General features: G+C 34.6%; 4 protein-coding genes across 5 annotated transcripts in view; 1 reads left to right on the forward strand and 3 right to left on the reverse strand.

Moving 5' to 3' along the window:
- The first annotated feature begins 9,804 nt into the window (after positions 1-9,804).
- Positions 9,805-18,115, forward strand: LOC137388437 (uncharacterized). The gene is made up of 6 exons (XM_068074923.1): positions 9,805-10,151; positions 12,100-12,229; positions 14,776-14,832; positions 15,478-15,606; positions 16,139-16,364; positions 17,862-18,115. Exons 1-6 carry the CDS (start codon positions 9,805-9,807, stop codon positions 17,945-17,947), a joined length of 975 nt encoding a protein of 324 aa, XP_067931024.1. The 3' UTR covers positions 17,948-18,115.
- A 3,527-nt stretch (positions 18,116-21,642) lies between these two features.
- Positions 21,643-23,867, reverse strand: LOC137386935 (tubulin alpha-1A chain-like). The gene is made up of 3 exons (XM_068073168.1): positions 23,731-23,867; positions 23,397-23,619; positions 21,643-23,292 (listed from the first exon to the last, which is right to left on the reverse strand). The coding sequence occupies exons 1-3, from the start codon at positions 23,731-23,733 to the stop codon at positions 22,163-22,165; spliced, it is 1,356 nt and encodes a 451-aa protein (XP_067929269.1). The 5' UTR covers positions 23,734-23,867; the 3' UTR covers positions 21,643-22,162.
- Positions 23,868-38,146: 14,279 nt separating this feature from the next.
- LOC137388438 (uncharacterized) lies at positions 38,147-44,529 on the reverse strand. The gene is made up of 6 exons (XM_068074924.1): positions 44,393-44,529; positions 44,059-44,281; positions 42,832-43,954; positions 42,511-42,514; positions 39,379-39,601; positions 38,147-39,276 (listed from the first exon to the last, which is right to left on the reverse strand). Exons 1-6 carry the CDS (start codon positions 44,393-44,395, stop codon positions 38,147-38,149), a joined length of 2,706 nt encoding a protein of 901 aa, XP_067931025.1. The 5' UTR covers positions 44,396-44,529.
- Positions 44,530-48,665: 4,136 nt separating this feature from the next.
- Positions 48,666-51,606, reverse strand: part of LOC137388476 (uncharacterized) — a 4,820-nt gene continuing 1,879 nt past the window's right edge. For both annotated transcript variants that reach the window (XM_068074963.1, XM_068074962.1), the window contains exons 3-4: positions 51,242-51,374; positions 48,666-48,902 (exon numbers count right to left, since the gene is read on the reverse strand). In XM_068074963.1, the coding sequence (XP_067931064.1) occupies positions 48,838-48,902; positions 51,242-51,374 (198 nt within the window). In that variant the 3' untranslated portion in view covers positions 48,666-48,837. The remainder of the gene's footprint in view (positions 48,903-51,241; positions 51,375-51,606) is intronic.

Raw genomic sequence — 51,606 nt, forward strand, 5'->3', positions numbered from 1 at the left:
TATTACCAGGGAAGGTACATCTCTACACATAAAACACTGCATGTAACTTAATTTCTTAATAATTCACCACAATAATAACAAACAAATGGAGAACCATCCGACACCAAAAGCACTTCAATTTGGATGCTTCAAAATTGTCAAAAGCTTTGATAATGATTATTAGCTATTGTTTGGTGTTACATTTCTTGCATCAATTAAAATAAACTATTTTACATGAAATTATATCGCATGCTACTCTATGATATTATAATTTAATGTGATCAATTTCATTACATTATACATGTTTTATTACACTTTTTATCATATTTTATTAATTTACTGTATAACCTAATATGTTATATAATATAACATCACAATTTATCACATTATGCATTATCATACTATACTACATTATATAATTTTAAATTATTTCATTTCTTTTTACTAGGTAAATGCCTGGTATTGCCCGGATAATACAAAAGTCATTGCACAAAATATTTATTCTATTCAACATATACAGCATTTACCATTCTAACCTTAAATTTCATGTTTTGCAAAAAGTTTTTTGTGCAAATCAAATAAATTAAAAGAAAAATGAAAGAACTGGACAGGCATTTAATTGTGAGAATATTAGTAAGCAATGGTTACCGTAGATATAATCTGTTTTGTTACGACTACAATGAAAAATGATTTGATACTGATACAATTAATACAAACTGAGAAACCAAAACAAAAACTGTAAATATGTTGAATTAATAGTAACAATGAGTACATAGAAGTATGTGTATAAAAAGGTTATTGTTGCTACAGAAGCTATCCATCAATACTTTGATTATGACGATATTGGTACATCTCGATACTAGTACAAAAGTAGAGGAGTGAAAGTCATGAGAGTGCTTTGTTTGACTGAACAAAAAGAGAATGTAGAAGCAATTCCTATTCAAGAATGCGCAGATAAAAAATCTTTACTTTTTAGAATTCCTTGCAATTGACCTTGAAAAGAATTGGAAATTTCAAGTGTAAAATAGCACACTTGAAATTGAAATGCCACGTTTGAAAATTACAAATTAAAAAAAGTAAGGGATTTGAAATGGTTTTAAAAAAACTTTCAAAAGAAAAGCAAACCCAAAAGATAATATTAGTTTACAATAAAAAGTACACAATTACCTTGTAACCTGCCATTACAATAAGTACAGATAAGATAGTCGGGAACAATAAGAATGGCTTGGTTTAGTGGTCAGAAGGATTTGTTTGTAGAAAAGTATATATTTACCTTGGAACCTGCTATCGTAATAAGGACAGATAGATAGTCAAATAGGATAAGAAAGGCTTGGCTTAGAGGTCATGGGTGCTTATTTGCGGACTTGCTATACGAATGTCATTAGTTTAATTCCAGCTTCGTGTGAATTCTTCATTGTTAGATTGTAGTTGTAACTAGACACAAGGATGACACAAAACTAAGTACTAACAAAAACAAACAAAATATGAACAAACACCAAGACTTACGTACATAGATGAGGAGTTGTTGTCCCTCAAATTATAACATTGGGACTAGCACTATTGGTGACTTAGTGAAATGGCCTCAAAGGCAATGAATGTGGTCATACAAATTACATAGATGACACAATACTATGTTTTATACTACTTTTAATAACCCCTCACAATCTTTTACCATTATATGAACCTGATATTTGGTTTAAAATACTAGTATTTCACTGAAATCTAGAAAAACAGACTTAATGAACACAAGCCTGAGTCACACCAAGGACTACTCAAGATCATGTGCTAGTTGAAGGTGTATCTATAGTCATTAATATTTATGCTGAATCTCTCAGTGATTTTGTAGCCAAGAAACCTTTTTTAATAAGAGTCAATCACAGCCGAGTGTAATTCTAGAACAAATGCTGACATTTGTTATACAAACGTTTGCCATTGTTTGGTAATGTTGGTTTGGCTTAAAATAATTGGTTTGAACAATTTTTTTATTTGGGTATTTTTATTGCAAAAAAGAAAGAAAGAAAAAAGAGGAAAAATGAAAATGAGAGATAAAGAAAGATTAAGAAGGAAAGAAGTGAAGGGAAAGTAAAGGGAAACAATGAATAACTGCTCACTATATTTTCCTGACTCTCTTGCAGGAGTGCTACTGAGAGATGCTAAAAAAATGTGCTATAAATTTATGATAAACACGCAATCATAAAGTTATTATAAATCATAATAAATTTATGATAATCATTTATGATAGTTTGCTTGAAAAAAAAAAATTTTTCGTTAGATATTTTTTGAAGCGTTTGAGCGTGAATGGCGGCTGTACGTTCTCATTTTATTTTAATCAAAATAATAGCAGTTTTAGGTAAACCTTGTCAGCCTATGAAAAAAAATTTATTTTCCGAGTTTCTCTCTTTGTGAGCACATTAATTTGAAAAAAATTGCCGATCAGGTTTATGTTCAATGTTTGTTCAAAACTGAAAAACAGTTTATTACCGTTGTCAACTCCCCATAAAAAGAGATTAGTATTGTCTACTATTTAGTATTAGTATTGTCTATCTAGTATTGAGATTGTCGTTGCCGTGGTGTTAGTCACGAGTGTGGCTAAACCGATCGATTGTCGGCATCATCAAAACTAGACTATGATTTGAAGTCATTAAGGTATGAATTTGACTCAATGTTGTCAGATTCATTTATAACCAGGTTTACAATCTGATCTGATGACTTTCAAATGTTTATATAGACCATTAGAATGCTTATCAAGAGCAGCATTTGACATATTGGCATATTGACATTATTATAAGCGCCTTTCTTACGAAGTGGCATGTCCGTTTTCTAACTCCAATATTTTTAATACATTTTCTTAGAAATGTGAAAGTAACATGATTTAAATAAGCAATAGTTGTTTTCTTCTAATATTTTTTATTCGATGTAATCCTTTGTTTAACTTCGGCAGACGCTTGAGCATTTATGAAAAAAAAAAGTTTTTAAATGCAAGTTACATTAATGTCGCTCTGCCCATTAGAGAGTGCAAAATATAGGTGACATGATTATAGCTTTGACCATCAAAAGATTAACTTTGTATCTGGTTATTGTCATGAACTTAAATGTTATTATTATTAACTATTAAAATGAGTGCTTTGTCACTTTTATAAAAATGATTGCACTACCTAAAGCCCTGTTATCACAATGTTTGTTTATCTAAAGTTCTGCTCGATTATTGCTGTTTATTAAAATTAGTGCAGCGTTGTTTCTACAAGTTAGTCATATTAAAAATATTTGATATACTTCAAGGATAATTCACTAGATAGTAAGGAGTAATTAATTTTTAATACACTTTAGCTGAGTCTCTAGACAACCAGAAATTTAATCTCATTTGTAACTTATCCTCTCCTCTTCATACATTTTAGTAGTTATTTTAATAACATGAATACTGTTTCCAAAACATTACAAGTATTTATTTAAAGTAGGAAAAGTTTTTATAAGTTGTTTTCTCAACTTTGCGAGTTTTTCCAAGATGACTTTAGATTCAGAAGTTGGTTAGGCTTAATAATAACTGTTGCTCTTCAATCACTGCCTATTTCTTCATATCAAAATATATGATCATTGATAAACTATTCAACTCTATGCATATTAACAGCTTTATTAATTGAAAATTTATGCATTGAGCAATCTGTTTTTTGCAAAAAAAGAAACATGGCAGATTGAAAATTTATTTGTGAAATATAATTAAAATTAAATTATTAGGCAATTACTGAAAATCTTAACTACAAATTGAGAGTTTTATAACTGAGAAATATTATTTGCAAGCAGCGTTACAGATGACAATGTTGAACATTGTAGTACTCAATAACTGAGTAACTATCGCTTTTGATTTGTTGATCATTTTTACTAAAACACTTTCAGGGTGCACTAACATATCGTCATACAACTAGCAGGGTTTTTTACTCAATGAAAGGTCACTTCTAATTTATATTAGCAATGGTTATAACGCTTGTCAGAGCTTTAATATAAACGTGGTTCTATCATAATGCGCTGTTTTTCATAAGGCTTTACAGCTTGTGCAGTAGAGCACAAAACACACAGTACAATCAATGCATATTGTTTAGGCCATGTGTTAATTATTGATTATTTTGTACCTAATCATTACGGTTGTTTGTTAGTCAATCATTGCAAGATACAAGTAGGGGCAGGAGAGGTGAGTGATCAGTCACTTTGATATTTGTCAAATACTAGAGTTGGATGTACTAGCTCATAGGTTATAGGTCTACCGATATATAGATTATAGATGAATAGAAAGTCCGAGAGGGTCTGGTAGTTTTATTAGCCATTTTGCAAACAGAAAAATGCTTTAAAAATGAGGCTTTGAAGCCGTGAGGTAAAAATTAGTTTGTGGGGATGTCAGTGTGCATCTTACTTGATGTTTGCTTTTTCTAAGTCTAAAATATGAACTGATTTACCTGCTGTATCAATCACAAAGGCTGACTTGCTGTCTAAATGTCAAGTTTCTTTAATCACAGGTAACTCCAACTAGTTTGACTTAGTTCATATTATACATGTAAGTTAGCAAGGCAGCTGTTTAGTGTTTTAAAATACAATATATGGTTAGAAGGTTCTCCAATACTTTAGACTGGGCTTTATACAACTGGTGTCACACGTATATGGCTTTCCTTAACTTGATAACACGAGTCTTAACAGTCTAAGCTCAGATTATAATATGTACTTTTCCAAAATCATTCTAATTGGTCGAGAATCTGACATAAGATAGCTTAAATGTTTTTTTTACAGATCAAAGTGACCAGAGATAAATTTACCACAAAAATAGCTACAATAACAATGTGATTATGTTACAATAAAGGAGAGATAATGAAGAAGCTTTTAGACAATGCTTATTACATTAGATAAATGCAATAGCAGTTTATACATGTATAATAGTTTGTGTATGTATAATCTCTATAACATAACTTCAATGATTTTTCAAGATAACAAAAAGTTTTAATTTATTATGCCTCTGAACAGATAGTAACACCAAAAAAGATGTAATCGAGTTTAAGCAAATTTATCATCTGAAGTTCCTTTTACTGAGCCAAAAGCATGGTGCATACTTACAGAGTTTTAAGTTTCATATTCAGTTATAAAAATCAATGTCACACACTACTACTAGGGAGCAGAGACACTGTAACTATTTTATTAATGGTAATAACATTACTAGACAGAGCAAAGAATATATCCAATGCTTAAAGAAAGTTGATTTGAATAAAGCTAGTATAGCTCTACTTCAATAATTCTCTAAGAATCTTATGAAATAGCTGGATTGAGTCTATTTTAGAACAAAGTAAAAACAGTATGAGAGCAAACACTGCAAATTCATAGTTAATATAAATATCCCTTGACATGGGGTATTTGATAGTCAACATGAGTACGTATCTCATGGGTTAGCGATCCCACAAAGATGAGTATGTTGTCTGCTTAGCTTAACAGCACACACTAAAACATAGACATGGAGAGTACAGTTAGTCTATAGTAACACGTACAATTTGGTTAAAAGGAAACCAAGGTAGGGACATAGCGAGTCGTAGTTTTTTTATTTCTATTGTTAAACAACTACATGTAACTCCTCCCACTGCATAAAATACTCATCACTACTTGGGTAAGTTTTACCTTGAACTTACTTCCTCTCTATCTGTTCTACTCTATCTACATGTATGTATATATTAGTCTATCTCATATGTGTGTCTGAGCAATCACTTGAAGATCAGGTATGATGTCTGCTTAGTTTACTGCAAGTAGAGGATGCGTGTGTTCCTAGGAGCATTGTTGTACAAACAATGGCTTTGTGACCTTGGCCAGACATGGTTGAGTCTAGTGGCAAAGGCACCTCAGCGACTGCAGACATGCCCAGTTGCAGAGAGTAATTTATGGTTGGATATCATTTCCATTACCATCGGTGGCCTTTTTTGGGAATTGAAGTCCAACCTGTTGTCTACAGGTGAGATTTAGATTACTAGGTTATGGGTGTCCTTATCTTGTGCTCCATGCTCAAAGACTGTTTAAATTTATATAACTTACTGCTGACTGACTTAGCGACAGCGGCTTTAAAAAGATTTATCATGCCATTCACCCACGCAATGCTAGCACATTCACAATAGACTAATTGTTCAAGGAATTATTAAGCGCTTTCTTATGTGTGCCCTCAGGCCTTTGAATTCCCTCTGTCTTTCTTTATGGTAGGCATGAGCGTTAATTATTAGCTGTACGCATTCAATGAGATTAAGGCCTACGTAAATCCATAAACTTGGAGTTATCTTCTGCTGGTAACATTTACTCATTCAAAATTTACTATTACTGGTACACAATGTGCTAAACATAAGACTGTTGATGGTAAGATTGCGCTCTATCGCTCAGTAGAAAACACTGTCATGCCTTTCTATATGATAAGAAACAATTGTTAATAGCAAGAAAAATGCTTGATAACCCAATAGAGTTACTGCTAATTTGGTTTAGATGCCATTGTATAGCTCAAAATTCTGGTTTCAAGGTCCATAAATTGTTGTAAAACTTTTTAGCAAGTTACAGCAATTGAAAGCCTATTGAAATAACCAAAACTTGAAATACTACAAGTGTTTGTAAAGGAAGTAGCCAATCAATAATGCTAACAGTAAAATAACTAATATCAGTAACTTTAAGTGTCTGTAGGTGTAGGTATCAACCTTACTTGTGTTTTGATCTCAAAGAATCTTACAGTACATTTAGCTAATTTAATAAAGTACATGAACTGTAATGAGGAAACTGGTCTCAGTATGGTGGCTTTAACTGGCATCGAGCAGAGGCTAAGTGTAGCATATTTCAGTCAGTTTTCCGGAAAACATTTATCTAGGAAACTTTAGCTCCTGGTGCAAAAGTTTGTCCTGCTGTATAATTTCAAAGTTCAGAGCAAAACCCATGAGTTCACAATATCATGGTTTGCTATCATATTTTACCTTCGCAGAGCTCCACAGAATTCTATCGATGTAATAAATTAAAATTATATTGAACATTTAAATTAACTCATTTTATATTTCAGAAATAGGATAACTAACATGATGTTCAACCTGGAATTTTGGGTAGATAACTCTTTTTAAAAAACTCATCATTTTCATTCCCATATATTAAAAAACTTAACATTAAGTGTTTTTGGGCAACTGGAAATATTAAAAGCCTCTACATAATTTTGCTAATTGTTTGAAAAATGAAGAACGAAAAAGAGAAACAATCCTCAATTCCATACTTTAATGGTAATCTGCTCATCAGGTACAGCATAACGTATACTCCCTATAACATAAATTATGATACTGTGAACTATGATACTATCATAGCAGTCGTATAGTTTGTTGCCAAAGTAGCAAACTACTACAACGACTCATAGTAACAGCAGTTGTTAGTATTAGTATTTCAGCATTTTACATTTATATACATGTATGTACGTTCACTGAAGTAAGTTGATGAATGCTTTACAATTGTTATGAATATATTAATATGACTCAAATAAAAACAGACTACATCAACAACTCACTGTAGCACAAGTTTTTATACAATCAAATTAATACAGCTTACATAGTTTACAGTTTGTGTATAGCAATAAATCATTAGAATTTTCTAGAACAGTCCTAATAGTACATAATATATTAAACTTGGTATAGTGTGTACAAGCAATCATGATGCAACCGTCATAAAACATATATATTCACCGAGCTCTCAGAGCTTAGAGTTTATCCTGTTGTATAATTTCACAGCTCATTTATAAAGCTATGAGTTCACCATAGCTCTTAAAGTTGGGATTTGATGTTCTGGATTCATCTAAAGTCAACTTCCTAAGTCATCATTAGTTGTATTTGTTGAAGTTTTGTCACAACAGCCAAATTAGAGTCTTCTTTGCATCTGCTCAACTTTTACATCATCTTGGTTGTCTAATTGTCATATGAACGCGAGTTCACTTTGACACCTTCAGGTTTCTTGTGGTGTAGAATAAACTGACACAACCATTAAATATGTACGAGCAGTTAATAAACACTAGTTTGAATAAGGAGAGCTTCAGTGATGGAAATACAGCATTACAACAACGATATACAAAATTAAACACACTTTCCCATAATTTCTAACAAGTTAAGACAAATATATAAGCTTTCTAAACTAATCGTAAAAGTAGACAAGCAGAATTAAAAATACCAAGTGATGGTTGTTGAAGAAGGGGTAGTGTTGGTTGGAAGCTTCAGGGTGAGACTTTAGACGATTTAACCACTCACTTGGTTCAAAATTTTGCTTTATTTTATATCTCAAAATTAAATTTCACAAAGCCGTGTTACTACATTACTTAGCAAAAAATAAAGAACATTTAATTTAACGACCAGAGTATAACATGTGTTATATACACCTAAACGGTAGGATATAATAATACAAGCTCAGAGGTACAATTTGTCTGTTACGAGTATAAGCATAAAATAGGAATTCAGATCACTTGTACAAAAACTAGCACTTGTGCAGACTGCCAGTCTACTCACAACCCAATATACTCAAAGTAAAGTAAGCCTATTGGTATAAAAAGGCTGTAATAGCAAGGTTATTATGTTACAATAAAGGTCAGATCAACAATGAACTATTGAGCAATGCATGTTATTGGTTAAACATAATCACCGCCGTTGTATCAATAAGTTGTTGCATTGCCAATACAAGTTGCTGGGCTGAAGTTCTGAAAATGGAAAGTGATGTTTACCGTTCATTTAGTAAGTTCTTGTTATACTATATCATTAGTCTCGAGCCAGTAGATCAATAGATATGTGGGTTAAAGAGTTAGTATGATAATTTAAATTAAATATGCAGCTTCTAGTAACAGTTTAAAAGTTTGTCTGTAAATTTATCTGATATGCAAAGGATAGCTCAAGCAATAAATCCTCTCATGCATCTACAGTATCGTGTAGAATTTATACAAGATGGCCAAAAAGTAATGAACCTAGGGCAAGTCAGAAGGGCCTTTGCTTTACAATCCTTTCTAGGTTTTCAAAGCTTGGACATAGTATCCAATATCATTAATCGATTGCTAGCAGAACAAAAGATATGCAGGCTAAACTTTTAGTATGACTATATAAATCACATTTATCATTTTAAGACAATCTATAAGTTTGCTTGATATGTAAATGGCTCATGCAAAAAAGCTTGTTATTCATTTCTTGAATTTTGGTGTCCTGTCAAATTTACTACAAGACTGCTGACGGAAAATCAATCTAGACAAGGTAAAAAAGGTCTTTAATTTACAATCCTTTTATTTCTAGTAGCTTTCCAATGCTCAAATAATTCAACTTACAGAGCTGCAAACAATATGTTTAGATTTTGAACTGCGTCAATCTATTGACCATTTGTAACAGAAACGAGTAAGCATTTTTTATTTATGTGTATTTATAATTACATAGAATAAGGCTTTAGCTATTTAGTTTTTAATGGAACCATTTTGTCAAAGGAAGATTTTGTCAAAAATATCAAAATAAATTAATTATTTTGCTGGAACCTTAAAAAGAGTTTGATCTGAACTTCAATTACTAAATGATCAGCCTGGTTTTTCTGATCTTCATGTAAGTTGAAGGTAATTCTTCATTTTTACTATCTTAACTCAAATACATTTGTTGTCTTTAATATGGCACTCAACTAACTGTTATTTTGTTCAACTTTAACACTAAAATGAGAAGTCAATTTTTCTGGCATAATGTTATAGTATTCAACGTAAAAGAACGATATTAAGAAGAAAACACAAACTATTGAGTTTATTGGTTTTTAGATACAGTTTCACTTCTGAGTCTCCAATAAGTTATAATGGAACAGGATCAGCAACAGCAAATGCAGCCACCACAGCCATCACTACAGCATCCACAGCAAGCACTACAGGAACCACAACAGCAATCACCACCACCGCCACCAGAACACTCACCCCAACAACTACCATCACAGCCACCAGACCAACTACCAGAACAACCACCAGAGCGACCCCCAGAGCAACCACCCCTGCTACCATCACAGTCACCACAGCAACCACTACAGCAACTATCACAACAACCACCGCAGCAACAGGTACCTACACAGCCTGGTGTTAAAATTGTCACAGAGAATACTCAAAGAGAGGGTTATAAACTGAAAAGAACAGCCCTAACCCTGATGAAAGGGTGAGTAGCTTGTTTGATTAACTAATTTGTTATGAGGTTAAACATTGGTAGCGGATTGGTAAATACCTTAAACACTGGTAGCTGATTGGTGAATAGCTTAAATACTAGTAGTTGATTGGTGAATACCTTAAACACTTGTAGCTGATTGGTGAACACTTTAAACAATAGTAGCTGATTAGTGAACACCTGAAACACGGGTAGCTGATTGGTGAATACCTTAAACATTTGTAGCTGATTGGTGAATACCGTAAACACTTGTAGCTGATTGGTGAATACCTTAAACACTTGTAGCTGATTGGTGAATACCTTAAACACTAAAGGTTGACTTGCAACAAAATTCACATTACAGTTATTTGGTATCAAAAAGATTCACCATGTCTTACTCTGTTGTGTTGTAAGTGCCTAATATGTGGAAATGTGATTACAAGCTCTTAAAAGCTCAAAAACGAAAAGCGGCCGTAGATTAGAATCTCTTTATTTCGATGATGTAACCACGTAATTGGGTCATCGTCTTGTCACGTATGTTCTCACGTGAATTGAAAGGCCAATAAAAAGCTCAATATAAAACTTATCGTAGTACTAGTTTATGACAAACACTTTGGGTTTTACTGAAGACCCCGTATCGAATATAGATGCTCGCTACTTTACAGTTTTATTTTTGCATTATTCAATCGTCAAGTCGTTCTCTGATCATGTGACCCAATACTTCGCAAGTAATTTTTGCAGCACTTTTTGATTATCACAGGTGACCAACAGGCTCGTCATGATTATCAGACAATGATATGTACTCTTTTGAGCTAAGGTTAAAAAGTTTAACGATTTTTTATGGTAAGTTATAAGATATCAGTGCTAAAAGTGACAGCATTACAATGACGATAAAACAGACGCGTAAGAACAATAGACATAGTTTTATTGAATGCGTGAAGTATATTTGTGAAAATATTTCAACAAATAAGGTTGCAAGAAAGTGTAAACAGAAACCATCTCTCACAACTACATCACATTTTAGCCGTTTTGAAAAGGGAATCCAAACTACGGCGGTCTTGTGAGGCTGCGATTTTCTGTTCGTTTTGAGCTTTTCAGAGCTTGTAATCACCTTTCCACATATTTTGCACCTACAACACAACAGAGTAAGACATGGGGAATTTTTTCATATCAAATAAAGGTAATGTGAATTTTGTTGCAAGTCAACCTTTAAACACTTGTAGCTGATTAGTAAATACCTTAAACAATGGTAGCTGATTGGTGAATACCTAAAAGATAAAATATAACAAAGAAGAAGAATCTTTTGAGCAGCTACATTTTTATAAACTAATTTTTATTATGAAATATAAATATTTTTGCTTCAGTAATAAATTAACTATTTATTTTTCTACAACTTCAGAAATATAAAGTCAATGACATAAGCTAAAGTTATCCAATAAATAAATTACAAGTAAATAAATCAAACTCAACCAAATATTTACCAAGTGTCACAAATGGTTTATAGAAGAAAGGCATCAAAATGCAGACGTTAGGAATTATAGCTTTTCTCAATTCTCTTAAACAGAGCAAAATAAAATAGAGTAAAGAGAATAACTTAGATAAATATGCAGAAATGCTAAAATGTAACTAAATTAAAAGGTGGTAAGAAATAATATTATGAGAAGAGGTATTAAAATAAAAAGGTTTTTTGCGCATGAGCAAAATTTATAAAGGAAACTCAACCAAATAATAACTGCTATTAAAAAGTGCTCATCAAACCATTTTCTCTTAAATGGTTGTATGCTATCATGTATTTTTTATATTTACAACAAAATTGTGTAACGTTTTGCAAATTTTCAAGGGTTTTGATAATTAATTTTATTGTTCCTATGTAAAAGAATTCCACATTACAGACTTGTTCAAATGCCTATAAATTACAGATGTTTATATTTTGATAATCTAAGGAGAGGTTGTTCTGTTACAGATTGTCAATTGCTCAATTTGTAATGGGGGGATTTTGTATGCTGATTGGAATCATTCTCCTACCTGTTGAAGCAATCGCATTTTATTCGTTGTTCTCCATCATCAGCTATGGCATATGGAGTGGAGCCTATGTGAGTCATTATGGTCAATGATAATGTTTACGATCTGTCTATGTGCTAGAGTTGTCTGCTCATAACACTAGCCATAAAAACAATACAATTGTGAATTGTAAGTATATAAATAGAAAGTGAGTTATTTTGCAAAAGAGATAAACAAAATTAAAATACACATATAATTTCATTTTAATTTTAATTAAAATAAAATAATTTCATTTTAATTTCAGATTAGTTTCATGTAATCTTATTATAATTCTAAATTTCCAGTTTACTCATCTTTCTCTTCAGCCTGTTAGTAATAAAACAACTAGTAATAATAATTAAACTTTGAAAAGTTGGAGACTTGATGCTTACTGTTCATCTATTAATAACTGTGTCAAAGATGTACACGAACACCTTTACTGGTTCTGCACTTATAGCTAGAAAAAACAACGGCGTATGTTTCAATCAATAGGTGTATATTTGCTTTGCTTGAAATACGGAGAATAGCATGCATAATCAAAAAAGTGCAAAGTAACTTGACGGTCTGCTCCTTCTGCCTGGCTTTTATATACTGCTTATTGAGTGCTCCGGCTCCACCTTCTTCCAAGTTAGTCCTGGATCGGTGGTAGTTCCGAGCTAATCCAGATAATATAAAGAATAAGAAACTTTGTTTCTGCATTAAATAATCTTAAAATTTAGAAGAAACATCTTATATTAAAAAAAAGAAAAATTCACAATGAGGAAAAGTTAGAAAAAATCATTTTATTTGCAAGAAATACAATACATGTATATACGAGCTTTGTTTGTGGTAGAAAAGTGGGTTCAAATTAGATTTTACATCTATTGAATCTCATAAAGCTTTCCAAGTGCATTTGCTTCCTCTAGTCCTCACAAACCAATAAAGTTTGTACTCTGCTACTTGTCTTCTTGCTGCCAAGGTCAACCAAATTGTGATGATTGCTGCCTGTATTTGGTTCTTGTATGGTTAAGCTTGAAACAAACAAAATTTGAAAACACGTGCTTCCTTTCTGAGGCAGCAACCCAGTTGATATGAAACTAACATAACATATTAACATTGTTCTAGTATCTGGTTTGGATGAATGGATGGTGACAATGAATCGAGTTCTCGTTAGTTGGTGTTCACTTTATTTGTTTAATTCATCCGATTGTGCATACGTACATCTAAACTAGATCCTAAAACACTGCCAATTGTTAGGAGATCTGCTCCGAATACTAGTACAACTTGCCCCAGTTTAAGTAGGTGAGATATTAATGACTACCTGTTATGAATCATATAGCATTTGTTAATTCAGGTATTCCTTATGTTGAACACTTGCACCTTCTCAAGTAATCTTTTCAGGTGGCCTCACAAACCAGCTAATGAATATTGTTAGAAAATAAACTGTTTATATTAGCTGAAGTCATAAATACTCTCACAGCTTGTGATGAAAAGCTAAGCTTGTTAGTCTAAGGAGAGATAATAATAATGCTTGTAGCAAATCTGAAACAGACATATTAGCATATAACACACTAACGTAATCTAATTAATGCTCTGGAGCTGTTACCATTATTTTGAGAATTAATTCCTTTTCCAAAACACATAATTTAAGTTTAGCTAAAGATGAGCCTTTATACAAAAATGGCTCCAAGCTGAAGCTCTGTGCAGTTTAGTTACGCTGTAATGTTAGTTATGCTAGTTATGTTAGTTATGTTAGTTAATAAAAATTTCCATTTCCAGTAGTTTTAAAATTTATTGCTATGTTATACCCCATTTGAACAAGGGCAAAACTTTCTACGAAGCGAATGAAATTATTTTATAAGTTAAAACAAGATAACACTATTGAAGTTCAACTCAACTTGGTATGTAGCCTAAATTCTAATAGGGTTTTTATTTACAATCGAATATTTAGTTGGGTTTCTAGAAAATGTAAATGTTTCATAATACAAATGAAAACTAAAAAAATTTAGATAGAGTACTTGTTTTGGCAAGCCTATCTTAGGCACCTTAGATATATCTTGAGTGCTAATCTTGAGTTGGGATATACATATCCCATTCAAGATAAGTACTTAAGGTATATAACAGTTACTACATGTACATATTGTACATATACTTAAATATATATATTTGTATATAAAACATTCTGAATAAAATTAGTTTGGTTATGCTGTAATGCTAGTTATGCTGTTGCACAAGTAATTTTGTAGTGAGTACATAGTTTCACAGCTCTAATTTTTGTCCAACTTTTGGTACACTTGTTTGCCAACAACATTGAATAACAATAGACTGAACTGAACACTTCTGACATTGAATCTTGCGACAGATTCAACAACCTAAAGTACATTTCCACAAAAGTTCTAATTAGGTTACAACACTGAAGACACTGAACTACTGACCACCACTTTAACTACACGTGAGGTTAGTTTATGCACCAGATCTGAGGCTTTGAACATAAACTCTCTCAAATAAATATGAAAGTAAGCTTGCATCAGGCTATGTTATTCACTCTTGCGGAACTTTGAAGCTGTAAGTAAAAAAGGAACATTAACACATATTTTACTAACTTTCACTTTATTTACAGTTTATTATTGTTGGAGGAATTGGACTCGGTGCTGTCAAGTATAATACTGAAGGTTGGGTAAGTAGTTTTCCATCAAAGAGTAGTGTACCTGAATATGATGTAAGACTATAACAATCATTATATTCAGATTTCAGATTACCGAAATGAATACTATTATGTTTTCCATATATGTACTGTTTCGTTAAACTCTTGTTGTCTCTTAGATTAATATTTACCTCGTATATGAGTATTACAGTGCAGATGGACTTTATTAAATTTCAAAATTTAAAATTTGCTATTGAAGTTGTACTTTATCATCAGTAAAATTATTGTTGTAATTTTTTGTTAGAGCAATAATTGGAAATAAATAAAATTTTGATCGGTATGGGCACTCAACGGTGTTAAACATTTCAGCAATGAAATCTGAAATTTGCCTAATCAAAGCGAAACTTAAATATCATGGATTAAACTGAAGATGTGTTTTATTTTTAGTACAAACTAGACCAAACAATGAGGCCTATTGAGTCCAAATATATCATCTTCTTGTGCTTTTGGTAATAGTTGAGGCTGCAAAGCCTATTTGTAGCTGTGAATTAGGTCTACTTAGTTCCAAGTATTTTCTATTTTAGAATTGTTTTATATTTTTAAAATAGCTGTAATCAAACATAGTAACAATATGTAGTATTTGTACATATACATGTAAATAATCTGATTTTATTGTAGATCACTTCCACTATGGTCCTTAACATCATCAGCTCAACCCTATTCTTTCCAACACTAATTGCGTTGGCTTTTATTGGCCTGATTTTAAATACTTCTGGCTGTGGAAGCTACAGCTCCAATTTTTGCTCAGTAAGTGTTAATTTTTTAAATAGGATTATGGTGTGTTTCTCACTAGTTGTAGAACTAAGGCTAAGCAGTATGAGTAAACACTATGCATCAATAACCAGCAAGCAAAAGTGTTTTGAAATGTCCTGAACATGATAAACATTTGATGAACATTTTTATTCAGTATTTAGTTATTTATTTATACTCTGTACCGTTAATAATAATAGGCCAATGCTCTTTAGACTGATAGACTGATATTTGAGCTGATTTATGTGGAATATATCTGAGAATTTCTTGGCTGATTTTTGATACGATAGTTGACTGATCTTGGCTGATATTTGATATGATATTTGGCTGATATTGGCTGATGTTTTATATGATATGATATTTGGCTGATATTGGGTGATATTTGATACGGTGTGATATCTGGCTGATATTAGCTGATCTTTGACATGAGAATAGTTGGCTAATACTTGCACCAGTTTGTTTGAAATTATCTTATCTTTGAACTTAAATGAGAATCTCTTTTAAAACAGACTGCTCAACTTGCTTGCAGGCAACAAATGGTGCTTTGACTCTTAATGGTCTACTGATGCTGATTTCTATTGCTGAGCTGGTAATCACAATATGGAGCGCCGCACTCTGCTGTGGAGCTGTCTGTAGTTGCTGCCTCCCAGTCCACTCGAACCAACAGCAGCGTAAAATTTACCCTGGAACTGTGCCGGTCAATCAGGTCAACTCGGAAGGCTACCAAGCTACAACAGCTGATCCAGTTCCATCAGGTAAATATTTTATCTTTTACAGATCTACAACTGCAACAGTTATATATACTAGTTCTCTGGCAGTCCCGTGTCTTGTGAGATCTCAACGTATGTAATCAGTATGCGCATAATTATTTCTAGATGTTGCAAGGTTCTAGTGACGCCAATGCTAGCTCTCTTGGTTGCACAGCCAGATATATGAGTTCAACTCCTGTGCGTTGCCTTTTTTTCCTAACACTCTAAGTATGGTTTCAGACAGATGGATTGACAAATACAGCTTTTTATTATAATAAAAATTGCTTTAAACAAGGTTGACTTGCAACAAAATTCACATTACAGTTATTTGGTATCAAAAGATTCACCATGTTTTACTCTGTTGTGTTGTAGGTACCAAATATGTGGAAATGCGATTACAAGCTCTTAAAAGCTCATAAACGAAACGTCGCCGTAGATTGGAATCTGTTTAATTCTCTGACATAGTCATGACAGTTTGGCTATTGTCTTGTCACGTGATGTTATCACGTGAATTGAAAGGCTAATAAAAAGCTCAATATAAAACTTATCGTAGCACTAATTTATGGCAAACACTCCGAGTTTTACCGAAAACCCCGTATCAAATATAGATGCTCGCTGCTTTTCAGTTCCGTTTCGGCTTGATCTAATCGTCAAGTCGTAATCTGATCATGTGACCCAATACTTTGCAAATAATTTTTGCTGCACTTTTCGATTATCACAGGGGACCAACAGGTTCATTATGATTATCAAACAATGATATGTACTCCTTTGAGGTAAGGTTGGAAAATTAAATGAATTTTTACGGTAAGTTATAAGATATGACTGCTAAAAGTGACAGCATTACAATGACAATAAAACAGACGCGTAAGAACAATAGACATGGTTTTATTGAATACGTAAAGTATGTTTGTGAAAGTATTTCGACGAATAAGGTTGCATGAAAGTGTAAACAGAAACCATCTACCAAGTTACGTCACATTTGAGCCGTTTTCGAGAGAGAATCCAAACTACGGCGATCTCGTGTGGCTGCGATTAACTGTTCGTTTTTTTAGCTTTTAAGAGCTTGTAATCACAATCCCACATATTTGGCGCCTACAACACAACAGAGTAAGACATGGTGAATCTTTTGATGTCAAATAACTGTAATGTGAATTTTGTTGCAAGTCAACCTTTAAAGATTGTGGGACTTATTTAAGAGAAGATAATTTAATTGCATTTAAAATTCAATTCTCCTCTTTATTAACTTATTATCAAACATTAAAACAAGTCAGGAATTTGCTTCTAAAACCCTTTTGCTACTTAAGGAGAGGTAACAGAGCTGAATCAGAACTATACAATACAACTTTTTGTATAAAATGAATCATTCAAAAAGTTGTTAATATAATTGTGTAACTGCTTTATAGTTATTGACGCATTAACTTTGAAACTTGTTTTTTATAAGGGAAGGCAACTACTAATTTCATCATTACCGTTTAAGCAACATATATTTTTATTCCATTTTAGCTCCAACACCGGAAAACGAATTTTATGATGATGAGCAGACAACTCCAAACCAAGATTGTCAACTTTCTGCACCCCAGCAACCCTAGTTAACAGGTTTAGCAAGATAAAGCTATTTTCAAATAAATATTATAGTAAATATTATAAATTATATAGATCCAAATATTAACAATAGCAGGAAACATTGCCATTAAATCTTAGCCAGAGTGCACATAAATTTGTCTTCTAGCAAGAAATTCATATTTTTATACATATTTTTCAACCTAGCAAAACAATGTTCTGTTTCTGGGAAACACTGCATAGTATGTTTTTAAATTTTGATTTATATTGACAAGTGTTTACAAATACATGAGCCATTACTCTGCTATCACGTTTGTTGATTTTTTATGAGCAGGTAATTTCCTACTCTACTACTGATGCAAAAAAAGTTTAAACTAGTGTAGGAGTTGCTTGCTCCTTTTGTACTGATTTGTACTTTTTGTGCTAAATTTGTGCAAGAGATTTCATTATTAATCTGTTTTATTTTACTGTTTGTGTCAATTCTTGTTAGAAAGTTGTTGCCTTGTACTGTAACTTTGGAGATGCCGGTTTTGTCGCTGACACCCAACTTGGCACAGCGATTTTAGTTAGATGCTTTTTCTAGTATCACCAATGGTCCTTATGTGGCTTGAACCACTGACTTATTGATCATAAATCGGCGTCCTAACCACTGAACCATGGCTGCTAACAATACTTAACGCAGCAAAACAATATTACTGCATGTAAAACAAAAAAAATGAACCACAGTTCTGCTTAGTCTGCTAAATCTCTTGATATTAGCCTTGTTTCTAATCCTAGAATTATTAGCTTCGGCTGATTGGATAAATTTGAAAAATGATAACCTTTTCGCTAAAAGATAATCTCAAGCGATTCTAAAGTAATTTCTGGTTGCAACTTTCTATTTTCAATTTTGAAATGATAAGATCGCAATGGCAAAAGCATACGAGTCTACAGCACCAGGGATTCCAAGGCGGTCACCCATCCATGTATTATCCTGGCTCAACATTTGCTTAGCTTTAAAAACAAATCCCTAAGTTCAGCCAGAAAATAATTTTCAATAGCTAGTTCTGTTTTATAAGAGATGTGTAAATGGATTTAGATGAGCTGACATAACAATAACTTTGTAAAAGAACTAATGAACCTACATGTAAGAAAATACAGTACTACAAGTGACTATGCCCAGCGTAAAGTACAATGGCGTGGGTGTGCTGGCAAACTGCTAGGGTCAACTCTACGTCAGACACAATGTTTTATCGTTTGAGCGCAGACTGCGGCTTTTACAATCTCACTGCTGGTTCAGTAAATACTTAAAACAAATGACTATAAAGATCTACAGCAATACAAATGGAATGGATATTGGCAAACAGGCTTTTAGGGAGCTGATAGGCAGGTGGATATCTGTTTCTTTTTATAACATATCTGTTATGTTATGTATTATTTGTATAACACATCATATATGCTAGACGCATACAAAGTACACTGATTTGGTCAGCACAGTGTTGAACACAAAGTTTTATCATCTGAGCACACACTGCAGCTTTTAAATTTTGATTGCCTGCTCAGTAGGTATTTAGTATAAACAATCATAAAGATCTATATCATTACAAATAAAATTGAAATTGGAAAATTGGATTTTGAGGTGATAATAGGTACGAAGTCGTTCGTTTCTTTTATAGTTTATGTACATGCATACAAAGTACAGTTTAATTTGCAGTTGTTGCACTTAGGAACATATTTGTAGATTTTATTTTTATATATTTATATGTTATGTCACCAAATCTGGTCTAAAATTCTATAACTGCAAACCAATCTTTTACCGTGCAGCAATAGAAACCATTGTTGACTTTGAATTTGTTTGCTGTTCGTTCTTCTTAGAAGTATAGGATTATGTGCAGGAAAGCGCGAGACATAGTTTTAACTAAGTGATATGTAATACAGAAATCTAGCAGTGAAAGACATAATATAAAAGCATTGTAAATGTACCTTCAGCTTCTACATAAAAGCAGAATTGCGTATTTATTACATATTATTTTAATCAAAGTGTCATTACAGACAGTATAACTATGGAGTGCATTTGTAAAGTTTTGTGATATTCACACTACAAAAACATGTTTAGTATGTCAACTTACATGTTTAGTATGTCAGTTCACATGTTTTACATGTCAAGATTCATGTTTACTATGTTAACCTGCATGTTTAGTACGCTAACCTTTATGTTTTGTATTGCGCAACACGCATGTTTGTTATCCCACCGCGAACCATGTTTGATATGCCAGTATTCATGTTTGTTATTCTAACTTTTATTTTATATGCGATCATCTTTTTGTTACATTTCGAACAAATGCTCCTAAGCAATTTCGCTCTTGTTTACACGTAGCCTGCAGTCCATCGATAAATTGTTGGCCAACTTGGAGAATTTCGATCAATTAGACTGAGGACCACAAGCTAGACACTTGTTATTTTCTCGAAATGTAACAGAGCGGAAGTCGCATATAAAATAGTGTGAGCTTAGATTATAATGTATTGCTTTCATAATTTATACAGGATGAGAGGGACGTACAGATGATTGTGGGATAAAAATAGTAAACATATAATGGTCACATTTAGGAGTTGTCCTCTCTTGCCCATGTGTTCATAGTGGAGGCAATTACTTAACATGCGGGCCTGATAAAAATTGATCATGGGCCGCATATGGGCGCCGGGCCGGATTTTGGACATGACTGCTATATATCATCAGAAGTTATTCAGCTAGTAAAGTTGAATACGATAAGGATTCTAAATATAATCAAAATTAAAAATGAACTTACACAAAATTTTAGTAGATTTTATCAGAAAGTGTCGGTATTTTTCTATTGTTTGTTATTGTTTTTGATGTTTGAAGTGATTCAGCTGCAAAGATGTTTCAAGATTAAAATCAACTAAACTTGATTGCAGTTAGAATGCTCAGATTCAAGCGAAAGTGCAATTATAACATTTATAGGTATTCTTCGGTAACGAGACAGGACAGAATGGAGGCGCGTAAGATTGCAACTTGAACGTGATATCAATATCACGTTCAAGTTGCAGATATCAATGATGAGAGAGAAAGGCAGCTGCCCAATTAGTGATACCATTGTGGCACCCAGTCAACCCATACCGTCACATGAAGCCTGCGGTTCCCGCATCACGGTCATGTAAAAAATGAAAACACAAACCATGAAGACCTCGAAACCTTTTATTGACGTAAAATCAACATTTATATCTTAAATCTTTACTCAGAAATAGACATTAATTGAGTTGGCTGAAGTCACACAAAAGTATCTGAATTATTCGGCTCAATCTGAATTACTTTACATCAAAAGTAATCATGTTTAAAAAGTGATACCACTTTTGTAAATTAGTTGTAAACTGAGAATTTGCTCGGTGAGATTGCAATTTGCTTCAAAAATGTGCAAATATTTGTGATAACTCACAAAGACAGTATCATCTGCTTATGCAAAGCTTCTGGCAGTACATCTGAGAAAACAATTTATATAAACTAGAAATAATACTGGAGCGATAAAGATTCTTGTGGAACACAAACATCTAACACTGGAGGAATGAGAGATTTTTGTGAAACGTATACATCTGTTTTTGAAATTTGATTCAAAACAATTTCTTGAACTCATTTGCTACTCAGGCATTCAGTTTCTTAAAAAGCCTGTGTGTTTTGGAAAATGTTAAAATGCATAAAATTAAATTGCGACCACTAATCTATGTCAAAAAGAACCTGAGCAATTTTCTTATTTTTCACTGCGCTATAATACTGGCTACATTTATATATCCAACTTGCTCGTAGACACAATCCCAGCTTGGCATTCACCAAAATAATCCATGAAGCAAGTTGATCTTTGTTTAAACAATCTTTCCAGGTGAGTATTGGTAGACGCGAGAACGTACAACTAAAAACCCATCGATTACGTACTACAGCACAGGATATCAAAAGCTTGCAAAAGAAAAATCTAAAAATTTAGGCAGATGCAAGCCATGCAAGCTTCAACATACACACTAGGAGGTAATTATCTATAACAAGATGATACCACGTATGCTTTTAGATTTTGTAGTGCAACACCATAGAATGCCACAATTTTATAATTATTGTAAGTTTATTGAGATGACAAGATTTTTACATGGAACATGAACATTGTAAAGCAAAATACTGCATAAAATTATTATACAATACAAAGCCAAAGCAACATCCGAGCCGTGCCACGATGTTGTCATTTCGATAGAGGATGTAGAACTGTTTAGTATTCCTCTCCCTCTTCTTCTCCTTCGCCTTCGACGGAATCAACACCGACCTCTTCGTAGTCCTTCTCAAGAGCGGCCAAATCTTCACGGGCCTCGGAGAACTCTCCTTCCTCCATTCCCTCTCCAACGTACCAGTGGACGAAGGCACGCTTGGCGTACATGAGATCGAACTTGTGGTCAAGACGGGCCCATGCCTCGGCGATGGCAGTGGTGTTGCTCAACATGCAGACAGCTCTCTGGACCTTGGCAAGGTCACCGCCTGGCACAACCGTTGGTGGCTGGTAGTTGATGCCGACCTTGAAACCGGTTGGGCACCAGTCTACAAACTGGATGGTTCTCTTGGTCTTGATGGTGGCAATGGCAGCATTGACATCCTTGGGAACGACATCACCTCTGTACAACATGCAGCAGGCCATGTACTTGCCGTGACGTGGGTCGCATTTCACCATCTGGTTGGCTGGCTCGAAGCAAGCGTTGGTGATCTCAGCAACGGAGAGCTGCTCGTGGTAAGCTTTCTCGGCAGAGATGACTGGGGCATAGGTGGCCAGAGGGAAATGGATACGGGGATAGGGCACCAAGTTGGTCTGGAACTCAGTAAGATCGACGTTGAGGGCACCATCGAATCGGAGAGAAGCGGTGATGGAAGAGACGATCTGGGCAATCAGCCTGTTTAGGTTGGTGTAGGTTGGCCTCTCAATGTCAAGGTTTCGTCGGCAGATGTCATAAATAGCCTCGTTGTCGACCATGAAAGCGCAATCGGAATGCTCAAGGGTGGTGTGGGTTGTTAGGATGGAGTTGTATGGCTCAACAACAGCAGTCGAGATCTGAGGAGCTGGGTAGACAGCGAACTCAAGCTTTGACTTTTTGCCGTAGTCAACGCTGAGACGCTCCATCAACAGAGAAGTGAAACCGGATCCAGTGCCACCGCCGAAGGAATGGAAGATGAGGAATCCCTGGAGTCCAGTACACTGGTCAGCCAGCTTCCTGATTCGGTCGAGGACGAGGTCGACAATCTCCTTGCCAATGGTGTAATGACCACGGGCGTAGTTGTTGGCAGCATCTTCTTTGCCAGTGATGAGCTGCTCTGGGTGGAACAGCTGTCGGTAGGTGCCAGTTCGAACCTCATCTAGTAACGAGTTCAAATATTGTATATTCATATATATTAACTAAGTGAGCGGTTTGGAAACAAATCTACAAAGCAAATATAAAAACAATAAAGAGACAACTCACCGACAACAGTTGGCTCTAAGTCAACAAAGACAGCTCTTGGCACGTGCTTGCCAGCGCCAGTTTCGCTGAAGAAGGTGTTGAAGGAATCATCACCACCTCCGATGGTCTTGTCAGAGGGCATCTGACCATCTGGCTGGATTCCATGCTCAAGGCAGTACAACTCCCAGCACGCGTTACCGATCTGGCAACCAGCTTGTCCGACGTGGATAGAGATACACTCACGCTATAACCAAGTAGAAAAAACATTGCTAACCAAAGGAATAGCAAATTCATAAACTAGGCTCACACCAACCGGTTGCAATATGGAACTTGATAACTAATGTTAGCAGCTTACCATGATTTTAGATGAAGTTGAGGAGTTCTTTAATGAGTAAACAGCGGCTTGCTAGGTACAGTTATAGTCACGCAAGACAGCTAGTGGTTAGGTTGGGCTAAAAGCGCTCCACTTTATATCTAAGCAACGGTGACGTAAACAAATGCGTGCGCCTTATTGGTGGAGTTCAAAATTCAAGTCACTTTCATTATCTTTGTAACGGCGTAAGTAAATATGACTACGCGACAGGCGGTAAGTAAATATGATGACGCCGTTGCCTAGCTTTTATTACTAACAAACAAGACTCAGTGTCAAACACAATGAATGGGGATTAAACTAACCAGTTCCCTCTGGACAATAACTTATAGCATGAATAAACAGCATGCAATTATCCTTGTTCTTTAATGCCTACAAACTGCGCTTAATCAGAAGCAAAGGCTGTCGAGCTTAGTTACCGAGCCTAGTTACCGTCTGCGTCTACTAGCTGGCTACCGCATTTAGCATTTGTAAAGTTGCTTTAAAATTTGCTATACTATCATTTTTCTAATTATGAAGCTGATAGCCTTAATTCTATCAATTTGCTTGCTCTGTAACTGAGAGGCAATATGAAATAGGGTACTAAACAGAAGCACAGGCTTTCAATAGGCTTTCATGAGGTTCACTAGCTTGTGACATCTGAGGCAGAAAGAGATACTCGTGTCGCTCTTGTCATTCATAATTATAGCTGTTATATAGCCTGTGGACCCGTGAGTGAAACCAGGAAACCTGTTTGGACTCATTTTGGAAAAAAAGTAAATATTGTAAATAAAAATACATATTACTTTAATAAAAGCAATACTAAATCAGCAAAAAAAGCAATAATTTCAGCAACAAGGTTATTTTGATTAACAGCATATATAATTAGTTGTTTAGTTATAGAAATTTGTTTTCTTTTGGTTACTTATCATCAGAGAGTAGGCCGCTTATAGTTCTCTTCTAAAAATGGTCTAGTTATCTATGGTTATATAACTATACTAGCTGTGCTACCCGGCGATGCCCAGGTAATAAAAGAGTCTTGGTACAAAAAATTGATTTGTATTTAACATATAACAACGTTCGCCATTCTAACTTTCAAACTACATATCATAAGAAAAGTGTAGTTTTGTGTAGTTGAAATAATTTGAGAGAAAATAAAAACAACGGTAAAGGTTTTCAAACTTCGTCTAACAACTGTAACTTTCAAACTTCATATCATAAGGAAAATGTTTTGTGCAAGTCAAATAGATTGAAAAAATAAAACAATTATGAAAGGGTTTAGATTTAAATGTGAAATAGTTAGCAAGTAATAGCTAAATTAAGTCAGTTTTGCTACGATTACAATAAAATATGATTCGGTAATGATACAATTAATACGAACTGAGAAAACAAAATAGAAATTCTGAACAAGTTGAATTAATAATAGCAATTCTTGCATAGAAGTGTGTGGATATACGAAGGTTGCTGTTCCACCAGAAGCTATCCATCAAAACTTTGAATACTACGGTACTAAAAATTATGACAGAATATGGTGGTATTTTGTAGTTGAAATTTTATTAGAACGATGTCTGCCAAAAATGGTTGAATGAAAAATTAATATTAATAATAAAGATCGAAAACTAACCAAGTAATAATAACAGTGATAAGAAAATGAATAATGTTTATACTTCAAACTTGATACTCAAATTATGTTTAAAAGAATACAAATTGAAATGATAACGACGATGAAACAAATTTTAAAAACTTATATTATAAACTTCAAAAGTTATAAGAAGTTTATAAATGTAATAAGAGAATGTAAGTCTATATCTATATTTCTCTAAGTATGTAAATAAATGTATGTAAATATAAGAGAGTAAGGAATAAGGAGTACTTGTAATCTTACACGATAAATCTTACAGTAATCTTACAAATGTTCGTTGTAAAATGTGAAATTAATTATGAAAAACTAATTGGTTAGGTTTAGAAGGAAAGATGTATAAGCTAAAAAAACCTAGCTGTACAACCCGGCGTTGCCAAGGTAATAAAAAAAGTCTGTGGACAGAAAATTGATTTGTATTCAACATATAACAACATTTGCCATTCTAACTATAAAAACAACTGTAACAATTTTTAAACTTTGTCAAACAACTTTTAAACTTCATATCATGAGGAAAACGTTTCGTGCAGGTCAAATAAATTAAAAAAATAAAACGACTATAAAAGGGTTTAGATGTAACAGTGAAATACTTAGCAAGTAATAGCTAAATTGGGTCTGTTTTGCTACGATTACAATAAAAGATGATTCGGTAATGATACAATTAATACGAACTGAGAAAACAAAATAGAAATTCTGAATAGGTTGAATAAATAAAAACAATTCTTGCATAGAAGTGCGTGTATAAATAAGTTACTGTTCCGCCAGCAGCTATCCATCAAAACTCTGAACACGATGATACTGGTTCAGGTACAGTTATAGTCACACAAGACAGATAGTGATTAGGTTGGGCTAAAAGTGCTCAATTTTATATCCAAGCAACAGTGACGTAAACAAATGCGTGCGCCTTATTGGTGGTATTCAACATTCTATTCACTTTCATTATCTTTGCAACGGCGTAAGTAAAAATGATGACGGCGCCGTTGCCTAGCTTTTGTTACTAACAAACAAGACTCAGTGTCAAACACAGTGAATGGATATTAAACTAACCAGTTTCCTCTAGACAATACCTATAGCATGAATAAACAGCATGCAATTATTCTTGTCCTTCAATGCCTGCAAACTGCACTTAATCAGAAGCAAAGGCTGTCGAGCTTAGTTACCGAGCTTAGTTACCGTCTGCATCTACTAGCTGGCTACTGCATTTAGCATTTGTAAAGACGCTTTAAAATTTGCTATAGTATCATTTCTTTTAATTATAAACCTAATAACCTCAATTCTATCCATTTACTTGCTCTGTAATGGAGAGACAATATGAAATAGGGTGCTAAACAAAAGGCCAAAAGGGCTTTCAATAGGCTTTCATGAGGTTCACTAGCTTGTGACATCTGATGCAGAAAGAGATACTATTGTTAATTTGCTTGTTGAGATGGCAATTTGCTTCAAAAACATGCAAATATTTGTGATGACTCACAAAGACAATATCATCTGCATATGCAAAACCTCTGGCAGTACATCAGAGAAAACAATATATATAAATTAGAAATAATACTGAAGCGATAAAGATTTATGTGCAACGCAGACATCTAACACTGGAGCGATAAAGATTTATGTGCAACGCAGACATCTAACACTGTGATGAGAAATTCTTATGGAACACAGATATGCATTTGTGCATCAAGGATTCTTTAGCATTCAAGACATTTTTTTGAAATCTTTTGTAAAAAGAGGATTGAAGTAGTTGCAGGGATTCACTACTATGACCAGCAAATTCTAACTTATCAAATAATATTTTATGATTGACATAGTCAAAAGCTTAGCTGAAATCTAAAAATATTAGGCAATCTTTTTTCATGTTCATTTTAAGCTTTAGACAGTCTGAAATTAGCTCATCAACAGCATCAATGCATGAGGGACTTTTTCTGCATGTAAATTATTTTATCAGTGATAACATTTATTGATAAATTTGTTAACCAGCTCAAGTCTGGTGATACATGTAAGTTTTGCCAAGCGCTAAACGTGGAAGATATGCTACCAGCTTCAGAGTAGCCTGTCTTGACAAACTGTTGTTTTTGCGGAGTTGTCCCCTGTTGAGCAGGGCGAGCAAAATAACAGCTTGTCACAAGAGGCACTGCACCTGATGAATCAGCTGCTCTAAAAGGGAGTTGTTCTCTTCCGTCTATGCGGCTTGGTTGCGATGTTATGTCGGTCGCTCTATTGGTACTCATAACGGATTTCACACAAAAATTTATGCAGGAAAAAATAAGATAAGAACGTTTAACCAGAGACCAGTCTCTGCAGTAAACTTTAGTAGAACTTAAGAACTTAGGCAACAACAGCAACTAAACATGTCGTTATTTGTGCGCTCAGTCAGTTTTTTTTCTATTTTTGTATCAGTTAGTTTTATTTGTTCTTATTGATTTTATTTTTAATTTATTTTATTCTTAAATTCTACTAAAGTTTACCGCAGAGACTGGTCTTTGGTTAAACGTTTCAATCTTATTTTTTTCTACATAAATTTTTACGCGAAATCCGTTATGATTACCAATGGAGCGACCGACATAACATCGCATCCAAGCCGCATAGACGGAAGAGAACAACTCCCTTTCAGTGCGGCTGATGCATCAGGTGCAGTGCGTCTTGTGACAAGCTGTTGTTTTGCTCGCCGCGCTTGCTGGGGGACCACTCCGCAAAAACAACAGCTTGTCAAGACAGGCTAGCTTCAGAACTGAACTCATATTTTGTGTCGATTGTAAGTAAACCTTCAAGTTAGTTTCACCATCATCTAATCCATAAATCAATCAAAACACTGATTTGAAGAACACATTGAATGAGTTTGAAAATATTTAAATGTAATACAATATGTATACATATGTAATACAATATGTATACATATTGTATTACATATGTATACATATGTAATACAATATGTATACATATAAAATACAATATGCATACATATTGTATTACATATGTATACATATTGTATTACACATGTATACATATTGTATTACATATGTATACATATGTAATACATATGTATACATATGTATTACAATATGTATACATATTGTATTTCATATGTATACATATGTAATACAATATATATATACATATGTAATACAATATGTATACATATGAAATACAATATGTATACATGTGCAATACAATATGTATACATATGTAATACATATGTATACATATGTATTACAATATGTATACATATTGTATGTCATATGTATACATATGTAATACAATATATATACATATGTAATACAATATATATACATATAAAATACAATATGCATACATATTGTATTACATATGTATACATATGTAATACATATGTATACATATGTATTACAATATGTATACATATTGTATTTCATATGTATACATATGTAATACAATATATATACATATGTAATGCAATATGTATACATATGAAATACAATATGTATACATGTGTAATACAATATGTATACATATGTAATACAATATGTATACATGTGTAATACAATATGTATACATATGTAATACATATGTATATATATGTATTACAATATGTATACATATTGTATGTCATATGTATACATATGTAATACAATATATATACATATGTAATACAATATATATACATATAAAATACAATATGCATACATATTGTATTACATATGTATACATATTGTATTACACATGTATACATATTGTATTACATATGTATACATATTGTATTACACATGTATACATATTGTATTACATATGTATACATATGTAATACATATGTATTACAATATGTATACATATTGTATTTCATATGTATACATATGTAATACAATATATATACATATGTAATACAATATGTATACATATGAAATACAATATGTATACATGTGTAATACAATATGTATACATATGTAATACAATATGTATACATGTGTAATACAATATGTATACATATGTAATACAATATGTATACATATGTAATACAATATGTAAAAGAATACATATAAATGCTTTCTTGGTTTAAAAGCAACAGGCTTCGACAATATTTCTATGAAGATGTTAAAATCATCTCTTCCATTCATTATCCGTGTTGTATTGTTTCTTTCAGTAAGAGTCATATCTAAATTCTTGCTGTTCTTTATAAGCAGTCCAATCTCTGAAGTTTTTCTATTTTCCTCACAACTTGATATTTTGTTGTACCTTTTGGTCAAGCAAGATAGAAAAAAATTAAATTGACTCATTTAGTTTTAAGACAACAATTTAGTAACAGACAAAGAGCCTTTTGATTGAACTGAAAACTTTTGTTGTTGAAGTCCAGATGTTGTGATAGAACACAAGCATTCAGACTAGTCATACATATCTATCCTGATAGGATAGTTATTTGTCTTTCATCTGAGTTCAATCTCCCGTTCGCCAGGCACATACCAACTAAGCTTGGGATTGATGGATTCATTAAACAAGATACAGTCAGTATTTACAGTCAAACATGGATAACTCGAACTTCACGGGACCGAGCGAAAGTGTTCGAATTAGCAGAGCGTTCAAGTTATCAGAGCACTGTCACAAGTCCATGTATTAACTTATTTATTAGTAGATACATTTACATATACAAACTATAATATAAATCAAAAGCACAAATGGCTTGTTTCAAATTAAATGTTTCTAATGTAAAGTTTAAAACGTTTTTATCAAAAAGTATAAAGATTTTTCTATCACTTGAGATTGGTTTGTTGTTTGAGGTGATGTTATTGCCAGGACGTTTTTTAGATTGACATTGGCAAAACTTGATCGTTGTTGAAATGCTCAAAAGAAAAAGACATCTTTTTCTTCTGAAACTTAAGGTGAAACACATAAACATAAACAAACTAGGAGAATACCCGGCGTTGCTTGAAAAGTAAAATTTTTGCACAGAAAATTAATTTTATTGTATGTCTTATACAATATACCATTCGTTACCAACATACCATAGTTACCATTCTAATTTTCAAATGTCATATCCTAAAAAAAGTGTTTTGTGCAGTTTAAATAAATTAGGAGAAAAAATGAAAACAACTGTAAAGGTGTTCAAACTTTTTCAAACAACTGTAACTTTCAAACTTCATATCATAAGAAAAATGTTTTGTGCAGGTCAAATAAATTTTTAAAAAAATGAAACAACTATAAAAGTGTTTAAATGTAAATGTGAAATTATCAGCAAATAATAGCTAAATTGAGTCTGTTTTGCTATGATTACAATAAAAGATGATTTAGTAATAATACAACTAATACGAACTGAGAAAACAAAATAAAAATCCTGAATATGTTGAATTAATAATAACAATTTGTGCATAGAAGTGTGTGTGTATAAAAAAGGTTATTGTTCCAGCAGAAGCTAGAACAGTAACCTTTTTTATACACGCATCCATTAAAACTTCGAAAACGGCGATACTGGTACCTCTCGATACCGGTACAAATGTAAAAATAAGATATTGTAATGTCTTTGTCTTACCGAACGTAGAGAGAGTGTAGAGGTTATTTCTACTCAAGATAATACAACTTTCTGCGTGAAAAGAATTGGCACTTTTTTGGCACGTTTTTTGGCCCTAATTGGCACGATTTAGCAATTGAACCATACGAAGTTCACGAAACCTTGAAAAAGCATTATGTTTCGTAGAGTTAAAAGAGTTCATAGAAATTCAATTAGTACGTCATTTTGGGGGTAAAAATGGGAAAAAAGTGTATAAGAGTAAATGTAGTAAGAGCTTCGAATTGTCAGAGCTTCCGTAGTCTCGTGGTTAGAGATTTGGATTGCAAACCTGCGGTTGCAATCTACATTTCAAGTCCAGCAAAATGCAAAATTTTAACTCTAAGATTTTAATAGCTATAGCTGGACATACCGAAGGACAGACAGACAACAAACTTTGAGATTTATATATTAAGATTAAAACCAATAAAAATATCATGTCTACACATTCGAGTACAAATAAGTTGAAATAATATATGAACATTCTGTAATTTATTTCAGATAGTTTGTATGAAATAAGGAAACGCAGTAAGCATCATGCATACAATGTGAAAGCCTTCGATCAAATTAGTGATTGTATATAAAATTAATACATACACTTCTTTAAAGAATTTTGCAAAGTTAAAGTAGCTTTAGGAAATGGTGATAAAATGGTGGAAATGAAAAGACTCTTGAGGTCTTAAAGTAGAAGACTTAAATGTTTCATGTGAAAGTGTAAATGACCCGCTAGATCATGTCAAATGTGCATATATTTGGCGTGACATCATAAGCATGCTTTTGGAAAAGAGAGCATTTACTGCCAATCTCGCCGGCAATGCTGGCGTTAAACAAATGCTTTTTGAAAAAGAAAGCAGTACACCTCGGAAACAACAAGCTGCAGTTAATCACCTACCATAGAAGCCTCGACTTATGAAAACCTAATTATCTGACACTAAAGGGATCATTTTCATGGTTAGAAAATTATACACTCTGCAACTTCGTGAGAGCCAACACTACCATAATCTGCAATTCTACTATCTCAAACGCGGTTACAAGATCCGTACCTTCAAACACCTGAGCTACCAGACCAAGGGTTAGGAGAGACCAAATCCAATAAACAAAGGATAGCCAGCAAAACACACCTGAGACGGTGCCTAGTAGGCTGTGGGCCGAGCAGGCAAAGAGCTTTAGAAATGGTGTTCCGTTGGCACCCCTTTCCGTGGCAATTTCTGCAGTGATTCAGACTAATTTTGGTATGAAGAATTCAAAACTGAAAAGTTACCGCAGCTGCCATGCCCACTTCTATAAAAAATTTGACAAACATTGTATTTTAGGATTTATCTCCTCTGTAAATAGGATTCTTTTTGTTGAAGCATCAGACTTGCAACTTTTTATCATAATTATTTTGTAGTGATTTAGGATATTAGTGGTGAAGTCAAAATTCATTTTCTATCTATTTGCGAACGTTTCATATCCTACGATTGTTACACGCACATGTAAACTATATACATGTATATACGTATATGTATATGTGTATATAATTGTATGGTTTAATAGCTTTATTTTACAGAAAATAATTCAAAACACTATGACTGTGTTTAATAACCTGACACTGATGAATCATAGAAAATAATAAGATGCAAGATTAGTGCATTTATGGTTTGAGCTCTGACATGACTTGTGTAGACCACATACATGACTCTCAAGAAATTAATATGATAAACATTGACTAAGCACACAGGTCAAACACTTAGTCACTGTCTAGAAAGCTAGAAAAACACTTTTTAAAAAGCCTATGTGTATATAATTGTATGGTTTAATAGCTTTATTTTACAAAAAATAATTTAAAACACTATGACTGTGTTTAATAACCTGACACTGATGAATCATAGAAAATAATCAGATACAAGATTAGTGCATTTATGGTTTGAGCTCTGACATCACTTGTGTAGACCACATACATGACTCTCAAGAAATTAATATGATAAACATTGACTAAGCACACAGGTCAAACACTTAGTCACTGTCTAAAAAGCTAAAAAAACACTTTTTAAAAAGCCTGAAAGGTCTTTTTCTAATGGTGTGTGCCTTCAACTTGTCTGCAAGGACTCCCAGAGTCACAGAACATGCTATCAGAGACTGACTAGCAAGAGCAAAATTGAGTTTGCTAGAAGAAAGCACAGTGAGGCGAGTGAGTATTTTTTTAGATTTGGGATATTTTACCACTCAAACATTCAAAGTGAAATAACGGGACTTACAATTATTCTATAAAATAATTAATATGTAATTTAAGTACATCATTAATAATTATTATTAAGATGAAAGGAATGCTGACATTGTAATCTGTACAAACCAGTAGTGGTGGCTACTGATCAAGATGCTTGTATGCAGTTTGAAAAATAAATAAATTTCAATCTAGCCAGGCATTAACCATTAGTCTTGCCCTCGCTTATCAAATGGACAAATCGTGCATGTAATGAGAAAAAGCCAGAAATGACAATTTGATACTAGACACAACCGTAAGAGTAACTATTTTTGCAATTTTAATATTCATAATTTTTCCGCAGGATCTTTCACAACATGATGTAATCTTTGACAAGTCACAATTCATTTAGCCAATGATGCACTGACTTATTTTTATCTCCTATAAATAGTAAAAAACAGAATAAATACTGCAGCATTTTCCTAAGTTCAGCATTGAGTCACTGGATCTACACAGAGCAAGGCAAGTTGAGCTAATTTACAATATAATGTAAGACAGTTGCTGAGTTTTACAATTTGGGAGTTATAGACTTATTTTACCTATGTACTCAAACCCTGGATCATATTTAATCTATTAACTTTTTCTCTTGTTTTATTGATTTTTGTTTAAATCATTTTGTTCCAACTACTTTAATAGTATCTTACACTTAATATTTTGGTGACTGGTTGTTCTTTGACAAATTCTGTCTTTATTAAAAATAGAGCATTGTGAACTTTGCTGAAACGGTTTAATTATTGAGCTGATAGGTTACCCCACAAGTTTTGTCTTGGGGTGATTCGCAAGGTCAATGAACTTGTGTGGAATATATCTGAGAATCTCTTGGCTGATCTTTGATATGATATTTGATTGATCTTGGCTGATCTTTGATATGATATTTGACTGATCTTGGCTGATGTTTTATATGATATGATATTTTGCTGACATCAGGTGATATTTGATATGATGTGATATCTCGCTGATATTTGATATGATGTGATATTTGGCTGACATTGGGTGATATTTGATGTGATATGATATTTGGCTGACATTGGGTGATATTTGATATGAGAATAGTTGGCTAATACTTGTACCAATTCGTATGGAGTTATCCTATCTTTGAACTTATCAAAGATAAGTTGATATTTATAAAAAAGACAATTCAATTGCATTTAAAAATTCAATTTTTTTCTTTGTTACCTTATTATCAAACATTAAAAAAAGTCAGGAATTTTTTTGCTTCTAAAACACTTTTTCTGCTTAAGGAGAGGTTACAGAGCTGAACCAGAACAATAAAATACAACTCTCTGTATAAAATGGATCATTCAAAAAGTTGTTACTATAATTGTGTAACTGTTTTATAGTTATTGACGTATTATCTTTGAAACTTGTCTTTGATAAGGAAAAGCAACTACTAATTGCATCATTGCCTTTTCAGCAACGTATATTCTTATTCCATTTTAGCTCCAACACCAAAAAAGAATTTTTCGAAAATGAGCAGACAATTCCGAACCAAGATTGTCAACCTTCTGCACCCTAGCAACCCTAGTTAACAGGTTTAGCAAGATAAAGCTATTTTCAAATAAATATTTTAGTAAATATCATAAATATAATTGATCCAAATATTACCAATAGCAGGAAACAAGGTCATTAAATCTTAGCCAAAGTGCAAATCAATTTGTCTTCTAGCAACAAATTCGTATTTTTATACAGTACATCTTTTTCAACGTAGCGTAACAAGGTTCTGTTTCTGGGAAACACTGCATAGTATGTTTTTAAATTTTGATTAGTATTGACAAATTTTTACAAATACATGAACCGTTACTCTGCTATACATGTTTGTTGATGTTTTACGAGCAGGTAACTTCCCATTCTACTACTGATATGAAAAAGTTTTAAACTAGTGTAGGAGTTGCTTGCTCACTCAACATGATCAGCCAACTCTTAACCAATGTATGATGGTCTTGAACAAGAGATTTCATTATTAATGTTTCATTAATCATGTTGGTGTCATTTTTTGTTAGAAAGTTGCTGCCTTGTACAGTAACTTCAGGGATGCCAGTTCAGTCTCTGATGACCACTTGGCACAGCGATTTTGGTTGGATGCCTTTTCGCGCATCACCAATGGTCCTTATGCGACTCGAACCACCCCTTTATTGATCATAAGCCGGCGCCCTAACCACTAAACTACCCCAGTTCTGCTTAGTCTGCTAAATCTCTTGATATTAGCCTTGTTTCTAAACAAAGAATGATTAGCTTTGGCTGATTGGATAAATTTAAAAAAATGATAACCTGATCGTTGAAAAATAATTTCAAGCGATTCTAAAGTAATTTCTGGTTGGCACTTTCTACTTTCAACGCATCTGCAAAAATATGTGCGTCTACAGCATCAGGTGTTCCAAGGCGGTCACCCATCCGTGCACTATCCTGGCTCGACATTGCTGGTTGACTGGCAAATTGCCAGGGTCAACTCCGCGTCAGACACAATGTTTTATCGTTTGAACCTAGACTTCGGCTTTTACAATCTCACTGCTTGTTCAGTAGATACTTAAAACGAATGACTATGAAGATCTACAGTAATATAAATAGAATGGATATTGGCAAATCGGCTTTTAAAGAGCTAATAAGTAGGCGGTTATCTGTTTTTTTTAAACATATCTGTTATGTTATATATTATTATTATATTACATCATATATGCTAGATGGGAAAAGGGAAAAACATACAAAGTACACTGATTTGGTCAGCACAGTGTTGAACACAACGTTTTATCATCTGAACACACACTGCAGCTTTTACATTTTGATTGCTTACTCAGTAAGTATTTAGTATGAATGATCTTAAAGATCTATATCATTACAAATAAAATTAAAATTGGATTTTGAGGAGATAATAGGTACGTAGCCATATGTTTCTTTTATAGATTATGTACATGCATACAAAGTACATTTTAATTTGCAGTTGTTGTAATTAGGAAAATATTTGTGGATTTTATTCTTATATATTTATATGTTATGTCATCAAATCTGGTCTAAAAACCAATAACTGCAAACCAATCTTTTAACATGCAGCAATAGAAACTATTGTTGATTTTGAATTTGTTTGCAGTTCGTTCTTCATGGAGGTATTGGATTAGGTGCAGTAAAGCGCAAACTTGGTTGTAAGTAAGTGATATTGTAATACAGAAGTTGAGCAGTGAAAGACATAATATAATACCATTGTAAATGTATGTTGAGCTTCTACATAAAAGCAGAATTATGTATTTATTACGTATTATTTTAATCAAAGTGTCATTAAAGATAGTATAGCTATGGAGTGTCGTTTGTAAAATTTTGTGATATTCACACTCCAAAAACATGTTTAGTATGTCAACTTTCACGTTTAGCATGTCAGTTTACATGTTTTATATGTCAAGATTTATGTTTACTATGTTAACCTGCATGTTTAGTATGATAACTTTCATGTTCGGTATTGCAAAACACGCATGTTTGCTATCCTACCGCGATCCATGTTTGATATGCCAATATTCATGTTTGTCATTCTAACTTTTATTTTATATGCAATCTCCTTTTTATTATATTTTAAACAAATGCTCCTAGGCAATTGCATTCTTGTTTACACGTAGCCAGCCGCCCATCGATAAATGGTTGACCAACTTGGAGAACTTTGATCAATAACCCTGGAGACCACAAGCTAGACACTCGTTACTTTCTCGAAATGTAACAGTCGGAGGTCGCATAGAAAATAGTGTGACCTTTGATCAACATGTATTGCCTTCATAATTTATACAGGATGAAAGGGATGTACAGAGGATTGTGGGATAAAAATAGTAAACATAAAATGATTACATTTAAGAGTTGTTCGCTCTTGTCCATGTGCCCATGGTGGAGGCAATTACTTAACAAGCGGGCCGAATGAAAATTGATCACGGGCCACATATGGGCACCGGGCCGGATTTTGGACATGACTGCTATATATCATCAGAAGTTATTCAGCTTGTAAAGTTGAATACGATAAGGATTCTAAATATAATCAACATTAAAAATGAACTTACACAAAATTTTACTAAGTTTTATTAGAAAAGCTTCTCAACTAGCAGACTATCCAACGAAATAAAAACGCATAATAAATAATAATGTTGATAAATATAGAGTATTTATATAAATATAATATCAGAAATATAAATAATCAGAAATAAAAATTTTATAGTGTTAGCAAGTTGATATGACTCATTTCTGCCTATTGGTGGGTAGAAATGTTTACATAAGACAAATAAACTTATTTGAAACAAAAATTTTCATTTGGCATTTAATTGAGAGTTTTTTTTATTGTATGACTTCATTTAACAAATAAGAGCTTCATTTCATAACGCAGTAGCTGTGTGTTTATCTTAAAAGGTTAAAAGGCTGCTTATTGTGCGAATAATATCAGTAAAATATTCTAACCTTTCAGGTTTTCTTGAAAAAGGATTCAAGACTCTCACAAGCACATTGAAATAGTAAAACTATCTTTATTTGCTATAAAACATGGTGCTATCCACTTTAGCTTCAAAACTGGTACATAAAAAACCAATGGGAGGCTTCAATTGCCCAGCCTCACCAACCTCCTGCATCAACAACGTCAATAAAAGAATCCTTATCTAAATTTAAGCTTTAAGCGGGACCAAATACTATAGTAATCCTCCGACACTGAATAGTACTACTAATCTAGAAGATCTGATGTTCAGGAGTATGAGTAAATCTTACCTATCCAAATCTGCCAATATTAGGATACAGTGTCACTAACTAATGTGAAATATGTATGACAAAAGTGACCAATTTTGATATATAGATTTCATGCCTTCATGATCAAAAAATATGTATCGTACGCTTGTGTGTGTGTTTGTGTGTGTCCGTGTTTATTAGCAATAATTTCATAAGTTTATTGGGATGACATGATATTTACATAGAATATGAACATTGTAAAGCAAAATACTGCATAAAAATATTATACAATACAAAGCCAAAGCAACAGCTGAGCCATGTCATGATGTTGTCATTTCAATAGAAGATGTAGAGCTGTTTAGTACTCCTCACCCTCTTCCTCTCCTTCACCCTCAACAGAATCAACACCGACCTCTTCGTAGTCCTTTTCGAGGGCGGCCAAATCTTCACGGGCCTCGGAGAACTCTCCCTCCTCCATACCCTCTCCAACGTACCAGTGGACGAAGGCACGCTTGGCGTACATGAGATCAAACTTGTGGTCAAGACGAGCCCACGCTTCAGCGATGGCAGTGGTGTTGCTCAACATACAGACGGCTCTCTGGACCTTGGCAAGGTCACCACCTGGCACAACCGTTGGTGGCTGGTAGTTGATGCCGACCTTAAAACCGGTTGGGCACCAGTCTACAAACTGGATGGTTCTCTTGGTCTTGATGGTGGCAATAGCAGCATTGACATCCTTGGGAACGACATCACCTCTGTACAACATGCAGCAGGCCATGTACTTGCCGTGACGTGGGTCGCATTTCACCATCTGGTTGGCTGGCTCGAAGCAAGCGTTGGTGATCTCAGCAACGGAGAGCTGCTCGTGGTAAGCCTTCTCGGCAGAGATGACTGGGGCATAGGTGGCCAGAGGGAAATGGATACGGGGATAGGGCACCAAGTTAGTCTGGAACTCAGTAAGATCGACGTTGAGGGCACCATCAAACCGGAGAGAAGCGGTGATGGAAGAGACGATCTGGGCAATCAGCCTGTTCAGGTTGGTGTAGGTTGGCCTCTCGATGTCGAGGTTTCGTCGGCAGATGTCATAAATGGCCTCGTTGTCAACCATGAAGGCGCAGTCAGAGTGCTCCAGGGTGGTGTGGGTTGTTAGGATGGAGTTGTATGGCTCAACAACAGCAGTCGAGATCTGAGGAGCTGGGTAGACAGCGAACTCAAGCTTTGACTTTTTGCCGTAGTCAACGCTGAGACGCTCCATCAACAGAGAAGTGAAACCGGATCCAGTGCCACCGCCGAAGGAGTGAAAGATGAGGAATCCCTGGAGTCCAGTACACTGGTCAGCCAGCTTCCTGATTCGGTCGAGGACGAGGTCGACAATCTCCTTGCCAATGGTATAATGACCACGGGCGTAGTTGTTGGCAGCATCTTCCTTGCCAGTGATGAGCTGCTCTGGGTGGAACAGCTGTCGGTAGGTGCCAGTTCGAACCTCATCTAGTAACGAGTTCGAATATTGTATATTCATATATTAACTAAGTGAGCGATTTGGAAACAAATCTACGAAGCAAATATAAAAACAATAAAGAGACAACTCACCGATAACAGTTGGCTCTAAGTCAACAAAAACAGCTCTTGGCACGTGCTTGCCAGCGCCAGTTTCGCTGAAGAAGGTGTTGAAAGAATCATCACCACCTCCGATGGTCTTGTCAGAGGGCATTTGACCATCTGGCTGGATTCCATGCTCAAGACAGTACAACTCCCAGCACGCGTTACCGATCTGGCAACCAGCTTGTCCGACGTGGATAGAGATACACTCACGCTATAACCAAGTAGAAAAAACATTGCTAACCAAAGGAATAGCAAATTCATAAACTAGGCTCACACCAACTGGTTGCAATATGGAACTTGATAACTAATGTTAGCAGCTTACCATGATTTTAGATGAAGTTGAGGAGTTCTTTAATGAGTAAACAGCAGCTTGCTAGGTACAGTTATAGTCAAGCAAGACAGCTAGTGATTAGGTTGGGCTAAAATGGCTCAATTTTATATCCAAGCAACAGTGACGTAAACAAATGCTTGCACCTTATTGGTGAAATTCAACATTCAATTCACTCTCATTATCTTTGTAAGGGCGTAAGTAAATATGACGATGTGCGGTAAGTAAATATGATGACGGCGTTGCCTAGCTTTTATTACTAACAAACAAGACTCAGTGTCAAACACAATGAATAGGTATTAAACTAACCAGTTCCCTCTGGACAATAACTTATATCATGAATAAACAGCATGCAATTATCCTTGTTCTTTAATGCCTACAAACTGCACTTGATCAAAAAACTCCAAATGCAAAGCAAAGGTTGCCAAGCCTAGTTACCGTCTGCGTCTACTAGCTACATATATCTATATATATCTATATAGTTATATATCTATGTATATATATATCTATATATATATATAAGATATATATATATATATATATATTTCTAAAAGTGAGTGTGTCCTTCCAGCTAGAGCTATTAAAATCTTAGAATAAAGAATCCGTACCGAAGATTTGATCTAGGACCCTACCTTTCACCAGTCCGACACCATACCCATTAGGCCATAGAGTTGTTTGCTAGCCGGTATAATTCGTTATATGAGAGCAAATACCCAACAGCTTTGCATACTAGACAGGGTGATTGTGTAAGTAGGGGATTGTCATTTAAGTAGGCTTAGTAAAATTTTCCATTGGCAATCTGCCAGGCTAATAGCAAGTGGCAGGCAACTCTCATTACTTCTCATTGTTTATAGGCTGATTTTTATTACCCAGGCAATGGCGGATAGCACTGCTTGTATATATAGAAATGTGAAAGTATGTGTGTCTCTCCAGCTATAAATATAGCAACAGCGCACGCTGATTATTTTACTGGTGCGGCCAGGCATTATGATGCCTCTGTTAAGAAGTATTTTTTCGTAAGGTTCAATTACTATATCTAGGGTTCAGATCAACTCTTCTTGCTCTGACAAGTATACTATATTTGTGAGAAGAGTCTCAACATTTTCTCACCTTTCGGTCAGACAAAGTACGATACCTCATTTCTACCTTTGTACCAGTATCGAGAGATAATAGTATCATCGTTTTCAAAGTTTTGATGGTATCTTATGGTAGAGCAGTAACATATTTTAACTCTTTCACTGCCGTAGACGCATTTATGCATTTTATATGATTGACTGCCTTATGAAGAAAACTTGTAAGAGTAGGGTGGGGCAACCCTAAAGTCTAGTCACTGCACTGGAACCAACGCTGCCATCGATACAACCTGCTGTAACCAACAGGAGGGAGCAGAACGTTACTCACTTGTGCTCTGCTGAAATCAACAAAGTGCGCTGAACCCAACACTGCCATTGATACAACATGCTGAACCCAAAATGAGGGAGCTAAACCCAACTCACTTGTGTTTTGCTAAAACCAACAGTGTGCATGTGCTGAAGCCAATGCTGCCAACGCTACAACCTGCTGAACCCAATAGGCGGGAGCTGAAACCAACTCATTTGTGCTCTGCTGAACCCCACAGTGTGCGCTGAACCCAATGCTGCCGACAGTACAACCTGCTGTAACCAATAAAAAGGAACAGAACCCAACTCACTTGTGCTCTACTGAAATCAACAAAGTGCGCTGAAACCAATGCTGCCAATACTATAACCTGCTGAAACCAACAGGAGAAAAAACAACTCTTGTAGGGATAATAATTATTTAATTATCTAATTTATTTGTAGTAACTACGTGTGAGCTTGCTGTTAGCAATGATATAAACCCCCTCCTCCCCCCCCCCCCCCCCCAAGGATAGGCGACGGCTATCATATGGGCTGGGTTTAATGATCGAGCTCTGTTGGGATGAACTGATCATAGCACCGAAACAAAGAGATATGCTGAATAAAGCTCCTTGTAAATTTACAAATATTATCAACAATGGTAGTTATTTTACGGATCTGTTCATTTTGTTGTCAAATAAATATAGTTGCCCAATATTGTCATCGTTATGATCAGTCAGTTGCCATTCACAAGCATACGCGATATCGATAGTCGACATTGTGAAATTGGCCAAATTAGGTTTTATATATACATTTTGAGTATGAAAACTACACAGCTTTGCCTGCTGTCTCATCTTATTGGCCAGGTAAAACAACGTGACAATGATGAAAGACTTTGTCATTTTATATTACGGGTGGCAAAATATTAATCAAAAACTAGGAGAGAAAGGCCGTTGTTCGGGTGATTTCGGGTAAATTATATTTAACTTTAGGCATATATTACGATTTCTACTAATCTCAAAATTAGTAAAAATACATGTAGGTAATTTAAAATATTTTATTTTCCATGGATCCACTTTTTGGTTAGTTATTACCCCCTACACGGTGGAAATACAAGGTATGCTACGGTGAACCGCGGTAATCTACTGACTAAATGAGCTAATGACATGACAACAGCGAGTAGTGTTTTCCAAAACCTAACAAGGACGCGACCGCCCCACCAGAACTGTATTAACCCTGAAACCCAGGCTAGGACAATCCTAACAGAGCTCAATCATTAAACCTCGCCCATACGATAGCCATCACCAATCCTGGAGGTTTTATATCATTGCTGTAAGCCTGCTAGTGAGGATTATAAATGATATTTCTCCAACAATAATGACTTTATTACAGTAATACCAATTTAATGTCTATTTCAAAAGCCAAAAACAAGCTGACCTGCCTAGAAAATTGTGGCAGTATTTATATTGCATAAGCAATTGGCTTTGAGATTGACGGTTATTGGTCAAACCGACCAATCCGATCACCTTGCTGATGGCTGACATATATTTTCTAAATATTTTTACATTCGTAACAAGATAGAATGACACAATTTTATAATTATTGTCAGTTTATTGAAATGACAAGATTTTTACATGGAACATGAGCATTGTAAAGCAAAATACTGCATAAAATGATTACACAATACAAAGCCAAAACAACAGCCGAGCCATGTCACGATGTTGTCATTTCAATAGAAGATATAGAGCTGTTTAGTACTCCTCACCCTCTTCCTCTCCTTCACCCTCGACGGAATCAACACCGACCTCTTCGTAGTCCTTTTCGAGGGCGGCCAAATCTTCACGGGCCTCGGAGAACTCTCCCTCCTCCATACCCTCTCCAACGTACCAGTGGACGAAGGCACGCTTGGCGTACATGAGATCGAACTTGTGGTCAAGACGGGCCCATGCCTCGGCGATGGCAGTGGTGTTGCTCAACATGCAGAGGGCTCTCTGGACCTTGGCAAGGTCACCCCCTGGCACAACTGTTGGTGGCTGGTAGTTGATGCCGACTTTGAAACCGGTTGGGCACCAGTCTACAAACTGGATGGTTCTTTTGGTCTTGATGGTGGCAATGGCAGCATTGACATCCTTGGGAACGACATCACCTCTGTACAGCATGCAGCAGGCCATGTACTTGCCGTGACGTGGGTCGCATTTTACCATCTGGTTGGCTGGCTCGAAGCAAGCGTTGGTGATCTCAGCAACGGAGAGCTGCTCGTGGTAAGCCTTTTCGGCAGAGATGACTGGGGCATAGGTGGCCAGAGGGAAATGGATACGGGGATAGGGCACCAAGTTAGTCTGGAACTCAGTAAGATCGACGTTGAGGGCACCATCGAATCGGAGAGAAGCGGTGATGGAAGAGACGATCTGGGCAATCAGCCTGTTCAGGTTGGTGTAGGTTGGCCTCTCGATGTCGAGGTTTCGTCGGCAGATGTCATAAATGGCCTCGTTGTCGACCATGAAGGCGCAGTCAGAGTGCTCCAGGGTGGTGTGGGTTGTTAGGATGGAATTGTATGGCTCAACAACAGCAGTCGAGATCTGAGGAGCTGGATAGACAGCGAATTCAAGCTTTGACTTTTTACCGTAGTCAACGCTGAGACGCTCCATCAACAGAGAAGTGAATCCAGATCCAGTGCCACCGCCGAAGGAGTGAAAAATAAGGAACCCCTGAAGTCCAGTACATTGGTCAGCCAGCTTCCTGATTCGGTCAAGGACGAGGTCGACAATCTCCTTGCCAATGGTGTAATGACCACGGGCGTAGTTGTTGGCAGCATCTTCTTTGCCAGTGATGAGCTGCTCTGGGTGGAACAGCTGTCGATAGGTGCCAGTTCGAACCTCATCTAGTAACGAGTTCGAATATTGTATATTCATATATATTAACTAAGTGAGCGATTTGGAAACAAATCTACAAAGCAAATATAAAAACAATAAAGAGACAACTCACCGATCACAGTTGGCTCCAAGTCAACAAAGACAGTTCTTGGCACATGCTTGCCAGCGCCAGTTTCGCTGAAGAAGGTATTGAAGGAATCATCACCACCTCCGATGGTCTTGTCAGAGGGCATCTGACCATCTGGCTGGATTCCATGTTCAAGACAGTACAACTCCCAGCACGCGTTACCGATCTGGCAACCAGCTTGTCCGACGTGGATAGAGATACACTCACGCTATAACCAAGTAGAGAAAACATTGCTAACCAAAGGAATAGCAAATTCATAAACTAGGCTCACACCAACTGGTTGCAATATGGAACTTGATAACTAATGTTAGCAGCTTACCATGATTTTAGATGAAGTTAAGGAGTTCTTTAATGAGTAAACAGCGGCTTGCTAGGTACAGTTATAGTCAAGCAAGACAGCTAGTGATTAGGTTGGGCTAAAAGCGCTCCGTTTTATATCCAAACAACTGTGACGTAAACAAATGCGTGCGCCTTATTGGTGGAATTCAAATCACTGCCTAATCTTTGCAACGGCGTAAGTAAATATGATGACGCGCCGTTGCCTAGTTTTTGTTACTAACAAACAAGTCTCGGTGTCGAACGCAATGAACGGTATGAATGTCCTTTTGCAGGCATAGCGACACTATTTTCGTTTTGCGATACTGCCGCTAATGGGAAGTGCGACAATTATGTCATCACACGAACGTTTTTTTATAACTTGATTTCTGGTTGACTTATTGTCTTTTTTTGTTTAATTTTTTACCAATAGTAAACTAAATTAGTTTGGTCTTTTTAGCAACAAAAAATAAGCCGTTTTGAGAAGAAAAAATTCCGATCGTTTTTGCAATACTGCCCGAACGAAAAATCCGAAATAAAAATGTCTTCAAATAAAATTGGGAATTTTGTTTGTAGCTTGTTTCTGCTTGTGTTTATGCTTTTTGATTTTCCCAGAATGAAACAACTTTCTTTTACTGTCATGGCGTCTTCCAAAGGCCATAGGAAAAGGCAAAGCTATAGAGGAACAATAATAAGCACACTGTGTCAAGACTGGTGTAGACCTCTGCAAGGACAAATGCTTCCAAAAGTACCATAGCCAGAGAAACAGTTATATGAAGATTTGACTTGAACCATGTGTATTTGTATTTACTGGTATCATAAAAACATAGTAAACCTATGCAATATCACAAACAAAAGTGTATCAATGATTTTTTTAAACCACTTTGTGAAAAATTAATTTGCCTAGAGTCTCAAATAGCCCAAAAAAACTCGCCTGCGAAACTAACCAGTTTCCTCTAGACAATAACATACAGCATGAATAAACAGCATGCAATTATCCTTGTCCTTCAATGCTTACAAACTGCACTTGATCAGAAAACTGTAAATGCGAAGCAAAGATTGTCGAGCCTAGTTACCTCTGCGGCTACTAGCCGGCTACCCCCATGGCATTTGTAAACAAAGCTTTAAAATTTGCTATACTATCAGTTTTCTTAATTATGAATTTGGGGGACGAGTATCCAACATCAAAGCTTCTGTGATACGTATTCTTTATTCCAAGATTTTAATAGCTCTAGCTGGTGTGACCAATAATATACAGCCCCCCAGCTGGGGGGCTGTATATCATTGGTGTGACACACTTACCAACATTGAGAAATATATATTATACATATACTGTATATACTTATTATATAGACAAGTACATAGATATTATCTATCATTAATTTTGAGTACATTGAGCAACTCAGATGAAAATTGATGAAGAATTTTGTCTTCAATTATCAATTTTTAAGAATTTTACAACCTATGTAAAATTTAGTAAAGACTTTGATTGTAGTTTTATCATATATAAACTGACAAGGTTTCAATGTCAATCATGTCAACCTTGTTACAACAGGTACCACCTGTTATAACAGGTGGTAGTCCAACCATCTCTACGGCTAACAATAAGGGAGTAAAGCAGGATGTGCACAGGGCGATTATAAAAGGTGGTAGTTAAGCATATTTACTGATCACAAAATAGGCTGGCCTGCCATCTTTTGTAATAAGCAGACCATTTTTTAGCATCATTGTAATATTAGTTGTCCTAAATCCAGTAATTTAATGTTATAGAAAAAGTTGATGTGAAAATTAATCAAACATAAAAAATTCAATTTTCTAAAATACTTTTTCTGAAATCAAGACCAGTATACTCTGATTATTAGACAGTATATTTTTTATGATTGACAGTTACTCTATCTTTATATAGACACTAAATGAATACTCAGCATTGCCTGTGTATTCAGCTAGTAAAACTATTAAAATATTTGAATGAAGAATCTGTATCGTAGAAAACTTGATCACAAAATCTTCCGTTCGCCAGGCAAATACCTTACCAACTAAGCTTGGGATTGATGGATTCATTAAACAACATACATGTATGTCACTATGTGGGTGAAAATATGCTATCGCCCTTCGTTACGGCGCAACATAATTTTGTGCTAGCTCTCACAGCCCTTATTAATAAGCTTACTCAAATTAGCCATTGGCAATGTGCCAGGCTAATGACAAGTGGCAGGCCACTTGTCATTAGCCTGGCACATTGCCAGGCTAATGACAAGTGGCCTACATTGCCTCTCACTGTTTATAAAGTGTTTTTTAATACTCATGCATCGCTGGACATTCCGCTAGTCATTTTATAAACATAAAAAGCATTTCCTACTTCATAGTTGTTAAATGGCAAGAACAGAAATCGTATGAACAAAATTCTCATGATGCAAGTAAAGAAAGGTGTAAAAAGGAAGTTGCTCACATTTCAGCAGATTTTAATTACTTCCTAGCAATATAACAAATGATCGATATATACTGCTATATAGTTACTAAATGAATGCCAGTGTTGCACAGGTAATAAAAAAGTTTTGTGCAGAAAATTTTATTTTTATCTAATATATACAATATTTACCATTCTAACTTTTAAATGAAGGTGTTTGTTTATTTTTCTATGTGTTATAAATTTAATTAAATCTACGCTATATATACATGTACATATATTTGAAGCATTTTGGGAAAGTCTGGGCAACTTACTTTTCTTTTAGTAGATCAAACATGTTAGTTGAAATGTGAAGGGTACGTATTTTAACCAATTGCCACTAAAAATTGGCAGATGTAATAAGCGTGTCCACAATAATTGCATGGGATGGCAAGGTGGTAAAAAGACAATGGAATTTAACAAGGTGAGAAGTTGGAAAAATGGTAGAACGGAATAAGTGTAAATGCGCAAATAACAAAGTCTGTTTAGGTCCTTAAGTAGAAGTCTTAGATTTTTCATGCGAAAGTGTAACTGACCCTAGACATCATGTCAAATGTGCATACATTTAGTATGATATTCTATTTGGCAGCATGAGGCACTGATGCGAAAAACTGCTTTTACATTTGTGACAGGTTAGCTGAGTATAGCACTCGCTAAGACATTGTGTGTTTGTGTGTGTACGTGGGAGAAGCTCTGCTAAATAATTAGATTTGTTTGTACTTGTCACAGAGAGTGGCCAATTCCTAAAATTGCTTGACTACGCTACTCAAAACAGACAGTCAGTAGTATTGTAGGCACATTCCTAAAGTTGCAATTTTGGCAAGCTTAGTAATTATGAATCTGCCATTATCATTATTTTAACTGTAGACTACCTTGTCCCAGGTACTTGTTTGCTACAGGAAAATAGAGAGGCTGCTGGATGAGGGTAATGTTATATAAAGATGCAAACTGTAAATATAATGTGCTATAATAGTAATAATCATTATTTTATTATTACAATATATATTATAATATATTTATTAAATATATTATAATAAATTTATAGTATAATTAATAAATATATTATAATATATATTGTGATAATATTATATTATAATAAATTTATAATAGAAATAACTTTATTATTATAGTATAATAATAATGTTACATTATATTATTATTAATTGTAATATAATAATCATTAATAATATGATTAATTAATATATTTTTGCGGAAGATTGGTAGATCGTTCGAGATTTTATTACACAAAAATTCTTTCCAAAATCTTTGTTTAAATTTTATGCAGACTGTCACATTTTCTTTAAGCACAACTTGATACAAAGAAAAATAATATTACTTTATTATAATATGTTATAATAAAATAATAAAGTGGATACGTTATATAAACTATAGTGAATGAGGTTTCATTCTGGAGATGACCACTGCAAATAGCGAGCAATCTGCTTTAATAGGCTTCATTCCGTTGTAAACATGCACATTGGATGAACCTTATATTGTAAATGCACTTGAAATGTGTTGCTGGTTTTTGACCTGCAAATATGTAATGCAAGGAGCCTGATTACATCTTACATAGATCTGGTAATCTTACGAATTCCGCTACTTGCATAACTAAATAGCTTCCTTAACCCAGACCACGCCAAATACATGTGGTTCTGTATAATAAATTGCTAGAAGCATGCTAAGCTATACGACTGACCTTATGAACTAACTGTTAATAATGAACTCACTCTTCTTCAAATGATTATTACAAAGTGACTTAACAATTTTGGGTCACCAAAGTTACAGAAAGTAAAGTTTTAATAGCAAGAGTGCATACTAATAGATACTCTGCAGACAGCTGTAACATAAATTTATTAGAAAACAATTGCTACACAATAAAACGATAAAAACAATTGCTACACAATAAAACGGTAAAAGGAATAGGAATATTTTGAGATTGTTAACTTCTGTGCCAAAAAAGGCTTTTGAATTGAGAGAATGAAACGAAACAAATGAAATAATGATCATTTTGTGCCAGTTTCATCTTCTTCTTTCTTTTCACTTGCACTTACATCAGCAATTCCCATTTCTACAACACAAAAGTTCAGATATCAAAATTAAAGAATATGGGGTTCCTGAAACCTGAAAGTGCCAAATACAGAGTTTTAATGCGTTAAAGGTCGAGAAAAATGATTGCGTCATAGGGATCGTAACTCACAACTTTCAGCAAGGTAGAATGACACTGTAACAACTGTGCATATCGCCATCCTGGCATTCCAGAATTATTGTACATATGGCTATTACACCTGAAAATCTCGCACTCTACTAGTGTATTAGAGCTGCTCAAGCGATCGAAGACACACTTCTAGTAATAAGCTGAACCTTTATCTATAACTCTCAAAGTTTGTCATCGACTGTCTAGCTATAGCTATTAGCATCTAGCAATAAAAAATCTGGATCGCAGAAGATTTGATCTTGAATCCTCCAGTTTACAAGGCAACAAGCTAACCTATTAAACTACACGGGATGCGATGGATTCATTGGGCGATATGAGTCATTTTCTCCTTTAAAATATACATAGCGACACTGTGTTACGCACAGCGTCGCTAAACCTTGCTCTCACGGCTCTTATTAGTAAGTGTAGCATTACGAATACTAGCCTACTCTAATTAGTCATTGGCGATGTTTCAGGCTAATGGCAAGTGGCAGGCGACTACATTACCTGCTACTGTTTACAACCTGTTTTTAATACCTGTGCAACGCCGAGCATTGGGCTAGTAGAGAATAAAAGGATCTTTGTGTGGAAGATTGATAGGTCATTCAGGATTCTATTAAGCAAAAATTATTTCCAAAATCCTTGTTTAAATTTTATGCCAACTGTCACAATTTCTTTAAAGGTTCACTTGCAACAAAATTCACATACCAGTTACAGTCAAGCTTGGATAACTCGAACTTCACGGGACCGAGCGAAAGTGTTCGATTTATCAGAGCGTTCAAGTTATCAGAGCACTGTCACAAGTCCATTTATTTACTTATTTATTAGTAGATACATGTACATATACAAACTATAATATAAATCAAAAGTATAAATGGCTTGTTTCAAATTAAATGCTTCTGATGTAAAAGTTTAAAACGTTTTTATCAAAAAGTATAGAGATTTTTCTATCACTTGAGATTGGTTTGTTGTTTGAGGTGATGTTATTGCCAGGACGTTTTTTAGATTGACATTGGCAAAACTTGATCGTTGTTGAAATGCTCAAAAGAAAAGACATCTTTTTCTTTTGAGCGTTTTACCCACGATCAATTTTGCCGATTTTTCTTGGAGTTTATGCAAAGATTACCTCACTTTACCTCGCTTCCGAAGGGCGACCGCTAAGCGGATGTTTGGTATAAATCAAATTTCACCAAACCTTTAGAAAAGTCGTTGACAAAAATATTTTGCCAATGGTGGTAATAACAACGCTTATGAATTACGAAAAGTTGAGGTTTACCTCTATGGCTTGGAATAAAGTGATTTTCTGAAGCGATAATAACTGTTTCGGTAGCCGTTGGGCAAAAAACAGTTCGAGTTAACAGTGTTGAGTTCGAGTTATCTATAGCAATTTATCATTACGTGGGCACGGACCAAAGAAACCGTTCGAGTTGACCATGGGTTCGAGCTATCCGTGGGCGAGTTATCCATGTTTGACTGTATTTGGTTTCAAATGGTTCACCATGCTTTACTCTGTTAGGCTGTAGGTGCAAAATATGTGGAAATGTGTTTACAAGCTCTTAAAAATTAAAAAAAACGAACAGTTAATCGCAGCCATCACGAAAATGCCGTAGTTTGGAATCTCTTTATTCCGACGACGTACTCAAACATGGTGGTTATTGTTGTGACACGTGATGTTATCACGTGAATTGAAAGGCCAATAAAAGGCTCAATATAAAATGGCTCGGCTCGTAGCACTAGTTTCTGACAAATACTTTGAGTTCTACTGTAAATCCCATATCAAATATACATGTAGATGCTCGCTACTTTACAGTTTCGCTTCAGCCTAGTTTAATCATCTAGTCGTAATCTGATCATGTGACCCATACTTCCTGCCAAATGGCGCGAACAATTTCTGCAGCATTTTTCGACTATCACAGGTGACCAACATTCTCATGTTTATCAGAGGATGATATGCACTCCTTCGAGCTATGATTAAAAAATTAAACGAATTTTTACGGTAGGTTTTGCTTTTAAGAGCTTGTAATCACATTTCCACACATGATGCACCTACAACACAGCAGAGTAAGATATGGTGAATCTTTTGATACCAAATAACTGTAATGTGAATTTTGTTGCAAGTCAACCTTTAAGCACAACTTGATACAAAGAAATAGCAATAAGCAAAAAACCTTGTAAACAATATCCGGATTGTGGGCTATTAAACTGGAACTCACGATTTGGAGGATTGATGGAAGGTACAGACACTCCACATGTGGTAAATAATGCAGAGAGTTGTCCGTCCTTATGAAGGTGGTTAATTTTGCTTTCATTTCCCACGTACTTCCCTCCAGCCCAGAGCTGAGGAAGCTGAAAAAGAAGGAGCTCTAGGTAAAACTGAAGATAACACTATTCTTATAGCACAAGTTTGATTTTTAAAAATTGAAATTTTCAATTTCATAGATGAAGTTAAAAAAAATATAAGGGCAAAGCTCAACTTTTTTATACTATTTTTTAGGTTTTGTTTAATATTTGCACATTTATAGTCCAATCATCAAGGTTGTAGAGTCGCAAAATTTGTTACTAGCATTTTACAGGCTAT

Source organism: Watersipora subatra, chromosome 2 (assembly GCF_963576615.1).
Source record: "Watersipora subatra chromosome 2, tzWatSuba1.1, whole genome shotgun sequence".
NCBI lineage: Eukaryota > Metazoa > Bryozoa > Gymnolaemata > Cheilostomatida > Watersiporidae > Watersipora > Watersipora subatra.

Excerpts from the sequence above, each read along its gene's own strand:
- LOC137388437 (XM_068074923.1), top strand. The coding sequence starts at position 9,805 with ATGGAACAGGATCAGCAACAGCAAATGCAGCCACCACAGCCATCACTA. Across the intron at positions 12,230-14,775 it reads GCATATGGAGTGGAGCCTAT|TTTATTATTGTTGGAGGAAT; the intron begins GTGAGTCATTAT and ends CTTTATTTACAG. Across the intron at positions 15,607-16,138 it reads ACAGCTCCAATTTTTGCTCA|GCAACAAATGGTGCTTTGAC; the intron begins GTAAGTGTTAAT and ends ACTTGCTTGCAG.
- LOC137386935 (XM_068073168.1), bottom strand. Across the intron at positions 23,293-23,396 it reads CTTAGAGCCAACTGTTGTCG|ATGAGGTTCGAACTGGCACC; the intron begins GTGAGTTGTCTC and ends ACTCGTTACTAG.
- LOC137388438 (XM_068074924.1), bottom strand. Across the intron at positions 43,955-44,058 it reads CTTGGAGCCAACTGTGATCG|ATGAGGTTCGAACTGGCACC; the intron begins GTGAGTTGTCTC and ends ACTCGTTACTAG. Across the intron at positions 39,277-39,378 it reads CTTAGAGCCAACTGTTATCG|ATGAGGTTCGAACTGGCACC; the intron begins GTGAGTTGTCTC and ends ACTCGTTACTAG.